Source organism: Dermatophagoides farinae, unplaced genomic scaffold (genome assembly GCF_024713945.1).
Source record: "Dermatophagoides farinae isolate YC_2012a unplaced genomic scaffold, ASM2471394v1 contig2, whole genome shotgun sequence".
NCBI lineage: Eukaryota > Metazoa > Arthropoda > Arachnida > Sarcoptiformes > Pyroglyphidae > Dermatophagoides > Dermatophagoides farinae.
Genome location: NW_027461517.1, coordinates 12280 through 84368, shown reverse-complemented (window position 1 = coordinate 84368; position 72089 = coordinate 12280). Strand labels below are relative to the sequence as shown.

At 34.8% G+C, this 72089-nt stretch overlaps 6 protein-coding genes across 6 annotated transcripts; 3 read left to right on the top strand and 3 right to left on the bottom strand.

Annotated features, from left to right (window-relative positions):
- Positions 1-7339: 7339 nt before the first annotated feature.
- LOC142597945 (DNA replication licensing factor Mcm2-like) lies at positions 7340-9747 on the top strand. The gene is made up of 4 exons (XM_075734944.1): positions 7340-7523; positions 7626-7877; positions 8304-9659; positions 9719-9747. The coding sequence occupies exons 1-4, from the start codon at positions 7340-7342 to the stop codon at positions 9745-9747; spliced, it is 1821 nt and encodes a 606-aa protein (XP_075591059.1).
- Positions 9748-10240: 493 nt separating this feature from the next.
- Positions 10241-12366, bottom strand: LOC142597944 (uncharacterized). Its single transcript, XM_075734943.1, has 2 exons — positions 11603-12366; positions 10241-10250 (listed from the first exon to the last, which is right to left on the bottom strand). Exons 1-2 carry the CDS (start codon positions 12364-12366, stop codon positions 10241-10243), a joined length of 774 nt encoding a protein of 257 aa, XP_075591058.1.
- Positions 12367-19808: 7442 nt separating this feature from the next.
- On the top strand, positions 19809-38122 carry LOC142597943 (glutamate-rich WD repeat-containing protein 1-like). Its single transcript, XM_075734942.1, has 2 exons — positions 19809-20410; positions 38035-38122. The coding sequence occupies exons 1-2, from the start codon at positions 19809-19811 to the stop codon at positions 38120-38122; spliced, it is 690 nt and encodes a 229-aa protein (XP_075591057.1).
- Positions 38123-38417: 295 nt separating this feature from the next.
- On the top strand, positions 38418-39672 carry LOC142597942 (ribosomal RNA-processing protein 8-like). The gene is made up of 2 exons (XM_075734941.1): positions 38418-39095; positions 39652-39672. Exons 1-2 carry the CDS (start codon positions 38418-38420, stop codon positions 39670-39672), a joined length of 699 nt encoding a protein of 232 aa, XP_075591056.1.
- A 23769-nt stretch (positions 39673-63441) lies between these two features.
- Positions 63442-67139, bottom strand: LOC142597940 (28S rRNA (cytosine(4447)-C(5))-methyltransferase-like). The gene is made up of 2 exons (XM_075734938.1): positions 66728-67139; positions 63442-64355 (listed from the first exon to the last, which is right to left on the bottom strand). Exons 1-2 carry the CDS (start codon positions 67137-67139, stop codon positions 63442-63444), a joined length of 1326 nt encoding a protein of 441 aa, XP_075591053.1.
- Positions 67140-68170: 1031 nt separating this feature from the next.
- On the bottom strand, positions 68171-69125 carry LOC142597969 (large ribosomal subunit protein uL10-like). Its single transcript, XM_075734968.1, has one exon. The coding sequence runs from the start codon at positions 69095-69097 to the stop codon at positions 68171-68173; it is 927 nt and encodes a 308-aa protein (XP_075591083.1). The 5' UTR covers positions 69098-69125.
- Between the last annotated feature and the right edge of the window lie 2964 nt (positions 69126-72089).

Genomic DNA, 72089 nt, shown 5'->3' with positions numbered 1-72089 from the left:
ATTTGCTGAAGACTTTTGTTCGTGAATCACCAACCTGTCCAACTAAAAAAAACATACGGTTTGCAGGCGGCTGGGTGCGTGACAAATTGCTAAAACTAAATTCTTCAGACATCGATGTCACAATTGAAGATTGCACAGGTGAGGTTTTTGCAGCCGCATTATTAAAATGGATGTCAGAAAGCAATGGAGACTCAGTGTCGATCAACGCAAAGGTTAAAGCTAACCCAGAACAGTCTAAACACTTGGAAACTACAATGGTTACGTTTTCGTCGTTGGGTTTAGACGTTGATTTTGTTAGTTTTAGAAGCGAACGCTACGAAGGAAACTCGCGAATACCGATCGTTACTGTTGGTAGCCCAAAGGAAGACGCTTTCAGACGTGACTTCACGGTTAACGCTTTGTTTTTCAACATTTGCACTAACAAAATCGAAGATTGGACCATGCTTGGCATGGACGATTTAGAAGCGAAAATATTCAGAACGCCGCTAGATCCCGTTCGCACGTTTTTGGACGACCCTTTGCGGACTGTTCGACTCGTTCGTTTCATTTCAAAATTTCCAGACTTTATTTATGACCCACAAATCGACAAGGTCCTTGAAAATGAAGAGGTTCGATCCGCTTTGAGGTTGAAAGTTAGCCCTCAACGGATTCACCAAGAATTCGTCAAGTTGCACAAATACGACGACATCAGTCAAGCTTACCGCATCATGTTCAAATGGAACTTATGGTCGCTGATTCTTCCGGCCTCAGCAGGAGAAGTAGCTTCCCTGCATTCCAATATCGATCAAAAATACATAACATGTGCAATCATGTTTGACGAATTCATGAAACAATTTCTCAGCGTCGTGAACGTTGGAAAATCACAATTAATCGAGTTTTTGAAAATCTCGGAGTTGTATTTGAACTTCCCTTACCTAACTTTTAAATTTAGAGGACTTTTGCTGTTTTCGATTCTATTATATTGCTACGTAGATTTCGGCTGCAATGATAACAAGAAGAGGTTTGCGGCTGTGCAGCACGCACTAAATTGGTTTTCCTGCTCGTCTTTTTTCAAAAGTACCACAGAAATCATAATGTTGATCTTCTATTGGCTTGATTTTTTCTCTCAAAATTACAGCACTTCTGAAAGAGAACACTTAATTAAAATACTGACTCAGAAAAAGAGCAAGGAATTTTGGCTTTACGCGCTGATTATTGCTGCTTTGCTTTATTTCCAAATAACTGACACTGAACACTTCGTTGAGTTGAATGAAACGCTTCATAAAGTTTTAGATCTCATTGTGAACAAGTACGATTTCGACGGGATTTGGGAATGTCCAAGATTATTGAATGGCAACATAGTCAAAGCCATGTTGCTTGAGCTTAAGTCCCAGCCTAATTTTAACTGTATGTCAGATCTGATGGCGTTTCAGGATCAGTTCATTTACGAACGATTCTCTCAATACAAAAATTCTCCTGAAACTCTTAAAATTGATTTAATAAATAAAATGAAAGAATTTATTGCCTCTAATTATTGACCGTGGAAATTACTATTATTTAATTGAATCACAAACGCAGCTCACGACTAACTTTGTCCGGATGATTGTGTTTTTTTTGTTAGCGTTTTTAGCTTCGGCTCAAGCCACTGTTTGCTCCTTAGCCTTGAAAAATAATCTACCTAAATACCTAACTTCCGCTTTGAGCGTTTCGGATTTCAAAGTTAAATTAATCACTGATAAAGGAGTCCTTTTGGCTCAACTCGATCAAGATTTGCAGTTTCACGTGTAAGTCAGTTGTGTAATAAGGCTTTACTAGGGATACAAAAAAAAATTATTCAATTAAAGTGCTTCACCCGTTTCTGTTATTTGAAGAAGCCATCGTTGATTCTTCACTGAGCGGCTCAATAATAATATCACCCATTTTGAGCTACAAGAAAGCGAATTTAGAAGTCGCTCCCAAATGTCGAATCCCATTAAGTAGAAAACTTGACTTTTACAATGAAGAACGACCATTGAGTATTTTTGAGTTGATCAAGCACCCAATCATGCTCGTGTTATTGTTGAGTACGCTTTATTTTTTTGGACAAGAGTTTTTATGTTCGCTCGCAAATACCATTCAACAATATTCGACCGACAAAGAAATACAATCTCTCATAAGCAACAGCGAAAATGCTGCAACGGAAAGCAATCTTCCCGTGCAGACACATCAGGAATTCTTGAAAGTTTTAAATAAAATCAATAAGTAAATTATGTGTTTTCACTCGTAGTTTTCACCACGTAATCTAGTTCTGCATTTTTCTCTTGCGAATTCTTTTTTTCAACTAAAACAGAGATATAGTTCTTCGTTCCATAGTTGTGGATTACTTACTACTATTATCTAGCATATCTTGTTCGGCTTCAATGCTGTTTTCCTCATTGTTAAGCTTATTATCTTCTGGGGATTCGCTGCGTATCAGTCCTGCGTTTTGCTTTGAATCATAAATTGGTTTGTTAGTTATCGGGTTGTCGTTCGTAACATCATTGATGTCTGAATTGTTGTCGGGGTTGGCTTCCGTCGCTCCGTTGGGCATCAGAGTGACTTGCGGCGGTTCGCTATCCTTCAGTTTTGCGCTTTCTTCAAGATTGTCACCGAGAGGCTTCGCACCGTCGTTTGCTTTTTCGCTGTCCTCTGATTTGTCCATTCCTTGTTCGAAAACACTACTTTCGGCGTCATTTGCTAGCTGGCGAAAACCGTAATTATTAGCCGAATAATTCACTGAGTTATCTAATTGGCGTCGTTGCTTTCTAGCCTCGAGTTTGCTTCTTAATTTCGAACTTTCGTTCGTTTTTTGTAAATCTACATAAATATTAAATCGTTACACTTACTTTTGTCCGTTTTCATATTTAAGCGGTTTTTCAGGTTCGAAACCAACGATCCTGAATTATTCTGCAGCTGATCAGGCACGCTTTTTCCATTGCAGATACAGCTCACAAAAGCACTTGCTATTGCAAATCTAAGCATTTTACTACACTTTAACATGTTTGTTTCAAGCGTGTTTTTTTAAATCAATTTTGATCTATTTATTGCAAACAAATACAGCATACATTGCCAAAGAATTTAAAATTTTTTTAAAACGGTTTTTCGTCGTTCTACCCGACGTATCTACTGAGTTTGTTTGCATAATGCATTCATGAAATGACGAACTAAATAGCAAATATTATACGAAATTTTTTCATGTTATAAAATATAGTTTTCATTTGAGTGTCGCTTAATCTGCGCAATTACCTTCATAAACTAATCGATCGAAAAGTCATTTTAAATTGGTAATTGAATTACTTGTTTTAACTAAGTTGAATTATCTTTTTGTTTTATCTGAAAGAATAGCAGTTTGGAAAACCCACTAAAGCTTCAGTGATGTTGAATTAACCAAAAAATTTGGAATTATCTTTTTTCCTTCAAAAAAATCTTTTCCATCAGTAAGATCATTTCTTCACGATGCGTAGATCTATTGAGTGCCGTGGCCGACTTGTCTGAACTGTTTATGATGCAGTCAGCGCGTCGCTTGAGCCTCATGTAGCACGCATTGCAAAAACGCAAATCTTGAATGTATCGCCATTGCGGCGTACTTCGGACTTCGCAGCAGCAACAAACCATCGGAATGAAGTCCCGTTTAATGTACGACTTCGTGGATATTTTGTTGTTGGAGACTACTTTTCGTTTTTTCAAAGTTTTAGTTGAAATAAACATGTTGTTGCATCCTAGATTGTTGATGCAGCTGTTCATCAACTTGTTGCACTGAGTTTCTGAGTCCGTGGAACAGTTAGAAAGTAGGTTGTAGATTTTTTCACAGTCGGTATTCTTAGAGGATAAAGCAATGCAGCGCCTCGACATCGCAAGCTTGCTATTATCTTTAGATTGACCGTAGTTAAATTTGGAATAGGTAAGGTATTTTTCAAACCACTCGGGATGGATAGTAAGAAATGACGCCTCCTGAATTGCATTCGACACCAATCTTTGGTAATGAGAGTCTTGACTTAGTTGCGAATTATTAATAATATCAAACATTTTTTGATGATCTGGGTTGCGTTCGGTTCTTAAAGAACTTATTGATTTCTTAATCTATGTAATAAATATTTTAAGCTGATTAAAATTACAAGAGAATCTGGATTTTGGAACAAAAAAAACAAAGAAAAAATACCATCGAGTTAACCACAATACCAATAATTTTTGGCTGCATTGATTATTGCTTGACGATTGATTAATTTGCTAAAAAAAGATTGATCTCTGATCAGACGCTGGAATTATTTTATTTTGCGTAAAATAATAATTACTTACTCTTTGCTTTGTTCGTTTGCATCCGTCAAAACAGACAGCGCGATGACGTGAGCCACGTTGTTGAGCTTGTCCAAAACTCGTTTTTCTACGCGAACCTAGATATGAAAATACCAGAAGAAACGTACTTTTCCGCTGTACCCCAAACTCTTGTTCGTTTGGCGAATAAACTCGAGCAATTGCGCATCCGCGTACAATTTTTCCACCATGATTAATATTATTTTTTCTCCCCGGCAGCCATATTACCGCTCCGCAACGTAATAATTAAAATTAAATATTTTATTATCTTTTAACCGGTTCTGTGAAAAAATTTGATTGATTTTCTTGCTTACGACCTTTAAACGTGCCGATGGCAGCGCTCTAAATTGAAAATTTGGCTCTAATTGAGAAAACTTATAACTAAGTTTTTACAATCCATAAAATAGTATTTATCTCTCAAAGTAATGCATTGAGAACATTGAAACTATAGTTATATTGCGGTCAATGCTAAAATCGCGTTTAATTCAACTTCCCAAATTTTTTAGATATATTTAACTTTTTGACTGTACAAGCATAAAAATTACATTTGCAATTTTGACACAATTAAGCGTCTGTTTTTTCCACTAACTCAATAAGTGACTTTGCTCGTTCCAACAAACTAAAATTATTATGTCTTTAGAAACTTACTTTTTACGAATGTAAAGATTTTCCCTTTCTTTTAATGATCCAGAATCTAATTGTATAAGTTTTGAAACGTTAGGCTGCAGACTGACGATCAAGTTGTTTTGAATACTTAGTTTGGTGCCATTTATCAGGAAATGCATAATGGCTTTTTGAGAGCTGTCATAAATGTTTTTTCTGACTATTTCGAAATAAGACTTGACTAATCGTTTTATTAGCTGGGTGTTCGTGTCGTACTCTTCTGTATCTTTTGTTGGTTCTATATGCCCGATAGGGGTACTGATTGCTACGACGTTAGTACTCGAATTACTATACAAATCTCCAGTTGAATCAGTATCGCTATACAAATTCAACTCTTCGTCAAATTTATTTTTTCTTTCCGTTAATTTTATTTCCTCATCGTTTTTAGCGTTGAACTGACTTTCAGAAAAAGCTTTGACCGTTATTTTGTCTAAATTATCATTCTTAGGTGTGTTTAATAATGATTCAAAAGCGTACATGAAATCAGGGTGTCGTTTATTAATATAAGCTAGTTCGATGTTTATGATGTTTCGACAAAATTCTTGACAGATTCTAGTATTCTCTTCGCAATAACTTAAAACTTTTTCTTTTATTGCGTCTTTCAATTTAAGATATAATGTAAAATATGGAACCAACTCAAGCACGGTTTGATTCATCTCGAGTAGTAATTTCATTGATTTATTTATATATGATTCAACTATTGAATACATCATTTTAATTTTTTCACGAATTATGACGTCAAACACTTTTTCAGGAGTGAAAATGTATGTACTATTACCACAACAATTTTTTATCGCTATATTTAATGCGGTTGAATTGATATCAATAGTTGGATCAATACTATATAGTTCGTTCTTATAAGCCCCATTCAATAGTTCAATTAATAAACTCCCACCCACTAAGTTATCTCTTGAAAAAAGTGCTCTACCCTCGAGCACATCCTCGAAGGAAGACACGTATTCGTTTAGAGTTGTGACGAATGTATAAAAACAGCTAGATTCGTTCAATTGACTCAAGGTTTGGCCTTCTTTCTTTTTGTTAAATGAGAATGATTGTTTTGTTATATGCATAGTATTTACAGCAATAGTGTCTAATGACTTAAAACTAGTTAGTTCTTTGTTGATCTCTCCGAGTTTTTGATCAAATTTTTTTTTTAACAAGCTAATTGAACTGGCCATTATATTGAACAATACCACTTCTAGTCTAGTAATTAAATTTTTAATCGTTTTTTCTTCTTCAGCTGGTTTTTCGTTTGATATTATGATTGGAATATATCCATAACGTAACTTATAAAGTTTACCTTTAATTACTCCCTCAATTATTTCATCCGAGCCTACTAAGTCGTATTTAGATATGACTCCTACGGTTCGATTTCCTGTTGGATCTACTTCACGAGCTAATTTTAAGCTATCTGAAGTTGCTATATCTTGATTAGCAGGACTTATTGCCACAATAACCGTGTTGGACTGCGTTATATAAGACATGATTAATTTTTTTATTTGCTCATCTAAATCTTTAGGCTGTCTATCATCCGGTACTCTGATTAAGCCCGGTAAATCTACTAGTGATAAATTAGGACACTTTCGGCTGTAAATTTTGATAAATAAAGGAGTTTCAACCAACCACTTGTCTGTCTTTAAAAATTTATAGGCGGTCTCTGAAAGTTCATGAGGAGTTGTAGCTACAACGTACCGATTGTCAGCTGCATCTACCACGTCTTTTTGAATTTGATCATATGAAGGAGGAGGGACCTTCAGTGATAAAATTGCGTAAAAATCAATTGATTTTTCATAATATAATCTAAATGAAACAGGCTGTCGTGTTACCATTCCATTTCCTTTAGGCATTACATCAGAATGACCGATTATTTTTTCTAAAATACTAGTTTTCCCAACACTTTGAGCTCCAACTACAACTAATCTAGGAATATTTTCTATGAAATCATGAAACGGAGCGTGCCAGTTCAATTGATCGAGTAAATTCTGAATTTCGCAAATTAAGTTTAATTTATTTTTTGGGTTAATGTTCAACATTGGATTTTTTTTGTCAATTGGAGAATTGGTAGAATTCATAAAAGAAATACCAAACTCATTTGCTTCTATATCAGTCTCGACACGCGATGATCGAGAAGTATATCTATGTATCCAATTTCTTACAGTCATAAACAAAAAAATATGCAGAATTATGAATTCCAAAAGCTTTTCCGAGAAAGTTACACACAGAATAGTTTTCTTTAACTAGTAAATAGTTTTCTCATAATTTAATTATATTAAAGACGATGCTATCATTATGAAGTACAAGTATGGAAAATTCTTTTTAGCAAAAATACTAAAGAAATGTTAGAAAAATTCTTAAAATATAAAGTACAATGAATAATGAAACTTTCAACGAAAACGAGGCCGTTTCGTCAGATGACAATTTTGAATCCGAAATAAGCGACTATGAATTAGAAGATACCAATCACGAAGACTTAGAATCACAAGGTGATGAAAATGAGGAAGAGGAAATAGTGGATGATATAGACGGCCATGACATTGGATATACACACCAAGGTATCAAAATGATCGATAATGATCCGCTAAAAGAAAGCATTATAAGAGGAAGAATAGAAAATTTATTTCAAAATTTGGGTATAGATGATAAAAATGTTTCAGACGACGAGGATGATATGTTAGAAACTCAAGCTTTTCAAATTGGATCAATGAAAATTAATATTGACAAACCTAGCCTGAACACAGTTGAAGCGGTCAGAGCTTCATTAGTAGACTGTCTAGTGAATGAAATCCCACAAAAAATTCCCACTGCTTATATATCTAGTTTTAATAACGAAAAGTCAATTCAATCTTTAAAAATCATTTTTGAAGGTTTTCTTTGGTATTTTCAAGTTAATGAATCAACCGGTGTGGGTAAATATATAAAATTAATTCAACAGTGTGTATATAACGAAGATAACTTCTTAGTCATTGATTATCGAGATTTGAACGAATTTGACCAACGCTTCACCAATTGGTTAATTAATTTCTCTGATACTGTATTACCATTTTGCAATGAAATAGTATTATCAATAGCTAAAGCAATAAATCCTAGCGTTTATGTAAAAAAAGCGATTGCGTGTAGAATTTCGAATTTCCCATTCTCTCTTAGAATTCGTGAAATTACTCCAGGTCACATAAATAAATTTATTTGTGTTGAAGGTATATGTATCAAGCGTACCGAAGCGTCTCCGCAACTTAAAATTGTGTATTATAAATGTCTAAACTGTGGTAGTGAGATCAATGGGCCTTATAGAATAACTATACATACTGAAAATACCATTAAAAAAATATGTCTAGATTGCCAATCGAAAGGTCCATTTCTGGTGTCTCAGGAAAACACGGTTTATGAGAATTATCAACAAATAGTTTTGCAAGAATTAACTTCAACGATTCCGCCTGGTGATATACCTAATCAATTTACAGTCGAGCTTTTTGGTTCTCTCACTAATGTGATAAAGCCAGGTGATGATGTGTTGGTAACAGGCCAATATGAAGTTCATCAAAGTATCTCATTAGTCAGTAAAGTTGGTTTTTCATTATTTACACAAACACTCAAAGCTAACTACGTACAAAAACGCAAAAGTCTACGAATAAAGGACTTAAGCCCAACAGATATAAAGATCTTTTATAAATTATCTAAGCACCCACAAATTAGGCAAAAATTGATTAAATCGATAGCTCCGGCTGTTTGGGGTAATCAGTTTATCAAGACAGCTCTTGTCACTGCTTTATTTGGAGGTAACAGGAAATTAGCTTCAGAAGGACATAATATTCGTGGAGATATAAATGTTTTGCTGATTGGAGATCCAGGGATGGGTAAATCGCAGTTTTTAAAATATGTTGAGCACATATTTCCAAAAACAATTCTGACAACAGGTAAAGGAGCTTCAGGAGTCGGACTCACTGCAGTTGTAAAGAGAAACACTGTTACTGGAGAATGGTCTCTTGAGGCGGGAGCATTCGTTTGTGCTGATCAAGGAATTTGTTTAATTGATGAGTTCGATAAAATGACTGAGCAAGATAGGGTTAGTATTCACGAAGCAATGGAACAACAATCTATTTCAATTAGTAAAGCGGGAATTGTAGCATCACTACAAGCTCGGTGTTCTGTTATTGCTGCAGCAAATCCAATTGGAGATAAATACAATCCAACTTTAAATCTCAGCAGAAACGTCGATTTAAGCGGACCTATTTTGTCTAGGTTCGATATAATTTGTATAATTCGTGATAAAGCTTTCCCGTTGCAGGATTTAAATTTAGCAAACCACGTAATAAATTCTCATATTTTCGCTCACAGCGTGAACGATGAGAAGGCTTACTTGAATTCACAAAGTCAAACGGGTACAAACTATAATAGCATGAACCAGTTGACCAGTCAGATCGATTATTCCTTAAATGAAGAAGGAATTCCGCGATGGGTTGTTAATGATAATATTATTCCAGAAGAATATTTAACTAAATATATTATGTACGCTAGAGAAACGTGTTTTCCAAAACTACAGCCTCAAAACGAATCTAAGATCGTTAATTTCTACACCACGCTAAGACAGGTTACAGCTCATTCAGGAAACATGCCTATGACTGTGAGAAATTTGGAATCATTACTCAGAATAAGCACGGCTTTTGCGAAAATGCGCTTGAGCCCTGTGGTTAGTAAGTCTGACATTGATTTCGCAATTTCTACTGTACTCGAATCTTTTGTACAAATCCAGAAGAACTCGATTGGGTTGGCACTCAGTAAACGATTTGGTGTGTATCGTGCCCTTGCAAACAGCCCAGAAGAACTCATAGATCAGTTAATAATGTCGAATTTTACCCGGCATATTCAAGAGCAAATGATTTTGACAAACATCAACGACGAGCAAGTCAAGTTAGACGGCGAACTTCCTGCAGAAGATATCATTAATTTGTGCAAGAATTTACATGGACTTCCTGAACTAATAGTTCGCAACTACTTCAATTCTAAAGCTTTTACAGAGAAATATGTTTTAAAAGTAAGTTAGTAAGAATAATATTTTTTAGCAAATTTCCGGTATAATGGTTATTGCTCCAAAAGCAGAATCCTAGTTATACTATTTTAGTAAGTTCGAAAAATCTATTTAACCTAGAAAACAATGTTATCATACTTATAATGAGACTCTATTTAATTAATTAACAAGCAGTATCGCTTATAGAATACTGTTACTATTAGTTATTGTCGGTGTCCTGCGTTTGTATTTCTAGACAACTGAAGTTTATTTTTCCCTGTGTAAAGTGATCATTGGTTCATAACCATTATATCTAGAGTTGTCTCTATTAAATATTTTTTTCTTTTTGATTTCTTCTTGATAAGCCTGCCAGCCAGGTAGCTCAAGAGCGCGCATGTATTCCCATCCGCTACCATTTGCGCAAAGTACATTATAAAATGAGTAGACTACGTTTGCGAGATTGTAACAAATAATTAAACTGAAGGCTCCTTTAGTGATTAAGCTGATCCAAAAAGACATCGGCCATTTTAGATTGCTGAAAAAGAAAAAATATTTTGACTTTTCAAGGTTGTTATTTAAGCCGGAAAATAAAAAGCCTTTACTGTAAAGGTAGAGCAGCACCATATCGGTCAATAAATAGCAAGCACTGTAACCAAGTATACACAGATAAACCGAGTAAACAAATACTTTTTTCTTAGTTATAAGATAATTACAAGCCGTCAACGAACTAATTATCAACCAAATTTGTTCCAACCGCACAAAGTTAGCTACCCAGTAAACGGAAGGCAACTGTCTTAGAAACACGTATTCTTCGATCGCTCCGCCAGAAGGTTTGCCAACGATGATAACCGCCGCGCTATGTATTGGAAGAAACACGCCAAGATCTTTTCTAAAAATCGCGATGTTATGCAAAAAAACGAGCGTTAATAACATAGCAAGAAGATAAAAAGTTAATGCCAAAGGGCAAAACTTAAAACCTTTCATTTGTCCGAACATTTTATTTAACTTGTTTCAGTACTGCAGGCCTCAATAGCTGCACTCATATACGAACTGACTTATCCAAAAATCACAGGTTAAATAAATATAAGGTTTCATTTTAGAAATAAAAACACATTTAAAAATTAAAAAGCAAATTAAAAAGTTGATCGAGTAAGATTGTGCACAGAGAGTCCTTTGACACGTAAGAAAATTGATTTTTTTTGCATTTTAGTTTGTAATTCGGAAGGGGGTTCGAACGAGGTTGCCGGCGTTTCTTCTTCTTGGGCACTAGGTAATTCTTGTTTTTTGTGCGACTGGATTAGAGTGTGCAATTCAGCAACAGAATCACAGTCAAAAAACGTACCTGTTATAAAGTTGATGTCTCGCAAGAATAGTATGTTTTCTTTAGAAAGCATAGAAACTGTCACTAAGGACTTGGCAACGTCGTCAGCTAGCAACATCATTAGTATGCAGTATTTCTGAAGAGTATAATCAACGGTAGCACCATACGAGAGCTCGGTCAAAAGCTTCGATGTTGCTTCCACAACAACTTTATTTACGTCGTTGGTGTCGGCGTTGTAAATTTGTCGTGGTACATTTTTGTCAGCATCGTTGGATGATTCGTTACAGACGTGAGAGTCAGAAACGTACATTGTGCCTAAGAAAGTTTCCGCAACGAGTTCAACACCAAATCCAGTTGACTTTCCTGCTTTTTCTTTTCCGCATACATCTTCATATATATATACGTCGCTCAAAACGTGGTTGAATATTTCTCTAATTTGCGAGATCATTCGCACGACAAAGTTTTTTGTAACATGGCATGAGAAGGCAGAACCACGAAGTTTGTATATCTTTCCTGTGTTTAAAATGGTAAAAGGCTCAATCTTTTTGACAACTGGGCAGGTGACAGTTACTGAACCTCCGCCGTCTGGAAGTAAGCCACGAGCCTCGACATTCACAGACAAAACCGGGAGATTAACGCGTTTTTGAAAGCTAGAGATAGCTATAAAAAAACTGTTCACCGACGGGTCTAACGTGTGGTTTGTCACCCCCATAAGCTTGATGTTCAACGGAAAACTGAAAAAGTAGCATATCATACATAGAAATTCTAAATAGTAAGAAATTCCTCGAGTAGTGGGGCACTCAAAAACTAGCTTGTCTTTGCAACCTAGTAATAATCCAGGATTTATAATGACGTTTGTGTTGTTGGCTGAGACTTTGATTTCAATGTCTTCTGAAACGAGTTGCAGTAACTTTAAAATAGCAGCCTCGTGCGGCCGCAAACCTGGAGAAATGTTGTCATCAGCGTGGACATTTTTTAAATGTAATTTTCGACCCGTCAAAGCAGCCAAGGCTATTCGTCCTCTGAAATTAGTTGCACTCTCGAGAGTTATTTCATCAACTATGGACGACATTTGCGCTACTTAAGTAACAATATTAGCTATTGTTTTTTCTGAAATTTACAGAGAGTAAAGACACGATTCGATGAGTTTTTCAGCGGCCTATACCATACGAAAATTTTTTTATCGATAATATGCGGGGAAAGAAAATATTTATTATATAATTTTATAAAGGTCTAATCTGATTGATACATTTATAGAATGTGGCATACTAGCCAAACGTAAAAGAAATTACTCATGAAACCAATTGTAAAAATCAACTAATTAGAAACGTCTTGAGTAAGTTGTTTTAGATTACGTAGTCAGCAAATTCGAAAGCAACTTTTTTAGAAATTAGTTTAGAGTAAACAGTACTGAAAGTGGGAAGTTTTTCTTCAATGTTGTCTCTGAGTTTGTCCTCTGGGTTCAAGAAGATTTTGATAACACGTTCGCCACTTGGAGAAATAATGATTCTACGGTTGACTATGTCAATGTTACCAATGATGTCTTTTAACAAAGCGTTTTGGTAGCTAGCTAAAGTTCTGGAGAAAGGACGAATTCTCTGACCTGGACGTTTTTGATGTTTGTCGTAAACATCACGCTTGGCAACGAAACAAACATGTCTCTTGGTTTTCTTTTCTAATTCATTACAGATTTTTGTTTGGATTGGCTTGATATCTTTCATAAAGGACCTGTAAGAATAGCAAAGAACCAAAGCCTTACGAGAAGTTCCTTCAACGTCGTACTCACGAGCGGAAAGAAGTTTGGCATTTTTCAAAGCCTTGGCGACTTCGGGCGACTGGGAAATTTCAGCGAAGTCATTCAAAGTTCTTAGAACTTCAGATTTAAGAGAACTAACCTGATTAGCCATATTTGCTTGCTAAATAATAGAGCCAAAATATTTGTAAGAAAATGTTTTGTCTAAATTAGAAGCGATAGAAATTATTATTTACACAAAACAGGACGAAGTGCTCTTATTGTACATCTACCAATAACTTTTTCTGTGAGTATGTAGCGTAGAGATATCAAATAACTTTACATTTTTTAAATTGAAATTTTTACAAAAAATTTTGGCGTGCTGTAAGCCAGAAAAAATATAAAAAAATCAGATTGGATATAATAAAAGAAAAATGCTAATTATAGTTTAACTGTGATATATAACAGATAGTGGGAATCATTAAACGAACGACACGGTTGTATACTTATTGAAATGACAAGTTTTTCACTCGGCGATAACTATTTGCAAGCAGCTGAAAAAAGCAAAAAAGCAGGTTTTTTGCAAAAGTTGTTTGGTAACAAAAAAGATCCGTTTGAATTAGCAGAGGACTACAAAAAAGCTGCGATTCAATACAAGATTGAAAAAAACGTGGATAAAGCAGTAATGTGTTTTGTGGAAGCCGCGAAACAATACAGTTTGGACAACGACAACTACGGAGAAGCAAGCATGATGATCGAAGCCGGCCTTTTAAAGTTGCAAATGACAAAAAACACGGATACAGCGATTCCTAAGGAACTTGCCTCAGGCTGTAACACTTCTGCTGTCAACGGACGACCTTCGATTGCCGGAAAAACCTGGAAAACTGCAGGAGAACATTACAAGAGCCGCAAGATGTACAATCTAGCTGCTCAGTGTTTTAAGAATTCGGCTGACGCTTACGGCCTGGACTCTGTTGCCAAAATAAGCATGCTCCAGAGCCACTGTGAATATGCTGACGTGTTGGCGCTGAACGGGCAGCTCAGAGAAGCTCGAGCCGTGTTGGAATCAGAACTGAAAAAGTGTGTTTCAACTAGTTCTTATGAATATTTGTGCAAAGATTTGATATTTAAAATAGCTCTTTTGTTGCTGGCAGAAGGTGAAATGTTTGATATAGAGCCCAAAACGCTCGAGATAGTCAACATGCACTACTCTTTTAAAAACACCCGGGAATATAACTTCATTATGAATTTACTGAACGCCGTACTAAACGAGTCAAGCGAAGAACTAAGCCTAGCAGTAGAGTCGTTTGAAAAAATATCTCCGTTAGACAGCTTGAAGAACCATCTAATTAACCGCATTGCCAGTCGTTTGCCAACTACAGCGGCTGAAACTACGACGAACAATGCGAACGATTTCCACAACTTCGAGCTGAACGAAGATGGCGAAGTTGAAATTCGGTAAACTTGTTTAAACACATTTATCGATCCTTATATTTTCCGTTTGCGTACCAGATTCTATAATTACTTTCTCCGAAATCCTAATTGCAGTGTTGATCAACGGAATAAGCCCCGCTTCGCCGCATTTTTCGCGCAGGATTTCACAGACACAATCAGTGTTAACAGCATTCACCGAGGAATTTTCAAACTTGTGAAGGGCGGAAGACACCTGCTCTAGTTTCCAGTTTAGGTCTTTAATTATGTGTATTTGTTCTTTGTTTTTACGTTCCAGCTGGATTAGCTTTGTCTGTAGTTTTTGATTCTCTTGAGTCAATTCTACTATGCGATCATGTGCCATTCTGCATAAGTATCGCGTGTTGTTTAATTCTCTATCAATTTTGCTAGCCTCAGACTCGTAGTTTGACAAGTGCTTTTTATATTGGGCAAGTTGGTTTTCCAGTTCTTTGTTTTTTTCAATAAACCTGGCTTGCAATTCCGCTACTTTTGTGGATTCAGCCAATTTAGTGTGCTCTATCTCGTTTTCCAAGGCGATGCATTTGTTATTGCAGCTCAAAAGCTCATCTTTTAAAATTTTAATACGCTCTTCAGAGTCTATACTAGCATTTTCATTATACATATAACACAATGTTGCATCAAGTATCAAAACAAAAATAATTTTAATTTAAAAAGTTTCTAGGGTTTTATTTTAACATTCAAAAAACGAAAAAACGATTTTGACAATGGGCAGCCGTTGAAAAAAAACTCAGTATGACTAAAACGCGGAAAGCAGTTGTACAATTCAAACCTCCTTGCTACTATTGTGACAGACGTTTTGTGAGCGAGAGATCACTCATTTTTCATCAGCGAGCAAAGCATTTCAACTGCAGAATATGCAAGCGAAAACTCGACACAGCTAGGGGCTGGGCCGTCCACTTGTTACAAGTCCACAAGCAAAACTTCAACAAAGTGCAAAACGCCTTGGAGGAGCGCTCAGATATCTCTCTTTTAATTCGAGGCATTCAGGGTGTTCCAGAAGACTACATTCAGCGACTGGTTCAGCAAGACGCGCTAGAACAAAAGCCTAAACGAGAAAGGTACAATAAACACGTAAAGCTTGCCTCTGATTACATATGCATTGATAATAACGAACTTTACATTGCAAACCTTGATAAAAACTCTGAACTTTACAAAAAAGTGCTGACTAAACTCGGTCAGTTGATCAAGCAGTCGTCTTCTTCCCCCGGCATCACTTTATCGCCGATCAACTCCGCAACGAACTTTGTTAATCCTTTGCACACAATGGATTTAACCTTAAACAGTGAGCCTATTGTGTTATCGGAGGAATTGTCTTCCAATTTGAACATTTTGGAAATGAGCAAAATCAAGAAAATCTTCAATCTTAGCGAATACACAAAAAAAGAGCACGAAAATCCGGACGTCAAACTTGTTTGGTCCTATAATCGCGTAAGTTTTTTAATACGGTCCGCCAATCCACGTTTAGATTTGTCCACTAGAATTTATTGCAGCCAAGTACTACAATGTCAAAGTTGACATTTAATACATATTTTCTTCTACGTTTGCATCTTTGCCGTAAATTTTGTAAATACTAAGTTAAGGTTTGCTTTTCAACTTACAGAGCTCCAAGTTTTTTGCCAATCGGCTTTTTTCCGTCAGCGACTACAATTTCCACACTAGTAAAAGCGTCTAAATCCTCCAAACCACGGCATAAATCAGCAACAGTCGGGTAGACGTTGGCGATAGCCTCTGCCAACTTGATTGAAACGCCTTTAATTTGATTTAATTGGTTTATTAACAAATTTTTTTTTGGATCACTGCTGAACGGCTTTGTACGCGGTTTTCTTATTTCTCCTTTTTTTGCTTTTTCAAGCTCGACCTTTTTTCTGTCGTAGTTGACTACGTAACTTTTGACGAAGTCTAACGAGTCTGTTTTGAATTTGCATGGAATCAACTGGATGTTTTCATATAGATACGCGACTGCCATCTCAGGTAAAATTTTGGAGAAATACTCGGTAGAGATCAAACAAGTTATCTTAATTTTATAATATTTGGACAAAAAAAATAGGTTCTCGCAGACGTCAGTGAGGAGAATGACGAAAACAGTTAGTAATTCATCGTTTTCAGCAAACTCTAGCACGGAGACGTTTTGGTTCGCGTCTTGGCTAGCATTATTTTTGCATGTACAAAACCGGTTGTCAGCAATTTTCACAATTAGCTTGCAATTCAGGCACAACCAATCTTTAATCATGCCATTCTTAGAGTCTACAGTTGGTTGGGCGCATTTCGAACAGAGAGAGTATATTTTACAGATAAGCATAGAGAAATTTTAGCGAAATTATAAAAAAGAAGTAAATAATATAATACAAAGAAGCGAAAATTAGTTATAGGGTCCCTAGGCTCGCAAACGCGACAAAAACTTAAGCCTTATTTGCAGCTTGGATGATTTGCCCGAAATCTGGTTTAATAGAAGCGCCGCCAACTAGCAATCCGTCAATAGTCTCCTCTTTCAAAAAGCTGTCGCAGTTTGCTGGGTTGACACTTCCACCATAAACAATTCTAATTTTTTCAGCGGTTGCAGCAGAGCGAGTCTTTGCAATGGAAGCTCTGATGTAGTTGATAGTCTCTGAAATAGCTTTCGGTTCAGCGGAGATCCCGGTGCCAATGGCCCAAACAGGTTCGTATGCAATTACAATTTCAGCGAACTTCTCGTCAGAAATGTCAGTATTAGACAGTATCTTGCTCAGCTGTTCGTCGAGTACTTTTTTGGTTTCGTTGTTTGTGAACTGAGTTTGGTTTTCGCCGATGCAAAGCACGACTTTCTTGTTATGGCCGATTAAAGCTCTAATTTGCTGTGCAATGTCGCAGTTGGATTCTTTGTGGATAGCCCTGCGTTCTGAATGTCCAACCAGCACCCACTGGGTGTTAAAGTCATCCAGCATCTCCGGGCACAGGTCTCCAGTGTAGGCGCCGCACTTCGCAGCGAAAACAGACTGCACTCCGATTTCATAAGGCTTTTGAAACGTTTTTTGGCATTCGAAGACGTAGAGCGCGGGAGGAAAAATCACAACGTCAGCTTTCCCGGGTTTGTGTTCGTTGTAAGTCGAGCTTAACTTTTTGATCAACTCAAATGAGCCGTTGCACTTCCAGTTTGCGCCGATCCAAGTTTTTCTCGCCATTGATCTGAGGTTGATGCTAAATTTAAAATAATTTATAAATTTAAATTTTTTGACTATTTTGCAAGATTTTGCGCGATGAATCAGCGAGCTAGATGCAAGAAACAGAAATAAAAATACCGGGCACGCTGATTTCGAAAACGGCATACGCCAAGCAGCAAAGGGAAATAATTAAAAAAGTAAGAGAGCACTTGAAGTGGAATTTCAACTCGTTTCCAGGGTCACACCCCGTTTCGCTGTCGACGCATAACATATCTCTGTTGAAAAAGCATCATTATACGGCCTGTGAAAAGACAGACGGAGTGCGGGTTTTGATGTACTGCACGTCTAACGTGATTTTACTGATTGACAGACGAGAAGATATCTACGTGGTCGAAAACATAGCGCCTATCCAGCACCTTTTGAAAAACGAGAACAACCAGTACATCACACAAAACGGCACCGTGCTGGACGCGGAAGTCGTCGTGGAGAATTACGAGGACGGCCCGGCGACGACGGTTTTGATTATTTTTGACGGGATCAAAATCCAAGGCATCAACTTGATGCCAATGAATCTGCTGGAGCGGCTGAGGTACGTAAAGGTGTGTTTTATCGACCCGTACAATAGACTACGAGAAGAGAACCGCGAGATCGTCGAACACGAAAAGACGAAAGGAACACACATCCCCATTTACCTGAAAGACTTTTTCGAGTTACCGTACCTGCCGGCGATCGAGCAACTAAAGAGCAGATTCTTCCACTTGTCAGACGGGTTTATTTTCACGCCCATAAACTTGCCGTACATCCCGGGCACGTGTTTGCAACTACTGAAGTGGAAGCCCCACCACATGAACAGTGTGGATTTCGCTTTTGAGCCTATTTATTATTACAACTTAAAAACCCGTCAGTTCGACTTTCCCGCCGGAGGCAAACTGCTGTTGAGTTCGGGTACGCGGTTGGTTGATAACGAAATTTGGTTGTCAACGGACTCCGGTCGTTGGCAGGAGTTGTCGCTCAAACTGATAGAGAACCCCAGTCTGAGCAATGTTATAGTAGAATGCGTGGTAAGCGATTCCGCCGTGACACACATCCCCACGCCTCTAGAAAAAGACAACGCGGAACAAATATTACAAAACATACAAAAACACGCGCAGCACGAACTGATAGAACAGAAAGACGTAAAAATCGCTTTTAACACAGTCGTGCAACAATATTTCACCTACGAAATTCAAACGATCAAAGAAGGTGAAAATTGGGTTGCGGAACGCATCCGAGTAGATAAAACCACGCCCAACTCCGAGTTCACAATGAAAAAAATTTTAAACTCCATACTATCTAACATCTCGTTGACAGATTTGTACGAGTACATAAGCACGATCGACGAAGAGATTTTGTACCCTTCCAAACACTGCATCCTGCCGGAATATTACGAGTTAAACAATAAAAAAAGTTAAAAAATAAAAATTTTTCTTTTTGAACGGTTCTCAAATTTATTTTTACACAACGTAGCGAACTGTAAACGTCATGTTCAACCCTAATTCTGCGATGTCCGGTTATCCGTCGGTAAAAGAAGAGATTAGTGATGTATCAGACGAAACATCAAACAGTGAAGATAACGAGTTAAACAAGCTCAACAACAGTGGAGACGAGTTTGAAATCATTACCAACGAAGACGAGGAACTGAGCGACGAAGTCGACGAGAGCAACGTGGTTCCGTTCCGACCAGCTTTAGATAAGCTGGAGTCCGATGACGAACTAGTCATGGAACCTGAGGCGTACAAGATGTTCCAGTCGTTTTCATACACATGGCCGTGTCTTTCTTTCGATTTACTTGTGCCCTCAAAATGTGGGTTCAAGAAAGAGGCAGATTCAACTGAGATTTTGCTTGTGACTGCCACTTATTCGGCAGACAACAGCTTGAAACAGAACAAACTTTACGTGTCACGTTTCAACTACGACGTACTGACCAAAAACTACAGAAGCTTAAACAAAAAAAACGATTTTGTCAGTTCGCAAGTCGACCACACCAGCTGCATGATGGTTAACGCTACCATATCGCTAAACAAACGCGCCATCAAGGTCAAAAAGTGCCCATTGTATGAAAGACTCGTCTACTGCGCATTTGAAGATGGTTTAATCCAGGTATACGACATAAACGACAAGATTCAGCAAGTAATGAACGAAACAACCAGCAATTCTTATGACTCGCCGATCTTCGATTACAATCTTGCTTCCGAAGCGTATTCTGTAGCTTGGAAAAACAATGAAGTCGAATTCGTCACCGGATCTAGAAACAACAAGATCAACCTTTTTAAGCCGATAGAAGGAGGGTGGGGCCTCAGTTCCACTCTCAAAGGCCACGATGGCTCTATCGAAGCACTGTGCTTTAACACATGTGACGACAACATTCTTGCAAGTGGTTCTGCGGATCAAACCATTAAAATTTGGGATCTCAGAACTAACTCTGTGTCTATCGATTTGAAAAAAGGCCACTTTTCCGACATAAACTGTTTGAGCTTCTCGCAAACCGAAAATTCGAACCATCTGTTGTCCGGAGACAATGATGGCTTAATTTTGCTTCGCGATATTAGAATGCCAAACGTAAACTTAGCTTCCTACAGATACGGAACCACGTCAATATGCAGTCTGGACTGGAACCCTTCGGACGAATCCATGTTTTTGTCAGCTAGCTACGATAACGTAGTTCGTGTTTGGGATTTGTCAATCGAATCCACCGATGCTGACGCTGTTGTAGAAGGTGTACCTGACCAACTGTTGTTTGAACACTGTGGCCAAGTTGAGTTGGCCTCAGCCATGTACCACCCTTACATCCCACAAACCATCATCAGCACCGGGTCTGAATCTTTCAACATCTGGACTCCAGACCTAACAGATGCTTAGTTTAAAATACCAATCAGAATTCTTCCTGGCTGGGCAATATTTCGCCCAGTCCTATAACGGACAAGAACTTTCGACAGAACTGCTTTTTTTCGTCTGACTCACATATGTAAATAGTCGATAGAGTTACTCCTCTATGCTGCTCACAGAACATCAGTTCTTTTGTTTTTTCTTTTCCAGCCGTTTCCACAATCATTTCTAGTAAATATTGCAGAAAATATCTCGACGAAGTTGACGTAGCGTCATTTTCTAGTCGAATAATGCGAATAGAACTCCATTCGAGTGCGTTTAACGCAAGTAGCATTCCAAAAAATTTTGCTAAATTTCTTAAGTTGGATCGTTCGTAGTTTTCGCAGTTAACATATATAGTTGACAACAAATCAGACAATACTTTAGAAAAGTTTCTTATCGATTTTATCAAGCCTAAGGACTCTAATGCGTAAAATTTGTTAAATCCTCTTTCTTTTGCACAACAATTTAATATCATTTCCGCAACTATGGTCAAATCTTCATCCTTTGGTCTTATTCCTAGTATCTTATGTACAGCTTCATTAGAATTCGCCGATGACATTTGTATCAAATAAACCTGCTTTTTTAGTTCAAGTTTTCCTTGCAACTGTTTTTCGTTGCGTTTAGCTAACTCCAGCTCTCCAACGTTCTCAACATGTTCATTACTTTCTTCGGGTTCTGACTCACTTTCAAAAAAAGTATTTGAAATTTCTTCAAATTTTTTCTCAAACAACATTTTAGTTTCACGACTCACATTCATTAATTTCAAAACATTTCCTTTTTTAACTTCTTCCATCAATAGCGAGAATTTCACGTTGACCGGTGCGATATCATCTGGATTGCAGAGCTCAAAATATTTTTGTACGTGTGTTTTTTGTTTACTATAATTTGAACGACGATCTTTATGCAATTGCTCAATCTTGTTTTTATGTAACGGTTTTAAACTTGTGCATTGCAAAGCTTTTTTTAATCTGTTGAAAAATTTATCTAAACTAGGTTTTGACGCATATTCTAATTTATATCCTACTAATGAGAAAGATAACGCCAATAAATAAACACTATCAATATTATCGAGTTTGAACAAATACTTGTAGAAACACAGAATGAATTCGTCGTCAACTACGTTCCATAAGTAGAACAAATTTAATAGCTTTGTAATAACGCTAAGTTTGAAACAGTTCTTTTTATCTTGATATTTAACAAATTCGTGTAGCAGTAATTTAAGTATTGTTGTATAATCACATTCAAATCTTGCTAATACAGAAGTTGTTAAAGCGGTAAACAAAAACAAATCGTTATTATCAGAGCATACCTTATCAACTACGCATTTCGAGAAGACTTGCTCATAGAGAAACATGTTTATCTCTAGTAACAGCTTTAATATCTCTTCAAATTTCGAGATCGTCAAATTATCAAGCAAGCCATTAATTCTCGTTATAACTTCTTCTGTTTCTAATTTCTGTTCTTCATTTTCGTCGTTCAGCATTGCAAATAATAAAATTATTTTTTTTTTAGTTTATTGCCTTGCTCCAAAGCAAAAATAATTTTTTTTGATTTATTGATAACTTTTTATTTGCATTGTTGTGACAGTCTGTCATACTTTAGATTTTTCGATTTCAATTTACAAATATTGTCAAAAGCACTATATATCCAAAGAGTATTAAAATCCTGAGTTTTTACAAATCTTTCTAACCATATGTTTACTTCATTTTGGACGCTGTGCAAAAGTAAATTTCGTTGATCATTGCTTAAATTTAAAAATAGCTTTTCATCTTCGTCATTTGAGTAGTATTTTTGTTGCTCTACACTATCCTGATTTGGGTTGATTGTCTCAATTAATTTTATTCCGTAAAGTAAAAAGTAACTGATTTTTTTAAGCATTTTTTTTTAATAAAGTGTTGATCAATAAGTTTTATCGTCGTTCATAAAAGCCAAATTAATTGAAAATTAACACTTTCAAATTTTAATTAATTTTTAATAATATTAAATTTGCTTAAACGCAATTCTGGTACTTGTTCAATTTAAACCGTAATACGTACAAATCTTTAATAGATCTTTTAGTCTTTCATGTTGATAAATTATATGATATTCTTTATAATAGTTTCTAAGTCAAATTCAAAAAACATTATTGATTGTTCATAAAAATAAACACATTGAAATTAAATTTGTAATTAAAAATTTTTAAGAAAACTAAAATATAGTTTGACGATAAATTATTTGAAGTAATATGTATATAAATGGCAATAGTTTTACATCATACAAGATAAACAATACATGTTAAATTTAGTTTCATTTTTAAAATTCTTTAGTTTAATAGATAGTTAGTTGATATTCATGTAGACATTATATTTAAACCTTGGTTTCGTACAGATTTGTGTATTAAAACATATCTTAACGTGAAAATAGCACTATCGAGTTTAATATTTTAAATTCTATTAGTGCAAAAAAAGGTTTTAATTTTTGTGAGTGTTATTGTAACAAATAGTGTTTTTTGAAAAATAAATAATATAAATAACCACATAACATAGTTTTTCAAAAAACAATTCATTTTATTCGATGAATGAAAAATTTTTCACATCTAACGTCATTGAAGTTTTCAGTTCTAATGGATATGGTGGAGAACTTTTTTTTTTATCGCCACACAAGCCATGGCTCTTAGAACTTCACTGTTTAAGACCTAAGAAAAATAAATTCACGTATCTCAATAATTATGAAGGCAAAAATCCTGTTGACGAAATTGTTGCCACTAAGAAACAGTTGGAGTTATCAGGTGTTTATTTTTCTATTCCGACGAACAGGAAAAATGTTACCGAAATAAGGAAGAATATTCCTGGCTTCTGTTTATCGGTAGTAAAAGCAAATGGTAATGAATTGCTAAATTCGTCAGAATATTATATTACAATAGACGCAATATTCGACGACGTTAATGCAAAAAGTTTTTCCCGTGTTCCGCTGCATCCTGAGTGTGCAATGGATTGGATGAGTAAAAGACTGATTACTTTTAGTGGACTGCAGTCGGGGGAATTGGTGTTGCCGCTAGGGGAAAACCACTCTATACTCTGTTATACGTTTAAAAATTATCTTACCCGTTCATTGTCGGTTTTTTATTTGGAAGTAAAAATGATTTACGATCACAGAAGTAACGCTTATCAAGTGTTTCACAAAAGCGTGTCACGGGAACAACTTAAAGCCTTAGATAAAGAGAACAAGATTTCAATTCCTGATTACTTCAATGAATATTTCCACTCGCACGGAGTCGTGACTATTAGTCAGGCTGAAAATAATAAAATTTATTTTTCCGGTTATCTTTACTTTAATTTAACTCATCGATCATTTTTTTTTACTCTTTTAAATTATTTAATTGATTTATACATCAGTGAAAACACAGTCAAGAACTTGAAAGAAGCGATTAATGTAATGATGATAAATTCGATCAAGTCGATTGAAAAAAAGGTAACACTTTCCGAACAAAGTAATTAGGAATGGTCAGATAATTAGAATTAATATTCGCTAAATTATTTTAATATTTGTATCCAAATTTGATATATGTATGAAAAACATTCTAGAGGTTCATACAACTATTCAAACCTAAACTATGACAATGTTAATTTTCAAGACATTATTGGTGATAAATATTTAATTAGTCAGCTTCAGTCGACAGTGTGGCATCCTGACGGGTGTTCCTTTTCTTTGTCTGACTTGCTCAAGCAAATCAACTACAACATAGCTTGGAGAGAACTGAGCTATGGCTTCAGTTGTTTTTTGAAAAACAAGAAAAAGAACGTATATGTAAAAATTGACGGTACTGACACGCAAAATTTTATGTTTATTTACAACAACAATTTTGAGGTTTGCTATATTTTTCCGATGATTGTATTTGTGAACGCAAAATACGACATCGAAAAAGGTGATATCAATTTTTGTACCATGCATGGTATGTTTATACTTGCAGAAATCGACCCCAGATACGTTAAATGTATTATAATTTGCATCTGGGAGTTTTTGATCAATCTCGAGTTGTTGAATAAAGTTATTTAACTGTTACTTATTTTTTTTCATTGTACATATTTCTTTTCGATTTAAAATATTGGCCTGACACTATTTGAGCGGTTGAAATAAGTTTTAAGTATATTGTCATTTTTTAAGTAGTTCGACCGAAATAAATTTTTTGACAAAGCTTTTTTTATAGTTTGATCTGTTTATCATTAAAAATTGACTAAATAAAACATCTATAGGAGTCGTCAGTTTAACTAGATTTAGATGATAAATTTCGTATAATGAGTTCAAATGTGCAAAGCATCGTTTGTTTTCCAAGAAACCAGTTTTCTACCAGATGTGTAATATTTTTTTAACTGATTAATTATGTACAATTTCGGTCGAAGAACTGGTGTGCTTTAAAATAAAACAGCAGTAAATTGATTTAATCTTGAAATTAATTCTTATGTCTTATTAAAGTTTGAAGGTAAGCTCTGTGACGGTTTGGTTGTATGTCATCTGTGTATTACGATCAAAAATGGTGGTAGCTATAAAACTAATTATGTGACGAAAAATATTTGTTTTGGGATTAATCATCAGTTTCGAATTTTTTTTATAACAAACAAAACTCAAATTGAAAAGTTGGCGAGAAGTAAATCGACCGTAACGTTGGTTTTATTATTAGTAACTATAGTATTTGATAACGATAGAACTTTATAGATTGTTTTATGTTAGCAATTAAAATGCGCAAAACACTAAATATGCTTAAGAATTATTTTAATAACTAATATCGCAGTCAAAAATCATTGGTGTTATTAACTAGAAAAAGAACTATTAGTTTGTGCTAAGTTCGTGTTCTGTTTATTGAAACCCAACGTTTTAACAACCGATGTGAATTGAAAAGCAGCACTTGAAAATTGTCATTGTTTGTAGAACGTGCTAAAGTTTTACGGCATTATCCACTCTTAAGTTTGCAAAATAGCATATAATGAATTAAAATTTAAACGCATTGATTTTGTTCAAACCCTTAAATTTATAATCTTTAGCTAGCCTACTTTACTGTAATAAGATCGTGATAGTGTTAGAACAACTGAAACGAAAATATTGTAGTCAACCACGTAGTTGATACACAAATATGTTTGCCAAACAGATTAAGAATCATCGTTTTCGAATTCGAGATGGTCATAATATTCAGATTCTCTAAGTAATATTTGACTTTGCGGCATCCAGTATGTCCAAACACCGCTGTCATCGACGCTAGTGATAGCGTTTGGATTTTTGAGCGAGTTAGACCAATTTAGGTCTTGAACAGGCATTATGTGGCCCAAGTGTGTAAATATCAGAGTGTCTGAATTTTCGTCATCGTTCGCCTCGAGCAAAGTTTCAGCTCCATTGAGGCTTAAATCCCATATTAATATTTTGTTGTCTAGCGAAGCGGATGCCAGCAAGTTTTCATTCAATGGGTTCCACTCGATCGAGTTGATGCTGTTTAAGTGTCCTTCAAATTGCGTTAACGGAAAATTGGGCATGCGTATGTCAATTACGTCTATTTCCAAATTAGAGCCGCCGGTTGCTAGCAAGTAAGGCCTGAATTGATTGTTTGAAATAGAGTTGAAACTCTGTTTCGAAGATTCATAATGAAGCGGGAAACCGAGAGCGTTCGGATCCGGAGTCCTCAAATCCCACAATAGTAGGTTCGAGTTGTCGTCTCCCGTGAAAAATACGTCAGGATGTTCCTTGCTAGCTTCTATAGCTTGAATCAACGTTAAGTTTTTGTACGAACATTTTTTTGTTGGCAACATCTTGGCGTCATTGGAATTGTAAATCGAGTAATCGTTGATGTCCCATACAAAAATGTTGCCATCATCACCAGAAGTCAGAAGTCTATTAGCGAGACTGCTCCAAGCAAGTCCCCAAACCTCTTTGGAGTGTCCAGCGAGCGAACAAGCCAGATTAAGAGTATTACTCTCGGTAATTTCGAACAAACGTGTTACTCCATTTGCCGTTGCAGCAGCTAGCAAGTTTGGAGCGACTACAGATTGACGTATTTTGTGAATTTCGTTATTGACTTCTGTGTATTTGTCGAGTTCTTTGTTGGAATTTGTAAAGCCAAAACCATCGTTGAAAGTGACGAATTGCTTGTTTATCGAATTCATTTCTTCTGAGGGATCAATGTGGTACAAAGTAATACTGCTTTGTTTGTACGGCAGCAGCGTGGAAATAGCCACAATACTCGATGTTTCAGAAAACTCGGGGCGGTGCAGGTTATTTAGGAAACAAGAACTGAGAGTGGGCAAACACAAAATTCCACATTCATACTGCTCGTAGAGCAGAGGCATGTTTCTCTGCCATACAGTTCTGGTGTTAGGGTCCATACAGTTAAATACGCCTATTTTAACTGTCTCTCCGTAATGTAAAAAAATAGTTTAGACGAGAAGGAAAATTTTTTAAAATATGGCTTAATATAATCTAACAATTATTTTACAATCGAATAAGTTTGCTTAGAGAAATAATAGCGTTTAGCGATAAAAAATAAAAACAATTAAGAATATCTTTTAAATTGCGTCGTTGAGCTACAATGCGAATTGGGACTTCAACGAGCAAGAAGCTAGAATGCATTCTCTCATTAAAGGGTAAATCTCGGTTTCACAAAGCGACTTAGTGAGTGTTATAATCTCATTGAGTCTTTTTGCATCTGTGCGCTTTTCAATGTGTAAACTCGCTAATTTCTTGTTTAAATACAAGTTTGTACAGGTTATCAAAACAGTGCAGGCTTCTACCTCTTCTGCGGACGGATCGACAATGAATTCTTCTTTGTACATTCCGATAGAAAGACTCACTGGCGTGTCAGAAATTGCAATGCCACAGTGAATAATGGCCAGTACGCTCGAGTTCAACGCAGCTGAAAGGATACCGCCATTATTTGTCAAAATTAACACTTGAATCTCTATATACACAGCCTTGTTTATGAGTACTGCTTTAACTGTGTCTTCTATACACTTTTCGTACGCTAAATATTTTTTGTCGTGGCTCACTGACAAAGCTCGAGTCTCAGCTGAAAATGGAGCGTTGTTGATTTTGACAGAAATTTTTTCTCCTTTTCCAACAAAACACGAAGTGAGCAGTTTTGTCGAGCCCAGCTGAAAAAAAATAGTACTTGAAGAATTGTACAGAGAATTGTTGCAAATGTTTAAATCGCAAATAGAAGCTTTAATTGGCCGAATTTCGTCTCTGTTTCGACCATCAATTCGAAAATTTCCAGTAGTAAACTAAAAATGACTCAGAACCAAACGTACCATGTAGTATATTAACTAAGAACTCAATATAAAATATTTGTCACATCAAGCAAAGTTTAGTTCTATTTGGCTAAAGTTTTGTATTTAATATTGAAAAATCCGGAATTAACAAAAATAATATATGATATGAGTCATATTAAAGATGGAGATAAAATATTGATTAAAGACTTATCTAATGATTCGTTTCGTCTTCTCTCGGTTTCGACAACTTTAGAGAAGCCTTTTGTCAGCTATTCGGCTTTAATTAATATTCCTGTTAATTTCTTAATTGGGTTGCCGTACGGGGCTACCATAGGGATAGACCAGGCTAACCAATGGAGGAGATTTAAGAGAACTTCCATAGAAATCTTCATAGACTATATATTAGTGCGTTTGAACTGTAGTCTGACTGAAAATAATGGTGATAATGATGCAGACGAAAAAAAAGAAGCGAAGTCTGAAGAGAGTGACTGCGAAACTGAAAATGTAGAGAAAACAGATGTAAATTTAGTAATAGACGAGCTGAAAGCAGATGGCATAAACATATGCGAGTTGCTCGAAATAATTTGCAAAAACAGTTCCAACTTTCAGGCTATGTCTATCGCTGGGAAACGTAAATATATAAAACGAAAACTGCAGCGACACATGTTGCTATTAGGAATTTATCCGTGCAACGCCTTGTTATTTCAAAAGTGTTTTTCAGGAGCTTCGAAACTCAATGGGCTAAAGGCTGAATATTTAGGTGCGTTGCTGAATGAAGCAGACATTAAGTTCGGTTCCAACATCGCGGTGTTTGATCAGACGCTTGGCCTTTTAACTTATTCAGCGCTTTTGCGTCTAGGAGGTAGTGGTAGATGCATGCATATTGGCCAGACAAAAGGTACTAGCCACTACTTAGTGGATCAAGCAAATATGGCTCGTAGCTTGTCAGCGCCACTAACGATCATCCCGTTACGCATGCTGATCGACGCAATTCAAGACGATTTCAACGAAGATTTTTACAGAGTGAAGTACAGTGAATACTTCTGTCCTTCATTGTCAAAAGGCTGCTCCCCGGTATCCGACGCAAGTGCAAATATATCTGTGAGTTCTCCACGAGAGTACGAAATGAAGTTGCATCAAATGAAACTTGAGACAAGGAAAAATGTTTTTTTAGAACTTTCAGAACGTCAAATAGATTCTTTTGTCGCGACTATTAATAATTTACTGTTCGCAAGCAATGATATTGTTGAAGTAGCAAAGCTCGTCAACACGCTTTACTTACTAGCTACTCGAATACTGAAACCCGGAGGCAGATTAGTTCTGTATTCATACACCATGAATCCATTGATTGATTTGCATTCTTATATCAAAACCAATCGCAGAACTTGGGCTAACTCTAAATTCGAAGAGTTCATTTCGCGTACAATGACTCTGCAAAAAGGATCTAGCCACCCTGAAATGAACATTATTGGGAAGCTGGGAGGAGGTTTTATTCTTAGCGCTACAAAGCTCGTTGACGCAGACAGTTAGATTTTTAAAGCGAATATCATTTTCAAAAATATTTTAATTATTGTTTTTTCAATCTCGAACGAACCAAATAATACCAAAGCGGCATGTTGGCTTAATGAATGTAGCAGAAAAAGATTACTGTAAGTATTTCGAAGCATTATCTAAAGAATGGGGCGCTGAAGAAGCAGGTTTGTTGCTCAACGAAAATATTGTTGAAACTATCAAGCATAAGTTCAACTACTACTCGTCCGCCATAAAGCTAAAAATCATTGTGTCTTTTTTTTTTTTAAATGACCAAACACGGTTGAGCTTTCAGGATTCGCTGCTAAAAATTGTGTCAATGGGCGAAGTAGATTTTGACATTTGGGTTAAAGTAATCAGCAGGCTTGTGAGTAGTTTTATCGTAACGAAACACATCAATTTCAATGAGACTGATACGGAGACTTGCTACAAACTCGTCAAATTTATCGAGTCCAAAGTGCCAGAATCCAGTATGCCAACCCTGATACCCCATCCTGTACGTCCTATCAACGTTTTAACCGAATTTACGGAAGAAACCAAGAAGCGCATTGAGGATAAAGAAATATTTTTATACAACTCATCTAATGTTAACCAAAATCACAACTCGTCAGTTTTTAACGTGAACGAATTTATTGACAGTTTATTAAACAATGAAAATGACGAATTGGTGTTTAAACCATTTTATGAAAATAAAGTTTTGAAAGATAGATAAAAAACGGATTTAAACTTTTTGTTCGATAGAACGTGGCTTTTCATAAGCCGGAATGGTAGGTTCTTCAAGCTGTCGCTTTTTTCTGTCAGCGAAGTAATCTCTGTTTTTACAGAAACAGTATATGCCACTTCCTAGTAATGATAAAGTGATTCCTGCGATACTGTTTGGTGTCATGGGATCTCTATAAATGACGAACCCACCGATAGTTTGAAGCAAAGATTTCATCAAACCAATAATATTAGATGCTAGTGGATTGGTTAAGCGAATGAGCAAATATTGGAACATATTCATGCTTGTACTCAGCAAACCACTTATAGCAATACCTGTCCAAATGGCATATAGGTTTTGATCTTGTGATACGGCCAACTTAAATGGCGTAACTCCCTCACAAAGCAAAACAACTGGTATAAAGAGAACAGAAGAAAGTGCCATATTGTACAGCAAAAGAACTTGACTGTCGTTGTTGACATAACCCAAAAATTTCTTAATAATGACATTGTAAAGAGCTTGGAAGAAACTGGAAATGCATCCACAAACAAGTCCGATGAACGACAAAGTGGATGGGTCTAGAGAATTGACGGCAAATCCGGCAACCATGATTAGACAAGAAACTATGGTTAATAGTGATTCTTTCTTTTTCAACATCAAGTAAGACAAAATCAAAACAAATAATAAAGTACATGACCTAGCTACTAGATAAGTTGTGATCAATGTGTATTGAAGACAAGTATTGGAAGCCGCAATGAAAAGAACAAATGTTAGTGCCAGTGGAATAAGTTTAATGCAAGTTTTAAGATTTAAGCTTGTAACAGGGAAAGGCTTTTTCAAAGAAGGAATTACTCTTGCAAGATTTGCTAAAATCAAAAATCCAACAGTTCCGAAAATTTGTTGCCACCAAGAAATAAATACTGGATATCTAAACCCAGTAGTAAAAAAACCATGGTTGTAGTAAACAATAGCAATACTAATCGTGCTATATGCGATAATTGTGAAAGCTAGCAACAATATATTTGGCGGTGCGTTCTTTTGTTCAATCTCAGTTGTCATTGTATTTTATAAGATCGTATATTTTTCTGCTTTATAATACTTTAAGTGTGTAGTAAGTGTGTATAAAGTTGATACCGGCAGTGTTTACATTATATTATTTGTGTAATATTAATTAAATAATCAGTGTCCATGCTTCAGCAACATTTTAGAGCCGTTTTCTTTTGTAATGTGCAATTTAGTAAATGTTCGTTGCATGTCGTCACTAAATTGGTTCGTTTTGCCTTTTTTGAATAACTCATCTGGGATCTTTTGAGCGAGTTTCATGACTTGTTTAGGTGGTATTTCACTTGAAATTCGTTTGAACACAAGATGAAAATTGGTGCGATAAATGTCTACCTGCGGATCGCTTTCGTTTGCAGAAGCAGTGAGTTTTATTTTGTAATGAACAATTTCAAACATTGAAATCCCGTTTTCCATGTAACTAATACAAGCAATCAATGAATCTATGTTTTGTAAATTTATTTTCTTTAAGTCAGTTTTATGGAACAGATCTGCAAGTGCATTTTGCAAACATAAGTTTTCTTCGTTAATTTCCCATTCGCTACCAATGAAAATGAGAAGTGGTTTGGATCCGTAAATAGGCATGTTTGCGGCTGAGCTCGTTAATGGAGAAAATTTGGTAACGTCGAGTTCATGATAATCATAAAGATCATTGTTGTAGGTTCGGCTTATAATTAACCTCAATGGATGTTTTTTGGTCGAAGAAGTTATCAGTACAATTGGACAACTTTTTTTGTTTGCAATTGATAACAGTTCAGACTTGTCTTCCCTTACATTGACGAGGCTTTTGAAGTTTACTTTAGAGTTTAACAAAGAAAAGGGGCTTAACAGCAGATGAAGATTTCGCAACAATTCGATCGACTTTTCGTTACCCGCATGCCCTCTTGTTATAAATATTTTCTTTGGAGCTTCATGCACCGTTGGTACTAATGGAACATTATGTTTTCGTTTTTGGCTTCTTTTTGAAGGACTTAATATGGTTTTTAACACAGAGTCAGAAACTGATGCAGGAATGGGTTTCCCCAATGTTTTTGCTTGTTTCTTTTGTATTTTTTCCACCATATATGAATGCTATTTAATATGAGGATTTTTTTTAAAAAACCGTAAATATTCTTTTGTAATTTATATGGCAAAAAACTACTAATGACCAATCATGAAACAGCGCACTCTGATTATTTTTACATTTCCATTCCCGGCTTTGCTTTGAAACACGACATGATAAAATCTATAGAAGTTGTGGTAAGTAGCTTTTAACATAGTTTCGCTCAGGAAAAAAACAATGAAATCGCTGAAATCATTATAAATTCAAAAATGAACGTTAAATTGGTAGAAAAAGAAAGTTCCGTCAACAGATTAGTTAATGTCAATGACGAATTTGTCGTTTTGCCGAACAAATTTTACTCCTCCATTGATTAACTTTGTTAATTATTTTATTTACATCTTTTTGTCTTACATAAGTAAATTTTCAGAATTAATTATTTATTCTTGAACGTCTTAAATAGCTTATTTTTAACCGTAGAACTAACTTTAATTATTTCTATATTTCTTTTTTGATTAGTTAAAATCTTGATCTCGATCCAATGTGATGGCTATGCTTATTGCCGTTAAAATAGGGCTTTTATCGTTACTGCTAAATTCAGCAGTTTGTTCTGTGACAGATTTTAACAGCGTGAATACAATTTTCGGCAACAAAGTTGTCTCCCGCTCAGTTCTGCCTTGTAATATAAATGAAAATGTTCATAAGCATATACAGGGAGAGTATATAGGTTTTTACCATAACGTAGATAGTAATAAAAATATATCTCCTAATAATCAAGTCCTATGGTTTCAATTGACAAAATCCAATTATGGCAGTTCTATTTTCCGACAAGGAAACGTTACCTTTGATAAAAGAAACCGTCAATTCATTCTGTTTGATGTTTTTGGTCCATTAACGGCGGCGAATTTTTTTTTGAAAAATCAAAACTTTTCAAAATGTAAAATTAATGGGTCATTAAGACATTTGTCAAACCTGATTCAATTAGATAGTAATTTAACCGGAGAGTCATTGTTCTATGAAAAGAAATTTGAAGAGCCCCCACAAGCAGTTGGTATAATGAACTTTCCTTCTGGATGTACTGAACTGAACTTCGCGCCTAATTCTACCTTAACATTTGCTCTGCGTAAAATACCACGATCAATTTCAATTATTGAAGAAATACTAGTGTCATTGGTTTTTTTTCTGCGTTTTGTTCTAATTTGTATAGGGACAGTTTACACATTATACCATACACAACCTGTAATGTTATACCAATTTTCTAGTATCTCCATTTCTATTCTACTATGGCAGTTGCTGTGCGAGAGTTTTTACTTGTTAAACTTACGCAAAATGGATCAACTAAACGTTGTGAATGGAATCGTTATCTTGTATTTTTTGGTACAATTTTGTTTGTATTTCAGGCTACTACTAATGGTATTATACGAGCAATTAAAATATGATTTGCGAACGAATCACGGTGAATTTATCACTGAAAGATTTACTTTAATAACAAAACGTTATTCTATAGCTATTATTATGTCTGTTGTGTTAACGCAGTTATTATCTTCAAACAATTCATATTTTTTACTGTTAGGTGCTTTTGCTTATTTACCACAGATATATAATAGCATTTATTTTGGGAAAAAACCACCGTTTGGCATGAAATTCATGCTAGCGTCGTGTTTCTCAATTTTTTTAGTTCCAACGTTACTTTGGTCAAATTTTTTACCGTCTTCTGTTTCGAAAATAATGAGCAGAATGATAGTTGAGGCTGAAATGCCAGTTGAACAAAAAAAATATTTCGGCTTTGTGAACAAAGTTCAATATTTTTATAATAAAGACGTTAAGGAACTTTATCGAGCTGGAATATTGACTTTTACCGAAGCTAAATATACTTCTCTTTATTCGATTTTTATATCTATATTGATAGTTACAATCTTAATTACTTTAGCTCAGCGATACGTGAATTCAAGAATTTTTTTGGACAGGATTTTAAGCGAAAAGTACTTTAATATTACGTATAACTATGAGAAACAGTTCCTTATTGCCCAAGAAAAAAAAAAAATTCCAGCAGATCTTTCAAATGAAATATGTGTGATTTGCGTGAGCTATTTAACAGAAAATAAGCCACCTTTGGTGTACACGCCTTGCAATCATATTTTCCATAAGCATTGCTTATACAAATGGTTAGAATTAAAACTACAATGTCCAACCTGTCGTACACTGATTCCTGCTGTATAAATAGTTAATTCAAGGTCTAGTATGAAATTTTGTACGTCATACAACGTTTAAATAATTCAAATGCCATATATCGGTAAATAATTAAATTAACTATTATAGATTAAATTGATTTTTATTGCTGAAAAAAGTATTTGACGAATTTATATTTAAACTATTCGTTAGTAAAACAAATTGAGGGTTAAATAAACTGGAAAAACTGAATAAATGCCAACTAAAGTAGCTATTTTAGATTTTTTAAAGCAAGATATTGATGAAGCAATTCAAGAAAGAAGAAATAAACTGGTAGAATGTCTAAGCAAACAAAATAGAATTGTCACAAATGGTGATTTGACCAATTTAAAACATGAGTACATTAATGAACTGGAGGAAAATATTAAAAATTATTGTGAGATCTTGTGTAGCGAGTTAAATTTACCCGAGTTCGTTCCGCTGTTGGAGTTAATCAAGCCTTTCTTTGTGAATTTACCGAAGGCTAGAATTTATCAGATTTTGTCAATGGTCATTGGCTATTGTCACCGTATCGATCAAACCGGTGAGAAAATAATGGAGCTATGTGAAATCATTATTAAGTGGTGTAAAGAGTTACGTTTTGAATTTTTACAATATCGAATAGAATTCAAACTGATCCAGGTAATGATTAATTTTAAACAATTTGACAAAGCTTATTCAAGTATTTCTACTTTGATTAGTTACGTGCAAAAATCTGAAGATAAGTTACTATTATTGGATTTATATTTAACTCAATGCAGCTTAGGAATCATTATTAATAACGTGAGCCAGGCCGTTTCGTTTTTGACCAATGCAAAAACCGTGGCTAGTAGCATCAATACCCCCCTTGAACTTCAGTTTAAAATAGAATTACTGTCAGGTATTTTGCAAGCAGATGTTTCCGACTACCGAACCGCAGTTCCTTATTTGCAAGAAGCATTTGATATTGCTGAGAGTTTGAACAACATAGAAAATGGAACTCAAGCTTTGATGTATATGCTACTTTGTTTTATGCTTTCTGACGATGTAGATAATTTGGCACGAATAATGAAGAGCAACTTTTGTTTGAAGTTAGTTGACGATAGCCGTATTAAAGGAATGCTCAATCTTATCAATGCTTACATGTCAAAAGATATTAACAAGTACCGTGAAGTTATTCAAGATCCTAACTTTTCATTAAAAGACGAGCAAACAATTGTTTACCACTTGGAAAAAAATTATGAATCAGTCGTGGACAATTCAATCATGGACATTGTGTATGCTTACAGTCACTTGCAGTTGAATTTCATTGCTCAAAAAATTAGTTTACCGGTCTCTGTTGTTTCGACTCAATTGGAAAAAATGATTATTGATGGAAAAATAAACGGCATTCTTGATGAAAGTCTCGGTGTTTTAATTCAGTACAAAGCTACCGTAGAGTCAGAAGAAATATATAAGTCAAACCAAATTTGTGAAAACTTGTCTCAAGTTGCTAATAAATTGCTTAAATACTGTGATTTGCTTAAATAGCCTTCTTTTGCTCTAAAGTAGCAAGAATTCTATAACCTTCTACGAGTTGACTCGCGTTGGTAAACTGAAACAAGTGATTCGAAATAAAACTTACTATTTTAATTAGGCTCCCGGCTGCTAAAATCTGTTTTAGGAATTTAAACGGCTGATAGACCATTGAGAATTCAGTAGGGTAAAGACAGAGAAGTAAAAGATATACCTCGTAAGAAAGATGTGCAAACATAATTAATATTTTATACTTGTAGTACCAGTTGAGCAACGGGTTATTAGAGTCTGTTACTTTGTGTGTTGTTTTGTTGTTGCTTAGTTGGGCGTGCGAATACACCCAATGACTGAATACGTCTAGTCCTCCCAATATTGAAATGATAAAAAAATATTTTGGATATGCAATACTCAATAGTATGTAAAGAGAAAAAGTTGAATGTCGATCTACAATCATATCAAGAGTGGCTCCAAATTTGGTAGATTGATTGTATTTTCGCGCAAGAATCCCGTCCACTGCGTCTAAGACCTGACTGATTACATAGAAGACAACAGCCTGAACGCGGGCACGCCATTGAACACTTAGTAAAAATAAGATAATCAAAATGAATCGTCCATATCCCAGTAAATTGCATGGGTAGAAATAAATTGGATTAATTTTGTTTTTGCTCGGCATTGATCGTTACACTTAAAGTTGAAGTTACAATTAATAATTTTTTATTTATTTAGTTTTGCGCAAAAATGTACTTAAATTAAAATTATCTGTATTTTTTTAGGTTTTATTTGGAATAAGAAATTAAAATATTTCGCCAAAATATTCGAGTTAAGAAAACAATTATCGACTTTAGAGCTTTGTAAATTTAGAATAATTTTGGTCTAGCTTCAATATGACTGAAGATGTAGCTAAGAATCTTTGGAGGTGTAGAAACACTTGTTTCGAATTGCTTCAAGACCGCGGCTATATCGTGTCAAATGAAGAACGAAACGAGTCATATGAAAACTTTTCAAAGCGTTTCGCGGAGCTCAACTACCAACGCTCTGCGTTTTCTATTTTAGGGATTCACAAAGACGAACCCAATTCGAAGATTTTCGTGTATTTCACAGACGAGACAAAAAAAATAGGCGTCAAACCCATCAAGGTGCTTGTCGATCAAATGGAAGAGCGTAGTATAAACTACACCATACTCATTGGTCAGCAGCCATTGACTTCGTTCGCAGTCAACACAATTAAGGACCTTCTTCCGAATTTTCACATCGAGTTTTTTTTGGAATCTGAGTTACTTGTCAACATCACTAAGCACGAACTCGTTCCCAAGCACATCAAGCTCAATGAAAATGAAAAAGAAGCAGTATTAAAGCAATACAAAATATCCGATATCCACCTCCCCCGTATCTGTACAACAGACGCAGTCGCGCGATATCTGGGTTTGCGCCGCGGTGACATTGTTAAAATTATTCGTCCAAGCGAGTCTGCAGGAAAATATATAACGTATCGACTATGTGTATAATTTATTCTTTATGTACACTCTTTAACAAAGATGTGCAACACGTCATATAAGACTATAATATTTACTCCTATTACACAAAATAAAAAAGTATACAACAAAAAGCTTAACGGTAAGACTTTTGTCTTCGGGCGCGAGCACCACGACCTCCGAATTGTTTGGGTTCGCAACGTCTTGGGTCGCTTACGAGAATGGAACGGTCAAACTTTAAGAAGGCTTCTTTCAACATTAGTTTAGACGATTCGCATACGTATTTTTGATGCCATGCGACAACAGCCCGAGCTATTGCTTGGCGCACGGCGTACACTTGGGAGACTTGTCCTCCGCCTCGAACTTTGATTCTGACGTCGATGTCGCTGTACATGTCGGTTCCAACCACAAGAAGAGGTTCGAACACTTTAGTTCTTAACTCACATGGTTCAAATAGCTCGAGTTGTTTTCCGTTTACTCTAATTAAACCTTTTCCTTCTGTTACCTGAGCAACGGCAATGGCGTTTCGCTTGCGACCAAAAGTTTGTACTCTCTTATCAATCATCTCGATGATATACAAATAAAAACCTTATAAACAATAGACAAAACTTTAAAAAAATAAATATAAATATTTAAATTAAAAATATTAGGTTTTCACTTTCCACAAACGCTTAATGGGAGTCAGCTTCTCAACCCATCTGGGCTTGGTCAGCTGAATAAATTTTTTACTAATTACTTTTTTTTCATTTTATAATTACAGCGTTGAAATAATTAATTTAGCTCTTTACAAAATTGAGATATTTACGCCGGTGCAAACTACAAGTGAACGTGGCTGTTTTTCAAAATAAGTCAGTGTTGCTTCACAGCAATAAGCTTAGAAATTGTTAGCCCGTATGAATTTATTCACGGTTTATTTCTTTTTAATCTACTATGTTTTCGATTCGATTCATGTTCGTATGAATTCACTATGTAAAATTGCTTTTGTGTTAAAAAAATTTTTACTACTTTTTAGACGACCATTGGTTAGCTGAAAGTAAACTTGAAGGTCGCTAAAAACTTGTTTTTGGTTTTTTTATGTTGGGGATGCCTAGCGATTGTTTTTTGGAATTAGAAAACTCCTTAAAAAATTATTGAAATAATTTTATGAATCTCAGCATAAGTAAGAATAAACTGAAGAGAAACAACGTTAAACTTCAGGAAAAAAAAAAATTAAACCTCGATTCTGGAATATTTCGTTACATTAATAACAAACTTTACACACTGTCCAGCAAAGACTTTCTCGTCGAACTTGAAAATAACAAAAAAATTGAATACAGCAAATGTTATCACAAAAATTACCAGAAACAAGTTGCCAGCTGGCCTAAACACCCAGTGGACGAAATCTGCGCTTTTTTGAAAACTCAGTCCAAACCTTTAACTGTGTTTGATCTTGGTTGTGGCACGTGCGATATGTACAAAAATTTAAAAAACATTCATAAAGTTATTTCAATCGACTTCGGAGACTTCGAAGATTTGCTTATAGACGTTCCAATTCACAAAAGCGTTGAAGACGTTATAACTGAAGGCGGCTTTATCAGACGGAACATCACAGACTTATCTGAGTTCGAAGAAGAAAGCGCTGATGTCGTTATTTTTAGTCTGAGTTTGATGTGCAAGGACTGGCCAGATTATATCTCTTCTGCCCATCGTCTTTTGAAGAAGGACGGCTATTTAATTATAGCAGAACCGGTTTCTAGATTGGAAAAAAAGGCCAACTTTACAAAGACCATAACAGCTAACGGCTATAAATTAATCAATGAAACTCAACAAAATGCGTTTTTTGTTTGTTTTTTTTTTCAGAAAGCGTTAAATTCTACGAAACTAGTCAAACCCATCAAAACATGTTTATTAGCACCTTGTCGGTACGGCAAAAAGACTGAATCCCAAGGGCGAGAAAACGTTACTACTTGACACTTTGCATGTAAAAACGTTTGGACTTTTGGGCCGCTTCAAAAAAACTCACAATAAAAAAATCAAGTAAAGCGCTGAATATCTTTGTTCGAATAAAACTTTCACGAAATCTCGTGCTTTGAATTATTCGTACTTCAACTGTAAAATAAAATTTTTTGTTTATGGTCTATATCTGAAAAATGATCGAGCCAAGACCATAGATTGCATGATAGACAAATTAATTTATAATCAAAATTTCGGTTACGTTGGTTCGATGTTAGTTATAAGTAGTGTTACAAGCAATCTGAATAATAGATTTAAATAAATGGATCTTTTTTTGCGGAAAAGCTAAACAAACATTTTTGAAAAACTGCCAATTTGGATAATTATTTTTGAAACATAGTTTTTCAAACCATTTATATTGCTAGTTTGTTTGATCAAATTATAGAAAGATGAAATATTGGCTTGAAAAAGTTTGAAAGGTCGAACAAACAGAGTATTACATCGGTTTGACTAAACAAAGCCACATTTGAAATTGTGTACTTAGTTGGGTTGGCGAATTAGACAAAAATGTTAGTTGGTGGATCGAACGATTGTTATTATTTAATTATTTTGTAATCAATCTTTTTGAAATTAATAATCATTTTAGCTAAATATAATTACAACCATACTGATGAGCGACGAAGAACGAACTTATCGAATATACTCTGATGGAGTGTTTGATATTTTGCATTTTGGACATATGCAGCAGTTAGAGCAGGCAAAAAAAAAGTTTCCGAAGGTTCACCTGATAGTGGGTGTAATGTCAAACGAGGATACTACAAAATATAAAGGAAAAATAGTACAATCATTGGAAGAACGTACAGAAACTTTACGTCATATAAAATGGGTCGACGAAATAATTTCTCCCGCTCCTTGGGTTATAACGCGCGAGTTTTTTGAAGAGCATAAAATCGATTACGTCTGTCACGATGCAGCTCCTTACCGTACCGGAGATATGGAAGACGTGTACAAATGGTTAAAAGATGAAGGCAAATTTTTGGAAACTCAACGGGCGCTTGGAATAAGCACAACAGATATTATTACCAAGATACTATACGACTACAACGACTATATCTACAGAAGTTTGGTGCGGGGCGTCACGCCGGAAGATTTGAATATATCTCAAACGACAGCTACGAAGATCCACTTTGAGAAAAAATTAGAACAGCTACGCTCGAGCGCGAAAGAAAAAATGGACTTAATGTCGACGTGGAACAAGGATTTATCGAATGAATTTGAAAATAAAATGGATAAGCTCAAAGATACAATCCAAGTCAAACTGAGCGAGTTTCGTACGCAAATCAACAAAATGCTGCCCGTGTTTTTAAAAAGATTCGGATAGTCTTGGAACGGCGTTGGCTTTACCAATCGAGACTCATGTATTCGAGTAGCTCCGTGTACTCGTCAAACGTGATGACCCCGTCTCCGTTTTTATCGGCAATGCCGAACATTTCATTTAATTCTTCGAAGCTAATATTTTCATTGAGATCGTCTACAAGTTTTTGCAACATTTCGAGCGTGAAGCCCCCATTGGGTCCGCAAAACAGTCGGAAAACTCGTTCGTAAGCGTCGAGCTTCGATGTTTTCGCAACGCAGGATTCAATAATGGCTTTGAAAGTAGGATAATCAACGCGATACGTTTTATCGTTGGTTTGCAACAACATAAGCAAATCGTCCAGGGATACAGAACAATGCAAACACTCCAACACTGCTTTTAGCTCGATCAAGTTTATCTTTCCGTCATTCTGAGCCTTAAAAATGTCAAAAAGTTTATTCACGGGGACGTTTGTCAATTTCGCTGCGTCGAACATGTCACTTAAGATCCGATACCTAACTTCACAAACTAAAAATTAAACAGATCTCGTTTGTTCAAAAAATTCCTAATTTTATATTCATTCTTTTTTATTATACCGTAAAAATACATTTGGAAAAACCGTATAAACATTGAGAGTCTTGCGACCGATTATAAAATTGCAACGCCAACTTCAAAAAAACGAAAAACGAAACGATTAGCCCAAGCAGATTATTTTGTTATAAAAATTGTTGTGATAATTTTTTTTGTTGTCGCACTTCATGTTACTAAATAAAAGTATTTTATTTGTGAAGAGAAGAGTGTTTAGCTAAATTGTGATTTTTTGTGAGATAATTAGAAATAATTATTTAAGAAGAATTATTTAGATAATAGATTCTTGTATCATTAATAAGCCGCGAATTACAAGCTTTCTAGTTTTGTTTCTGTTTGTGATTCTTTGGAAACAATACAAATCTTTCTAAACTATATATGTGTTTTTGTATAGTTAACAAATACTAACTACTAGTACTAATAATATTTGGCTGTTGGATATTTGGACATGTCAAAACTCATAGTATCAAAAAGTACAGGCGGATGTGAAAGTGAAACAAAAGAAAGTAGTGTAATTTGCTTGTCAGAAAACGAGAACAAAAAACTAAATTTGCAGAGTCGAGATGAGTTATTAAGACTTATTTTTCAGCAGCCGTTGTCTGAGAAGGATCTACAAGTTCAGAAGAAGCTGAAAGTAAGTTGTCGCATTGATGAAAAAAATTATGCATCATGTTGGTATTATTACAATGTTCAGCGGGAGCGGAGCATGAAGCCATTGGTAATGTTTTTTTGGAACACGGGTTGGGAGTTGTTGCGAGTGAAGTCGATCGCTTCTTACTGGCGGTCGACCATATCTCACCGTATTTCTCCAATAACTGTCCACATTGCTGTTGGAATCGTGAACCGCGTTCTGAGCGAAAAGCGTGTAACCTTGCTTACTCGAAACTGGTTTGCTTTGGTGATAGTTAGCGCACTTCGAATAGCGGTTAAATTCGAAGAACGCCCTGACACGCTTTGGTATATTAGTCAAATGTGGCAGCTGTTTCCTCTTTTTGAAGCTTGGGATATAGATCGAGATGAGAAAAATTTGAAAGTAGTGGAAAATGAACTTTTATCCATTCTAAATAACAGAATGGACATTCCCTTGGCGATACAGTACTTTGATCACTACATAAAAATAGGAGGCTGGCCAGCTGACATAGCTGAAGAATACACAAACCTTGGACATTACTTACTTGCAATGTTTACGTTTTCCTCTACCAGCAAACAGGGGTGCTTGAATTTTCCGCCTAGTATGACCGGCATGGCGGCTCTTGTTCTTTCAATTAAAATTATAAATGCAAATAAAACGGTTAAACGGTACGAGATTATTCCACTAAAGTTGCAAAGTTACACAGGGTTTAACATCAAAAGTTTACAGCCGGCTACTCGAGTTTTATCTTGCTTGTTGAGAAACAAACCACACGACTCTCACATACTAACTCAGATTTATCCTGAATGGGGTTGCCAGGAATGGCGGTGATGAACTCTAAAGTTGTTTTAATATGGTGCTGAAAAATTTTGAAAATAGCGAATCTGTTGTTTAAATAAAAATAGGTTATTTATGGTAACTGCCGCTTCGAACGGCAACTGAACAAGTATTGCTTTGTGCACGGCATTCCAAACCTCGTAGTTACGTCAGTTTCACTTGTTTTTACCTTACCATAACTTCAGTCAACAGATTTTGCGCGTGCATACTGATTAATACACTTTGAAGTTTCTAAAATACTCGATAAAAATGCGATCGCATGGATTGTGAGACGAGTTTCTTTTAGACTTTTTAATTATTTTTAGATTTAAATTTTCATATTTTTGTAGCTTTATTATTTGAGAGACCAAAATGTCATAAAAAATGGAACTGGATGACAAACTCTTCATCGTAGTAACAGTTTACTCGGTACATGACGTTGTTTGGCCAATCGATTCCACTTTAGGAAAAGGGAAAAACTCGGATTCGTCCCTTATTTCCTCCATAACGTCGTTTGCCAAGTACTGGTCGAGCGATAAAACGCCCAACTTGAGCGTGAATATAGTTTTCAATACGATTGAACAGCAAACGCCAGTCAGATACCGTTGCAGATCCGCTAGATACAACAAACAGTACTATTTCGAGCTGAGCAAGCAAGAAAAAATCAACTATTTAAATTACACCCAGGAAAACGATAAAATCGTTACATCATCGCAATTTCTGTCCAAGGAAATAACATTTTATTTATTACATACCAACACCTTTGAAACTAAGATTATTGGATCGATGAAAGTTTTGCTTTGTGATATTTTGACTGAAAATCAGGACCAGACTAAACACTTAGTTTTGAAGAACGAGTCGTCGACCACAGTGGGATATTTGACAGCTGGTTTTAAAATATTGGACCACTTAGAAAATAAGCAAAACCAGTTGAATAACATTGAGAATGATTCTGAAAATATTAACGACGATCTAATAGGCTTTCACTCAATGAATTCGTTGTATCTGGAAACTTTGACAATTAACGTACATAATTTCAAAATCAGTGATCTGTTTTTTGAAAACATCATTTCGTCAGAACGTGCGTTTAAATGCAGCATTCAAGTGAGTTTCGACGGCAAGTCGGCTCGATCGCTATTTACGCCATTTGGTAAAACTTTACATTGGACGAAAGAAATTGTTTTAAACGGTATTTATTACAATAATACTTCTTTAGGATTGCTTACAGTTATATTCAAACCAACAAAAGCGTCTGCTTTCACATTTACCAACTTAAGGTTTTCAGTGTTTGAGCTTATAAAATCTGAATTGGAACCGTTGTACGTTCACGTTTATTGTACAAAACAAGATTTATCGCGAGCCAAAAAAATCTTGAAAGGTGATTTTGAAATTGAAACTTCTATGCCGTTAATATACGTTGGGCAATTAGAAATAAGTTCTTCCAGTACTGACCTGATTAAATATTTGCAACGTACAGCCTGTTCGACTGAAATTCAACCTGTAAGTAATATAGAAACGACATATATCGTAATTTCGGTCTACATGCTTAATATTCTTTCTCGCAAATTGGCAAGAAAAAAAACGTTCAAGCTTGATTTAGAAGCTGCTCTTTGTGAAAATGTCAAACATGTCTCTTTTGAGTCATGCGAATATAATAGTAAAACGTTTTTAAACAGAAATCTCGAAGTTAAGCTTAAAAGTGACTTGCCGATTACAGATAATTTAGAACTGTTTTTCTCAGCTGCATTTAAGAGCACGAGTAAAGAGAAAGCTTTGTTGACTTTTTTTCGGTCTTTTAGGCTTAATTCATTGTTACAAGGTGAAATAGAAATGAACGAGCCCAAGTGGTACAGCATGAATCGTGTTTGTACGACAGAAACTTACAGCGACGAATGTAATTGTCGCGCTTTATTGAAGTTTTCTCGACTGACGGAAGATGAGTATTACGATTATTCTGAAACAATAACAGAAAACATACCAATAGTGCCGGTGATTTTACTTTTCAACATATTGCAGCTGGTCGACGTGCTACAGATTTCAAATCTTTACCCTTTAAATACATATATAGTTATCAGCTTCATGGGTGCGGAAGTTAAATCCGAAATGATAAAATGCAGTTCGCTTGGAGATTTCGACATTAGGCTAATACTAAACGCGGAACTTTTCAAACTCATGTCTCTGAACGACGAAGCATTTATCTACATAGTCGACGAAGAGAATGCTGTGATTTGTTCAACCTCACTGAACATTGCTCACGTTTTACTTTTAACAAAAGGATGCCCTTTCTGGATTGAGTTGAAGCACGAATTTTCACAGGTTTCGACTAAGATGTTTTTGTCGGTCATCCAATTAAAGTCGAGTTCATCCGCTGTACCTAACCTTCTTAGCATTTCGAAAACTAATACTTATTACGGAAAACTGTTGATAGCCAACGTAGCCTGGTTACCAAATAAAATAGACGAAACTAAAAACTTTTTGATAGAAGTAACAGGTAAATTTTCTGCGAATAATACTTCATCTGCGTGGTTTATTTCGCCGAACAATTTGTTGTTCATGACGAATCAGTTTCAACTGATTCCGCCTGAGCTCTATTCAGATCAGATCATTAGCTATCATGCCAATTTACACAGCTCGTTGTTTTTGCAAAACTTCATGAATTTTAATTTCAAATCTAATAGTAAAAGTTATTATACGCGACTGAGCTTGAATTCGCAGCTAAACGTCAAGATTTGCGCTGCTTATTCCGATATTATTTTCAACATTGTTGACCATCAGAACCCAATATTTGACAAAAAAATTTCTTTTCGGGAAAACGTAGCTAACAATTTGTTTTTCGTGCAAAACTACATTAAAAACACTTTTGGCAGTTATCACGACATAAAAGTAAATAATTTTTCACAATGGGAAAACCCCGCCAATGAAAAACTTATAAGCAACATGCCTGCGGACGTTTTCCAAATAATGCTCAATTACGATTGGATAACGTCATCAGAGAATGCTGAACAGTACGTAAACTACGCAATCGATGATAAGTTGCCTGACAACAAAACCAAGCTTTTAAATAGTAATTACGAAGACGAAAATCTTATATTGCTTCCGATTCTGGAACAGACAAAAGACAACATAAACAAAGTAGTAGGTTATTTATATTTAGTTTCTGCTTTGTCAATAGACTCAGCAAGCACTGACGCCAAGTTCGAAAAAAAATATCACAGCTTCATTACGCGTAGCTTGGCGCAGTCCTATGTCGTCGTTCGCATAAAGATTTATTCACTGTTACAATATGAAGATACGTTAAACATTTCAGATAAAAAAGCTGCCAACTACTGGTCTTTAGTGCTTCGTTTTGGCAAAGTCACATACATAGATGAATTGAAAAAATATTGGAAAGACACAAAATCGTTCAATAAGCAATTACTGTCGAACGTGCCAGAAAACGCCAATGAATGTTTTGACGTTTATTTGCAGCGAAGTACAATTCAAAACTATCCGCAGTTTTTCGTTAGTTTTGAAACGATTGTAAATATTTTCAAAAACCCGTTATTGCAAGTAAACGTTTTGCGCCACGATACGCTGCTGAAAAACATTACAAAACTGCCAAGCAACCATCCTGCAATGCATTCGTCATTGAACATTGATCTTTTGTCTTTATGGAACAACGATAGTTGGCGGAAGAATCGGTCTAAGTCTCGAGACGTAGTAGTCAGTGACGTGTATTGCGCAAATGACGAAAAAAACGCTGGCGTAATCAGTCCGCAATCGTATGGGAAGTTAACGTACAATTTAAATTTACTAACTCCAGAAGAAAGCAGAGTATTTGAATTTAAACCGATTTCCATGATTAAAACTCGTGTTTGCGAATTGCGAGTCGCCGTGCATTCTATCACAATTTCGAATAGTCTTAAAGACAAACTGAAGTCTGTCTATGTCAAGATGGTCCTCATTAACTTGGACGACGGTAAAGAGCAGTGGAAAGGATCAGAATCGTCGTCAGACTGTGTAGCAAACAAGTTTGTCATAAACTGGCGATTTTTGTTTACTTTTGATTTCACTCATAAAAACTACCTCTTAAAAGCTCAGGTCTGGGCTACCAGCGCCATTATTTGTAACGAATTAGTGTCAGAACAAGAGTTTCAGTTACGAAAAGAGTGGAGCAAAATCAGGTTTAACGCTAAACACAAGCTAAAATTTTTGTATCGCAAACAGCTAGGCTATAAGTTGAACAACTTTAAATCTCATGAATACCACGCTCAAGTTGACTTAGAAGCTGACATCGTGACTCTTCTCTGGAAAAAGTCGCATCCAGTTGGTGAAGGTCGCTCAGAACCAAACAGAGATCCGTATTTGGAGAAGCCTGCTGGAAAGAGCACGAACTTCTTTGAAACATTCAAGCATTTTTTTTCTAAAGACCTTTTCTCGAGTTCGGGTTTCTTGCTGGTGAAGAATATTACGATCGTATTTTTTGTGCTGGTGTTTTTGATTCTGGTGTTGAAGTGGCTGTTCACTTAATTTTTTCGCGCGAACAAAACTAAAAGCGTTACTAAAACAATTACGGAGTAGATTAGCCAAGAGAAGTATGTGACTAAAACAAAAATGCTTCCACCTTTTCCAAGTTGAGATATTTCTGGATTTGTATGTATTGAATTGTACTGATCATAGGCTTTAGCGTTTTCTGGTGCTACTGCTTCGAGAAAGGTTTTAACATTTACCATCTCTGCTTTAAGAAATAATTTAATAATAATTTAAAATATTAGGTGGAGAGATTTGTGCTTACGTAATCTCTATATTAGTATAAGTGAAATGCTTTTTTTTTTCTGTTGAATTTAGAATCCAATTTTGAAAAGAACTAAATAGTTTTAACGTTCTTTTATAATTCTGATCAATAAATCTTCTTCCTCGTAACTGATCCTTATAGTAGAGAGTTAAATAGAAAACACATTCCGATAAAACAAAATTCGTCAGTCCAAAAATCAACATAACAGCACTCGAGGTAAAAGTGAGTTCCATAGTACTTTCTTTTATGGTCAAAATCAGCAAGATAACTATGATATTGTAGATCATGCTGAGAAAAATAGTGAACTTAGTGCTGTTGCAGTAAGCTTGCGCTAAATTCAACAAGTCAAACAATAAAGATAAAGATTTAGCTGCAAAAATGACGTCTGCAGTTTTTGTTGTAACGTAAGATGATAAGCCGTAAACTACACCAACGTCTGCTTGTGAAATTGCGTAAGCGTCGTTGTAACTGTCTCCAATCATCAGAACTATAGAGTTTTTTCTTTCTTGTTCTTCTTTTATTAATTTCTGTTTTTCATTTGGGACCAAATTATAGTATAAATTTGTAAAATAATTGGCTACCGATGAATTGCAAGGCTCAGACGAACCTGAAATTAAATTTAATTGATAGTTAATATATAACCTTTGAAGGACGTCGATAGAATCATTTGGAACTACGCTTTGGAAGTCAAAAATAGCTATTGGCTGTCCTTTATAATTAAATAAGCTAATAGCATTTTCACTTCTGTCGTTATAACAGTCCGTGGAAAAGTTATAGTATCGACAAAGAGTGATGTTTCCTACGTAAAAAGCTTGGGGAAGTTGATTTAATCCTAATTCCACATATTTTCCACCCACAGCGTCTTCACTGTATATAACAGGCAGACGGTTTTTATCTGAATTCAAGTGCTTACGAGCAAAGTTTTTAATTGCGATTCCATAAGGGTTGGTTTCGTCGTGCTCAATAGAAAACAAAATCATATGAATGTCTTCTTCAGTGATGTTAATTACGGTGTGCTTGTAGATTTCAAAGTTGGAGACTGAAATATTACCATCATCTAAAGTTCCGGTCTTGTCAAAATAAATAGCGTTTATTTGCGGAATCTTTTCGATCACGCACGGATTATTAATAATTATGTGTCGTTTGTATGCTTTAATAATAAATAACAAATACAAACTTGGGAGCGTTAAGTTTAAAGCACAAGGGCAAAGTATCAACGTTAGATTGATGAACTTAAATAATAAAAAGTAAAAGTCAGTATGGTTCCTAGTAACAGAAGTGTCACTAGTGCCTGTGATTGAACTGATAAGTAAGTAACAACTTATCGTAAAGAAAATGACGGAAATTGTGATCGCAATCAAAAAATTCAAATAGTTTGTGTATAATTTTAATGTGTTGTAAATTTTTGTGTTATTGTTGTTTCGAATAACATTAAAGAGCGCTTGTTCCATCAGATAATATTTTGACTCAGAAACTTCTGATACAATCTTAACCAAAACGGGCTTTAAAGCAGTATAAAATGCCCCCTGCAGATAATTTTCCTTGGCAAATAACGTAATTTCTAATTATATCTCCGTTTATTTCCTTGTACTCGACTCTAGCGTCTGTATCGCAAAGAATGACTTCGCATTCAGCGGGTATAATTGTGTTATTACTAATCCAAACTAAATCATCCACAGTCAAATAATGTTTGGCAGTAACCACACTGTTAGAAATACTAAAAAGTGAGTCCTCATTGTAGAATTTATTTTTCATTTCTTCAAGACTCAACTTGCTGATTTGAGAATGGCAAGCGTTCACAATATGATATTTAGATTTGCTATTAAAATGTCCTTCTAACCGGTCTGTTTGATACTTTTTTATAACAGCCAAAAGCACATCTCCTAGTTTAAACGTTGTAAATAACAGCAATATGGTTGAAAAACTGTTATACCTCTGATCAATGCTGAAATTGACTTTCCTAATATAATATTGACTCAACTCATAGTAAGAGTGCATTGATTCAATGATAGCTGTCAGATTTCCAGTTTTTACGTAATCGTTGTAATTTAATAAGTAAGTACTGATTTTTTCTCTCGAAAAAGAATTGAAATAGGTGAACCAACTTGTGATGTACAAGATCAAGTAACCAAAAAAATTATACATATTTTTGTCAGGAACGTATGATTGTATTGAAGACTTTGAAGCTCTGTATAGTTTGATAAGTTGTAAAGTTGTGACAGTTAATAATACTATCGTGCTGAATATTGTAGTAACAAACTCGCTAAGAACTAGGTCGTTACTCAAATTAATTAAATGTTCTGCCGCTAAAGTAGTTTTTGAAAAAACCAAAAGTCTAAATAGAGATATGAGTTTGATTGATAACGCAAAACACGATGTATTGTATCCTTTTGAAGACACAAAAAATAACGAGAGCAAAACTGGTTATAATTTCTGTAAGAGACTTACGAAGTTGATTTTTAGCATTATCAATAACAAATGAGCTGTTTTTCAACTCAAAACTATAATTGTAAAATTCTAAACCGATTTCTTGAATTTTTCTGAGTATTTCAGCTCGTTGTCGTGTATTATTAATTTTTTTTAATTCGATAACTAATTCATCTTTAAAAAACATATAGTCAGTAGTTTTGATTAAGTTAGGGGAAAAACTTCGTTTTTATCGCATGAACGATATTAAGCAGTTCATTGTCTCCACTATAATAAAAAATTGATTTTATGTTTTTGATCGATTGAACTACGTAAACAAAAACGTACTTTAGCGCACTGATAAATAAAAAAACCACTTTTGAAAGAAGATATATAAAGATTCTATCGTACTAATTCTTGTTCTTTCATTAACTGGGTAGGTAGGAGTTCAGTGGCTTCAACGAGCTTTTCCTTTTTTTTAACGTAAATAAAATAAGGTTTTTCAGTTAAGAAATAATTTTTGCTATTTCTGTAATTTTTTTCTAGTTGAGCAACATCGAGCTCGCTTTCACTTTCACTACAATCAAACTTGTGTTTTGCAAAGAACTTTCTATGGTGTTTTCTTTCATTATTTTTAAGTAAGGATCGTCTGATTTTCGTTCCTGAGATTCCAACAGTTCGACTGAAAAATCAGAAGCTAATAGGTAACAAGCAATATCGCCGTGAGTTATTAAACTTAAATGTGAAACAGTAACTTCACTAAGTAATAATGAAGGTTTTAATTCCTAAAATGCCAGGAGCATCACGGAGAGAACTTTTTAACTTTTTTCTTCACAACTATTACAATGAAACGGAAAAATTCTAAATTTAGATTCAATAAAACTCATATTCTTTTATTTAAAACGAGTTACAAAGTTGCGTTTTAGTTTAGCCAAGAAAAAACGGAATTATTTTCCGATCGGATTTTTCGATTTTATTTTATCATGAATAATTTAGACACATAATAATTAACTACTGATTATTAAGTTTTATTAAACAAATCCTTTTAAGTTTACAATTAAACAAAAACTTTTTTTGTTAACAGGGCGCCATTGATCATAGAATGAAGACCGGCAAGACGGACATTGCGTGTTATTGCAAGATTTAAACCATTTTTCAATGCATTCAGAGTGAAAAAACATGTAGCAGTATGCACAACTGAGAGTTGCATAACACTGACTTGTTATGTGTTGTGTAAGAAACAGATGGAACATTCTCTAGTGTTGGAAACTTGAGCTACCAGTGATTCTTGCAGTCTAGATAGTTTTCAATAATAAATGATAGTTGGTTTTTGAGATTAAAGAAGATTTTGATAACATCGTTTTGCCTGAATATTTATTTTAGAGTTGAGTTGCTGGAGCAAATTCTTCTGGAAATCTTGAATTTTTAGCTGAGTTAAAAGAGAACCTGATAAAGAAAGATCTATGTGGCAAAAAACTCGACAGATTTTTTGAAAAACCTGAATAGTCAAGAAAAACTTGTGAGGTTGCTCATCTTTGTCTTTTGACCATAAACAACATTTCAAACTTTCCTGAAGAAGAAACTTTTTTTGACGGAAATAACGAATAATGAATAAGTGGCAAACTGTTCGAGAGATTTAAATAACGTGGTCACAAATTGAGAATAAATTCTATCTAGAGTAGCGTGGTTAACTGTTATTTGTTTGCATATTTCTATTACAAGGCCGGGAAACGACGTAGTGAGAAAAATTGATTACACTTGAGCCGTTTTGTATACAGTATTTAACGTACTTGTACACAGGGGATTCTGAGTCAGAGAAGTTTTATGTAAGAAATCAAGCTTTGGTCGACATTGTTTATTAAATAAGTCTTCGATGAAAATTTAGCTCAGTAGCGTTTGAAAAAATATTCACACATATCACTGGACGTATTAAAAAGAGAATGCAACGTGAGATTTATTAAGGGATCTGCTGTATACATTAGTTTTGGAATCTACGAAAGGAGAAAGATGCGAAATTGTCAAGTCCCTGTATGGAAACTCTAAAAGAAGGTTGGGAGAAGAGTGAAACTAGTGATGACTCTTCACCACAATCATCTGTGTCATCTGTTAGTTGAGAAAAATAAGTGAAACACAAGAGTAAATAATCGAGTCGAGCGATATGTGAGCTAGTTCCGTAGTTACTACTAACTTTGTGTGATGACTGAATTAACACGTTCTGATAAGGACATGCTGTCGGAATGCATTGAATAGAAATTCGACAACAGCAAATACAACTTCCTGAGCGTCTTGAGTAGCCACATAACGTTTCTGCTGATTGAGATAGCTGGCCAAAACGTTCATTATTAAAAAGTCAAAATCTGAGTTGTTTAAAGGTTTTAATTTGAATCGGAAAAAAAATAACTAACTGATTCTTAAAAGTTGAAAGATCAACTGCTGCTTTATGTTTGATGGAATTGGAAAACTGTTCTAAAATTGTTAATTAGATTTGATAACGTGTCGTTTTGTATGGCTGGTTTGTTTTTTGACAATCTTGATCAGTTGTTTTCACTGACAAGCTGGAGGACTTTAAAATGCAAAATAAGTAAGTTCGTGCGAGCATGAACTACGTAAACAAGGAAAGGAATTTTATCGTTGTTTTGACTTTTCGCTAATTAGATGACAATTAATAAATTTAACAGTTTTCAGTCAAGTTTAGTTGCTGACTGTGACAAATAAAAAAGTCGGTGATTGATTCTAAATTGTACTCTTCACTTAAACCGTTAAGCGTTTTTGCAAAAGAAAACTTTTTGGTGTATTTATCGTTAATATCATAATCGGTTTGGTTATATGTGACAAAAGCGACTTCAATATTGACTCGTCGAAAATCAAGTCAGACTCAATAACATCATTAAGCAACAAATTTTGGTCTACTGACCAACGGATCTATAACAGATTTGCGTAACTGATCGTATCCAGAACCAAATTTACCCGAATACTTTTTAAATAAAGCAACAGTTTCGATATATTTTCTGGAATTCACCTTTACAAGTTGAATTTGAAAAAATTATCAAGCAATTGGTTAGCCATGCAGTAGTAATTTTTGTGGATCGGCGGCGAACATTGTTCAAAAGCCAACAATTCCAAAATATCTTCTAAATCTAGTTTGTTAAAAATAATAACTCAGCGACTTTTGGATTCGAAATTAAATCTGCATTTTTCGAATCGGAACAGATGGAATCTAACATCGTCGAAAAAATCATTTTTGCTTAATCTATCATTGACAAAATGTTTCGCAGCCGTCTGGAAATATGAATTTTCTTCAGCGACGTAAGTAAATATCTCAACCATTAATTGACAGCTTAAATTATTAAAGCGTTCTAAGTTAGTAAATGTTTTAATCTTATCATTATTCAACAAAATTTTAGAAACAAAAGACTTTCTGGTGCTGTAGATAAAAACAATTAAGTTTTTGAGTTCTAATTTATTTATCATAAAGAGAGCATTATTCAGAGCGGTATCTTGATCTTTTTTTTCCATTTTATTTAAAACGTAACAAATAAGTTCAGCCAGAAACCATGCAGTTTAAGTTAATTTTATTATCGCCTGTTCCCGCAATCGATTGGTAAACTGATTCAATATCTTTCACAAAATCAATATTAACGATACTAGGTTCAACTTTTGCAAAGTACATAATTAAGAATTCGTTGTCAATACGATAAAACAAAAAATCTAGCAAACTTTCCAGCGAACCAAAAACCATGGTAGAACTTTTTATTATGATTGAAGAAGTTGCTGTTATTTCGTAAGCTGGTTTCTGATGGCCAACAAAAGAAATAAAATACGTGACAAACTTGTTAAACGTAGGTCGATCGTCAACTAAAACATCCATTAACTTTAGTAAGCATTTCCAGAGGTATTTAATGTCGTGAATGTACGTGGAAGGGTACAAATTAGATAATCTCTTTATTATCATGTTCCAATCTAGTGAAAAATTGAAGTGTGAATAAAAATATACTAGTAGATCCACAGTTTCTTCGACTCTGTAAATGCAAAAGTCAGTTTTGTAATTGTGAATCAGATCGATCAATTTGTTTAAAATGGTTTTATGTCCTTGTACGATTTTCTCTTTGAGAACTTCGTTGTCAGTTTTCAGCAAAATTGATATTCCATAAACGTCATCTATAGTGTAATGAGGCCTGAGGAAGAGAAGGTTTTTGGTGGCATGGTTTATAATATTCGGTGCCAAAATTGCGATACTGTTAACAGAACGAGAAAGATATTTGCAAAAAGTGATAATAAGGTGCTCGTTTTTGTTTTTGGCTGCAATTATATAATCAAAAACAGTTTTAACCAGAACCTCATAATCAGAATTGGTACTCCACAATTCTCGGCTGGCAAAATAAGAAGAATCGATAACATTACCTAAACAATTTAAAAAATTTGTTAATTCATATGTTACTTCGCCTTCGATTTTGTTTGTAGTTATAATTTTATAAGTGTATTTTAACTTAGTAATGATGAAAGGAAACAACAATTGAATTTCTTCTGGATGTATTTTGAAATAAAGAGCGTTGAGTATACCATCTACGACACTTTGGAATTCAGCGTCGTTACGGCCTGTTAGCAAAAACATCGTAGGTATCCATTTGTTGAGTCTGCTCTGAAAAGGCTTGAAGTTCGAAGCTAACACAGATTTAAAATATATAAGTAACTCTAATAAGTTTTGATCTGCGAAATACAACGTAGCTTCATCCAGCAACAGACAAAAATCAGCGGCAAATTTTTTTACGTCACTTGGTTTAAACGGTTGTGAAGAAAGTTTCATTAATTTGGTTTTAATAGAATCTTTTTCATCCGATATGCAAGCTAATACGTCTGCGATCAACTCGTTTATTGGATGTACTTCACATTTTTCCTCTATGTCGACATACTTATTAAAAATTTTTGATAAATTGCTGCGACTCATCGAAAAACTAACTATAATTAGCTTGTTAGCATTATTATTTTCTTTTATTTTTTTCCAAAATTATTTTGCGGAGCAATAAAATAGAAATAATTATTTATTTATTAGAACCTATTTATTTTTGTGACGAGCGAGGGATAGATCGAATTGTGGTGGTGTTCCACAAATTGTTGGTTTTCTTGTTTTTATCTGTTTGGCTTTCTAAACTAGAAATATGAGCAAATTCATATTCAGTTTGTATGGTACAAGCTTGAGAAGTCTTCAATTGAGGCTGTTTGAATAAGTTATACAAAGTTGGAAAACGATTATATTCGCTTTTTTTATTTTTAATTGGCGCAATAAAAACACACAAGGAAAAATCTATATTTTTAGAAAGATATAAATAGACTAGACTCAAATCAGCATCGATATCGATTATGTAGCAAGAGCACAGAACGTTGAGGTCTGCAGTTAAAAGATAAGCGTACTGAGAATTGAAAAGCAGCTTAGCATTTAGTAGTTCAGCTTTAGAATTGCATTTAAATTCATGTAAATTAGTTAGAAATCTAATATTTGCGAGTGAAAAAGCGACAGATGCATCGCACATATGTGTCAATAAACTTTTGTAATCTTGAATATTGACCAACGATAAAAAACAGTCGTTAGAGAACAAGTGATTTACAAATGCACAAGCTGGCACTAAAGATTTATCACTTTTGGTTTTTAGGCCCAACTCACTGAAGAAGGTAAAAAGTTGATCTGGATCCATTTTATTGTAAGGGTAGCGATTTACTTCTCGATTATATCTGATTTTGGTGTTTTTAACAGTTTTGTTATCGCTGTCTGTTTCGTTTACTTTTTCTAATTCTGGAATAATCCTCACGATTAATGCATAGCTTAGTGAATTATACAAAGTAAGTAGTGTCTTTGACGCTATATTTTCGTCATAGCCTGGAAAATTAACAATAATAGGAATAACATCTTTGCTGGATTGTTGAATTTTCCTGCTAAAGTTTAAACACGCATTTAGACCCTCTAAAATGTTTTTCCAGATCGATAAATCGCGCGATCTTATAGACTGTGATAACAAAAGTGGATGTTCAGCACAAATTGTGGTATTTAAATAAGAATGAAATCCAGTCGTAAATAGAGCTACATTGAAGCATTCTACCAGTCCCCAAGCAGGCTGTCCTGAATCTAAATCAATTAATAAACAAGCCTTAAAAACTGAACAATACTTGTTGATTAACCACCTTGCCAGAGTACTCTTTCCTGAGTTCGATGCTCCTGAAACAACTACTGAGTGGAAATTTTGTTGTTTTATTTTTTGCCAAATATTATGGTATTCAGAAAATACATTTAAAACAATCAATTTTGGCGTTGAAACAGGAAATTCATTTATTTTTTTTAACAAGATTTCTGCATCAGAAGTCTTCAAATTGGTAATTGGAACCGATACTTTGTAAATATTGTCAAGCTTTGACTTTTGTCCTATTCGAAGCTTAGAACCGAACACGTCTACTGATCCATTTAATACCTCTACAATGCAATTGAATTCGCAATAGAATGTTTCCAAGCTTGGTATTGTCACTTTTATTCTTGTGGCATTCATGAATGCTTTATGCGCCGCAAAAGCCAATAAAAATTCTAAAAAAGTTTTATAAAAAAAAAGATTATTTTTGAATTGTTTATTATCTACTCGTGGTTATACTGAGCAGCAATACCGATAAAACCTTGATAAATGGTAAACTGTTCATTTCTGTATTCCTCAGGAGTGTTGTAACTCACCCCTTGAAATGATCTAGACTTATTCAAAACCAATTCATTATGACCAGTTATAGCAAGAGTAGCATCAGATGTTTTTTGAATTTCTTTTTGTGACTCAACCAATTCAGCAACAGGGTTAGCTTCTAGATATTGTTTCAGTATATCCTCTACGCACATAGAAGTTGTCAAATTCAAGGTTGGCGAATATTCTATCAAGTTTAGAAAAATTAATAACTCAATCGGACTATAAAGTATTCTTCTTTGATTTTTAAAATTTTTCAAATGATAAAGCAATTGATAATCACAACTAATTACCACAAATGACTCAGCAGATTCAAAATTGTCCAACTTTGCTTCTGTTACTATACTCATAGTTATTATTATAGCAGCAATACCATTAGTTCTTAATACGTTTTTGATAGTTTTAGCGAGAGAAACTTGACTTTTATCTGGAAAATCTGAAATTATGATATAAACTCTTCGTTGCGTACTTAATTTATCTATTAATGGATATCGTTTCACTGCAAGAGAAACTTTAGAATCAATCGACGAATAGACGTCAGCATTAAATTTATAATAAACTAAAGCCAGGCCAGTGATGTGAGAAATCCAATTACACGCTAATTCACGCTCTAGATCAAGCGTCGTTTCATCGAAAAATATAAAAATGCAATTAAAACCTTCAATAATTTGTTGAATTGAATGTTGTTTTAACAACATGTTAAAGGAAACGATTCTACATTCGTCGTTAAATTCGACATATTTTCTTATTTGTGATTTAAAGCTGTTTGAGATCGTTACATTATCGGTTTCTATGCCATAAACGAGAATCAATGTTTCGTCATCAGTCTCGAATTTGTTTCGCGGCATAGAGATATTCATCTTTTCATCAATAAAATTAGTGAAAATCTGCTGACTCAGTATTAGTGTTGGAACTCTATCAGTTTTACATTTACAATAGCTTCCAACACAAATCATGGCTTGTGCCTTATAATGCAGTGCATCCTTATAATCAATGCAGTAACAATTTTCATTTTGATTAATTACTTCAAAGATTATTAAATCTTTTTTGATTGTTAGTAAGGTTTTTTTCAGAAGCTTTAAAAATATGTCTCTAGATTTATTACAGTCTTTACTGAACTGCACACCGACCCTTTGCCAGTCTGGGTAAAACCAAAACTTTATTCGTAAAAATAGGTCGTCAGACTCACTATTATTTTTTACTCGCATTAGGTTGGCAGTTAGGTTTAAACAATTCGAATCTTTTGCAGAACAAAATTTTATAATAATTATTATTACAGGTTGGAATAAGGCAAAGTAGTAGTAATTATTAAGTTTAAAAATTCTCTAAATTAGTGCCGACCGTGAATATCGTAGTAGGTTTTTATGAATCGTAAAGAACGAAGAAGTCAAGCTAAGCCTGAAAAAAAAACCAAAAAAACTTTTGCTGCAGCTCAGCTGGAGCGAGAAACACTTTTAAAGCGTTATGAAACCGAACTTCCGTCCATAAATGGCACCTTTGTTCCTAAGAAATTTTTAAACCAAAACGAAGACTCAGCTAAAAAAAATGAGATTAATGAGAAGTACAAATTTGACGACCTCCCTTTGTCAGAATATTGCATGAAAGGGTTATCGAACTACCAATACATGACACCAGTGCAATCTATGAGCTTACCTTACTCTTTAAAAGGGTTTGATATAATTTGTGAAGCCCCAACTGGAAGTGGAAAAACTCTATGTTTCATCATTCCGATTTTAGATCAATCGTACCTTAAACAATGGATAAAACTAGATGGTCTTTTTGCTTTGATTATTACTCCTACAAGAGAATTAGCATTTCAAATTTTTTCTTCGTTCAAGCAATTCACGTGCTTCGAAATCAGCTTGATGCTCGCTTTTGGAGGAAAACGCAGCAAGTACGAAAATGCAGTTTTATCCTCTATTGGGATTTTAGTTGGTACACCTGGTAGAGTGTTGTATCATCTAGAAAATTGTGTCAATTTATGCACAGATAACTTGGCGTTTTTAGTTTGTGATGAAGCTGACAAAATGATCGAATACTCTTTTATAGACAATATAAAGAACATTGTTAACGTGTTGCCAGACAAATCCAGGCGACAAAATCTTTTTTTTAGCGCAACAATGCGAGGATCAGTCAGCGCGCTGACTAAAATCTTTTGTCGCGAAGGAGCTACAAAAAGCATTTCTGTTGCCGCACTTAAGGATTCAAACGACACGAACGAGTTAGGAAGCAAAATCAAGCATTACTACTGCGTTGTTGGATTACAAGATAAGATCAATTTGCTGTATTCTTTGCTTACCAAGTATTCGACAAACAAAATCATTGTTTTTTTCACGACGATTAAACAAGTAAGGTTTGTGTTTGAAGCTTTTTCAAAACTCAAAATAGGAAGTAGACTTTATCACATTCACGGAAACCAAAGTCAAACGACACGAATCGAAATCTTTGAGGATTTTAAAAATAAGCCAAATACTGCCGTACTATTTACAACAGATTTGATTGGACGTGGTATTGATTTCCCTGCGGTTGACAATGTCATTCATTACGATTGTCCAGAAAACGTAAAGACTTATATTCATAGGTCCGGACGAACCGGTCGAGGATGTGACGCGACCGGAATTTCGTATTTATTTTTACTTGAGTCTGAAATGCGATTTGTGGACTATATTAAAGAATACCAAATAAATATCCAAAAATACTATCCTAAACTTAAACAATTATCTGGCGTAGCGTCTAAATTGCGTGCTTTACAGGCTCACAACAACGAAGTAAGATTGCTCACTGACAAGTTTATCACCACTTACATCAAGTCTTACTGTTTGAACACTGACAAATCTGTGTTTAAAATTCAAAATGTTTTAGACCAGTTAAACGAATTTGCACTTTCTCTAGGTTTGCTCAGTCCTCCGGATATTTTGAAACTTAAGCCAGCGATAAACTTGGCTCTCAAACTCGAAGCTTCTAGCGATGTAGCAGTGCAAGACAATCAGTACATAGAGAGTGAGTCCAAAATTAAGAAAAAAAATATGTATATCGAAAACGTTAAACAACAAGACGAGAGGAAAAAAGAAAAGAAGTTAAAGGCCAAATTACAAGTGGCTATTGACGATTTTATCGACGAGGACGATGAAAGGGTTGTACAGGGCGCTGTTACGGACAGTGTTGAGGTCAAATCCGTGCACAGCTCGCAGAAACAGAATACGGAAAACAAAAAACGTTCTAATAGGACGGATACTGAATTACCAGAAACCCTGGATAGCCTAAATGAAGAAAAACAATCTCTAATAAACAGAGCACTAAGAAAACAACGGTTACGAATTCGAACTGACGGTACCGCTTCATTAAAAGGCGCGGCCAGTTTGGTAAAAACTGAACACAAGTTTTTTGACAGTGATGACGAAGAGATTGATCCGTCCACTTTTGAAGGAATGGCTAAACTTGCGAAAGGCAATGCTGAATCTGTTAAATCACGGGACGACTATTTACAAACCATTAAAAAACGTTTGGCCAGTGCAGATCAGGAACGTCTAAACGAAAAAAAAGTTAAACAAGAAAAAATAAAGCAAAAAAAAACGAAATCTAAAATTTCCACTGATTCCGACTCAAGTGATTCGAGCGATTCTGAGTAAGGAATGTCTCGAACGGCCACGTTTGTCATCAATTTAAAATTATAGTTTTAATCAATTTTTCCGCAAATAAAAAGTTGAAACAAAACAAAAAAATAGTGAAATAATTTATTTAGCATTTAGCACAAATATTAAATCATGGCAAAGAGTAAGAATTCTTCTAATCACAACCAAGTAAGTCGAACCAAAAAGGCGTTTATATTTTTTTAGAACCGAAAAGATCACCGAAACGGTATCAAAAAGGCCAAGCTAAGCTCGAAGCACAGAAAATCTTCTCAAAAGGGAATGTGCCCAAAATACCTTCGTAACCTCCGATACTCGAGAGCTGGCCTTAGAGCTGCCCGAGAAGAGCAATCTGAAGAGTAAAACACTCCGATAACTTTAGTTAACGTACGATAAATAAAATTGTGTAGCTTTCATGTATAATTTGTAAATGAATATTTTCACTTTGTTTCAAACGTAATGGACGGTAGCACAGAACGCAACGAGATTTCTTTTTTTGCGTGGTTAATGTTCATGAAAGGAATAAACTGCTCAATATCTTCGTTTTTTTCGTCGTACGGCAAGCGTTCACAATTTACGAGTTTGGAGCTTTCATGGATGAACCGCGGGTCTTCCAAGCAATTATATTCCAGATAAGGAACAATTAGTACTTCATCTTGGTAAACGACGTTGTTGGGATCCTCGATTTCAGTTATAACTTCGTTTATAACGATAGGGATAATTTCTTGTTCATGAATTGTCGCTGGTATTTTAACTTTGACAATTTCTGGCAGGTACTTGTCCAGATTGATAGTACGGACGTGAAAGTTTTTGCTGTCTTCTAATTCGACAAGCTCGAATTCTTCAGGATCGAAAATCACTGTTGTTTTGGAACTGGAATCCTGCTCTTCACTTTTTTTGAAAACTTGTTTAAATTCAACACCGTCTTGTTGGTGCACCGTAGTTTTTACGTTTGGAGGCAACGTAACATTGATAGATTCTCGATAACTGTCGTTATCAGTCATTTGAATATTTTTCTCCTCCTTCTTCATCTTTTAATTATGAAACAAACAGCATGCAATTGGTATAAAGAAATCGTGCTTCATTTTTTTGTTACTTTAAAATATTTATCTTTATTTTATCGAATTTGGCGGCAGGATCAGACCTGTTGAATCACTTGGGTACTTGGGCAAAGGTTGGAAATTGACTGATGCGTATTTAATCAATGATTCAGACTAAAAAAAATTTTTTTCTGGACGATGCAACTTTTAAATGAGACGCGCTGGTTCATTTAAGGTAAATCGATGGCCCACGTATAAACTTACTTCACGCGATAAAAAAGGCGAATAATTTTTGTGCAAAGTACGGTCGTAGACAGCTCGAACGACAATCGCTTTCGTTATGACTGTTGTGTCATTCGACGAAACAATGTATTTAGATCTTTGCAAGATTTTCACAACTTCGCCTAAAAAATATATTTTTGAAAAACTTAATTTTTAACATGTTTGTCAAATAATCCAGTGCGTCTTCATATATCATTTCGTAGCCGGCGTCGCGAACGCAATCCAAGATTTTGGATTTAATTAAATCGCCCTTTTCAGTCATATGGTTAGTTCAGCAAGAAATATAAGTCGATTAATAGCTACAATTTAAACGTAAGTAAATTATTTTTGTTGAAGCGAAAAAGCGCAAAGATTATTTTCTAATTCCGTTTAAAATTGTTCTTTAATTACCCACAATTAAGGTAATATTTTAAGAAATTTCAAAGCATTAGAGTTCTATTTCTTCATCCATATCGCCGATGAAAAGAACTAAAAAAACTGCAAAAAAAAATTACATTGGGCATAGGGTATTAGGACAAAATCAGCCAGTAAAAAAGACAAATAAAAAGACTTCTCACTCCTTAAGTGGTAAACCTGATGTGTTGAGCAGCATTATCAAAGGTACTCAGCGACGAAGCAACGATTCGTTATCGATTTCTAATGCGAAATATCATATAAACAAACGAAAATATGATTTGGAAGATTCAGAGAGCGAAATTGAAATGATTGATGAAGCAATGTTCAACGACAACCACTCCGACTCTGAAGATAACATTGAACAAGAATATACAGAAAAACTTACAACATTAAACTTTGCAACAGATGACAAAAGCAAAAAATTGTCTAGAACAGAGCGGCTCAACGAAATCATCAAAAACTCCAAAAATGCGAAATTACTCAAAAAACAAGAAAGAGCTGCTGAACAGCAAGAACTTGACGAGCTTGATAACGAGTTCGACATGCTAAAGGAAGAGCTGCAGTTTATTCCTAGCACGACCTCTGCAACTCGTAAAGATGCAGTTGGGCACATCGAACGCATGGTGAACAGTCACATGTACCGAACGAACGCGAAAAGTGCTCTGCTCGTTAATCAAGATTTTAGTGAAGACTTATTTGAGGCAGACCGCTGCTTGAAAGCTCCAACGCAAAAGCAAGAAAACAAGATTATAAGTTCTTACAAAGAAAACTTGAAGAAACGTCTGTTATCGGAAGCTTTAGCTAAAGAAAAGCTTGAGAGTGACGAAGAGAACTCAGAGGAATTTTATTCTGACTCTGACGATGATGTGAACGATCTTCATCCAGACGCGATGAGTTTTGGTGAAAATAAACGACGACGAGAACTTGACGACAGTGAACACATGTCAAAAAACTTAGAGTCAGCTGATTCAGACTTATCAGACTCTGATTTATCGGACGCAAATTCCTACTTATCAGACTGATTCTTATTTATCAAGCTTTAATATATTCTGCAAAATACTATCGATATTTTGGTGAAGTGTTTCGTATATATCGAAGTCAAACTTGTATTCATCTGATCCAGACTGACTAAATGTATCAAGCAAGCTGGCGTATTCAATTACTGTATTATTGACCATTAAAAAAACAAGTTGGCTCAACACATCAACAGACATTTTGTTTATGTGTTCGTTTGAGTTAGACGATTGGACAATCTTAGTTACTAAATCTTCAACGTACGATTTGAAATAGCTATCAACAGCGTTGATGTTGGTGCTTTGAATTGGTTTTTGACCAGGCTGCATCTTCACTTAATACGCGTTGACTAAAACTTTGTTGAGAGAGTTTAAAAACTTTATGTTACATTGCTTAACTAAATACGTATTAAGCTAAACTGTTATTTAAGAAAAAATAAAATAAATTTACTAATTTTCCTTACTAATAATATGCATTGCAAACAACGAAGAATGATATTGATCAGCTAAAATACACATAATCACTCAGTGTTTTAATAAAAGTTGATAAAAGAACTCAAAGGTTCAACAGACACATACTATTTGCGTTCACCAAACTAATTGTCTGATTTAGCAGATTTTGAGATCGAGTTGTCAAGTTTTTTTATTTTTACAAAAAAAAAACCGTCCATCCCGTTTTTGTGTGGATAAACTCTACGGGCGTTCTTCAACGAAGGATGAAATTTCTTGTCCTTGTACCTCGTAAAACCAGGTGTGCCGGGGAAATCAATTTCAAGCAGTTTAATATTACGCTTACGCAGAGCGTAGTCAATCACGGCTTCGTTTTCTTCTACAGCAATACTACATGTAGAGTAGACTATAATGCCTCCTTTAGGGGAGTTTGCATTTGTCAAATCGATTGCGCTGAGCAAAAGTTCTTTTTGCAGAGTACTCATCTTTTGGAAATCTGCCAAAGATTTTTTGATACGGGCTTCTGGATCTTTGGAGAAAACTCCTGATCCAGAACACGGAGCATCAAGCAAAACCCGATCGAACTTGATTGGAAAATATTCTTTTAACTTTCTTCCGTCTTCGTTCGTCACGATAGCGTTTCGCACACCGAGTCGATGAATATTAGATAACAAAGCATTTAATCTTTTTTTGTTTAAATCGTTTGCAACCAAAATACCTGTGTTTTCCATCATTTCAGCAATAAAAGTCGATTTACCTCCTGGAGCAGCAGCCATTTCAAGAATATGCTCGTTTTTTTGAGCATCTAGCGCTAAAACAGGCAGGAATGATGAAGCAGCCATGATCATATAATGACCCGCCAAATACTCAGGCGTAGCACCCACAGGAACCGTGGAATCAGTGACGAGCAAACCGGTTTTGGACCAGTCTCCTAATACGTCGACTTGGCATCCTCTAGAAATCAGGCGTTTGGCCAAATCTTTTCGTCTGGTGCGAATTCTGTTACATCGGATGACTAATGGTCTAGGAGCGTCGTTAACCAACAGAAATTCTAAGGTATCTTTTGTCGAAAAAATAGACAAAAAATAATTTATCATTTCCATATTATAGCAAAAGTATTTACCGAGAGCCGTGCTAAGCTGCTGCATTAACTGCTTGCGAGAAAACCCTTTTCGAGCTTCTTGATCAGCGTGTTTACCTGTTAATTCAACCAAAGAGTGTATATACTCTAGTAGCACGTCTCTATCATCTGGTAACGCGTCGAGAGAATACTCTACGACGTTATTATCTTCAGATACGTCTTCTTCCGCGTTGCTTCCTTCTTCATCGCTTAGTGAATAGTACTGTTCATTTTTGTCATTGTTTGTTTCGTCAGACAATTCCAAGTCTGAGTTCGAAACGTCCAAGCTGTCTTCAGAATTGCTGGACTCGACGTTCGACTCATTTTCAAGTATGGATTGTAAATTTAACGAAACTTTGGGTTCTGTGCTTGATTTTACCTCGCAAGAAATAGTTTCTATATTAGTTGATGACTTAAATTTTTTCGTATTCATCACTGGATACTATACATTTTTTACTCGCCAAAACAAAGCAGCGAAAATTTTACCTCCAAAATATTTTTCCATTTAAGTATAAATAATAATTTCTTTGTTTATTTGTAGTCACACTTTTTTTTGTCGTTGGCTCGGTTGACCAAAATATGACCCGAATTAATTTTATTTTCTCGTATTACTGTTACTTTAATGAATTTTCCTTCTTTTCGCTGGTTTTCAATTAAATTCATTAGAAGAAAAGGACTTATTAACAGGGTTTTATCTTTGACAATTATAACTTGATCCGAGATTTTTTTTTCTTTTATAAAATTAGATGCATTAGACTCTGTAGCGTAAAAGTTCAACGCGTCGAAAAAAGTATTAAATCTTGCATTTATAGTTTTGCGAATTCGCACGATACTCTGACGGCAAAACAATTTATTGCTCTCGTTTTTAACTCCATTGAACAGCGGTAAGCAAGGGAACAAAAATGAAATTAGAAGCGAAGTATAGATATAAGCAGGGTTCGACTGAATAATGTCTGCCAGTTCGTAAAAAACGTACCAAATTTGTTTACAATTGTCTTTAATCATACTTAGCTTCAGCAAGACTTCTCCAAATGGCTGCTTAAGAATGATTGCAAGTATATCTTCAATCAAGTCGCATACTATTTTATCTTCTTTATCGTTTGAATAGTCCACTTGGAAGCGCAACGATCTCAAATACAGAAAATTTCTATATAAATCTAAAATATCAAACGGGTCAAAACCGTTTTGACAAGACAAATACTCTGTGCTAAACCAACCTAAAGAAGTTCGCGATGCAACGTTAAACTTAGATTCTATTTCGGCGAAATAGTCTTCAACGTTTGCGAGTTCGGCAAAGTGTGTTTTTAACTCCAAAGGAGATGACATAGCGGCTGTCGAAGGAGTCGAACCCCCTTGCAGCAAGTCATTCTCATAATCAACTGTAAACAAGAATTTGTTTTCGGTGCTATGACTTGACTGACTTTCTGTCGGTGGATTAAGCTTATTTTCAATGTAGGTTTTTAACATTAAATAAATTTGATTTTAATCTGATTGTGTAAAGACTTTTTGATTTTCTAGAATTGAGACATAATATTGAAAAACCCACACAGTTTAATTAATATTAGACAGATCGCATTAATTTGGCACAACGTTATTATCATTAAAGTCTGTCTGTTTACTTGAACGAGAACCAAACTGAATTGCACGTTTTTTTAAAAGTGAAGGGATACATAAGTTAAATTTAGAATAACAAAGTTCTCTAAGAACAGGTTTTTCAACAATGAGTTTTTGATCCGATGACGCAATGAATTTACAATTAAAACCATTAAATAATGTTGTATTGTCCAAGGACAAGGCAAAATTTACAATGTACTCATCGAGGAACGGATAATAAACACTTTGGGAAAAAATGTCGCTAAAATTTTCTTTAACTCTATCTGCTAAAATAGTAAAATCCCTAAATAAATTTCGCTTCCATAAGTTGTAGAAATCGTTGTCAACTTCGTTTCGCCAACCGCTCAAACCGTCTTTCAAGTAAACGGTCTTAAACCTAGCGTATCCTCCAAATAATTCGTCAGCTCCACTCCCCACCAAAATTATACCTGGGACATTTGCATATGAAACATATTCTAACGTATGCTTTATTGAATTCCAATTGATATTAAAGTAAGAAATAGTCTCATTGACGGTTTTCTGAATAAATTTAAATCCACACCTATGTGCTCTACATCTATAAGATGTATCGTTAGCAGCTGAAGCTCTACAGCAAATTCCACATAATCTGTGGTGACAATTCCGTTTGGTTTTCAAGCGCTTGCATAACAAACAAAGATCAAGCTCGTTATTTACAGAGACTGTTTTCGCGTTATTACCATTACTATTACCAGGTACAGTGAAATGAGAGGTTTCACTGTAAAGAAATCCGACTTGTTGTAATATATTTTTCAAATCGCTTAGTTCATTACAATTTGTAATAGCCTTTACTTGATCAATTGAATTAATTTTGAATCCTTTCAATGATAAAGCGTGATAAATAGCTAAGCTTATTGAATTATCTAGATCACTTGCATAAGGCTGGATAATTTTTTTAACTTTCGGTAAGGTTTGCTCTATCAATTCTGGAGTTACCACGTTGAAAACCAAATTCAGATTTGATTCAGGAAATTTTAATTTCAGTTCCCAAAAAATTGAAAGAGAGGTTAAAATATCAGGACTAGCAAATTCATCAAAGCTTGTGTTAAACAATGTTACAGATTTATTCAGTGTTAAAGTTGCTAATGTCATTATAGAACTGTCAATACCACCACTAAACAATATGTTAACTTGGTCTTGATTTGCCAGATGCAATTCAAAACGTTTTAAAAATAAATCATATAAATAGTCGACAGAATGTTTGTATGAAACTCTGTTCAGTTCAATTGATAAATTAATAATGTCTAGTTTTGCTTTTTCTTCTCGAAAACAATAAGAATAAATCTTGCGAGGCTCGATCACTGTAGGTTCCGAAAAAGAGTTACAACAAAAAGAAATTGAAATATTTTTTTCGAATTCATCAATCTTGAGATAGATTCCATGCAAACCAACGAGACCTGTTGAAACATGAAATTCAATTAAATTATCTCTGTCAAACAAACATAGTAGATAAGGTAACAACGGCGTGAATCCTAGTATTTTATGGACATTGTTGATTTCATTTCTTAAGAAACTTGAATCTTCTAAATCAGTCAATGAGTATAAAAATATATTATCGTCTATACGCTTTTGATATTTAGGGTTTTGAAGAAATTCCAGCTTCATGATAAAAATATAAAAAACTTTCAAAAAGAAAAAAATATTGTGTTTACTAAACTAGGCCTTAATAAAATCTAAATTGTTTATGATTGAACAACAAGTAAATTATGTTATATGTTAACATAAACTTTAAACTCTCTGTAGTTATACATTACCTATTATCAAACTTAATCATAGTACTTATAGTCTGACTCAGAGCCATCATTAATTTATCACATACAAAAAAATTTTTTAAAATCTAAATTAGTTATTGAAAAATACTCAGTAATTCTACAGAAATACTACTAAATAATTAATTAAATGCTGAGAAATAATAAATTTTATCTTTAATTTAAAGGAAAACCCCAATAGGCTAACTGTTAAAAAAGTATGATAGGCATGAAACTAGTCATTCAAGCTATAAAACGTTTATGTATTCTTTAATTTAAAATTTAAAATTTTATAAAGAACAAAAACAGATAAGTTATAAAATTAAAGTGAAAACTAGCATAGCTAAGTTAAATGTATGAATAATAAAGCTATAATTAATCAAACAGACCAAAGCCCATATCGTCGTCAGATTCTGATTCTGGCTCAGGTTCAGCAGCCTTAGATTCAACAACAGCTGGGGCTGCAGCCACAACAGTGGCAGCAGCAGCATTCTTGAGCTGATTGAGTTCTTCACATTCGATTTCACAAGCACAAGCCAAAGCCAAGGTTTCTCTCATAACAGTAGTCAAAGTGTGGGGCAATGAAAGCTCGTTGACAAGACTGCAAGACATAGAAATAGCAGTGAGTTTGCTGACAACGCTGGTAAGAGATTCAGATATTTCTTTTTCACCAATATCAAGGACGGAAGCTGGATAGATAGTACCTTTGTCATAGACAGTAGTACATTCAACTCCGTAAGAGAATGGCCTGATGTTAAGCTTATCAAGAAGAGTTGCTTGAGAAGCGTTAACCTTTTCACCAGCCTTGATCAAATAAATTTCATTGAGAATTTCGATTTGACCTTTGACAATCTTGGTTGGGATACTTAAAGACTGAAAAAAAGAGGTTTGACCAGGATCCATACCAGTTGGTCCAGGAGGAACGTATACATCGCATGGGGCAATGATACCCTGTCTTGCTGGAGCTGGAGCTCTGAAGTTAGAAATGATTTTCTTGATTTGAGCAACGTCTTCATAACAGAAAATAAGACCGATATTACCTTGAAGGATGTCAATCAATTTCTGGTATTCTGGCTTTTCAGTTAAAACACGCTTAATGCAGGATTTCATCATAGTGTTTTTACCTAACACAACGTCAGCGATACCTCTTAGCGCGTATCTAACTTCGGCGAGTTGGCGGGAACCAACGTTGTCAATGTTGGCGATGAGAATATCATCGCTGTTGTTGACCAATTCACCAAGCTTTTGGAAATAGCTTTGTTTTTTAGGGTTCTTAGAACCAGTAGCAATAAAAGTCGACATATTTGCGGAGACTAAGAGTCAAACGGTAGTGCTATTAATCAGTTTAACCGCAATAATTTTATTAGTTTTTTTTTTTTAATACGACAGAACATTTTTATTCAGCGCAAAATAGCTATTAATTAGATTTACAAGTTTAATATGAACTGCTTGCTCACACATTCCATTTTTTATATAATCTTGCATAATTTGCGTTTATAAACACAATGTCTATAGAAAATATTTTACTTGAATATATCAATAAGCAAGTAAGGATCCAAATAATTACATTAATCTACATTTAGCAACGACCTTATAACGTACAAAATATATACGATAATTTGCATCATGCTCATTCGAAAAAATTAATACAAGACAGTTTAAATAATTTAGCTGCAAAAAATAAAGTTAGAATTTGGAGTTCAGGGTAAGTGCAAAAAGTGTACAGTGTTACAGAAAAACTGTTGTATATTATCCAATGCCGCAAGATAATCCTAATGATGATATCAATCAGCAGCTAGAAGTGCTACAAAAATTGGAAGAAGAATATAATACCCTAAAGCTAAAAGAGATAAAAGAGAAAAGCATTATACGAAAATTGAGAAATAGTCAATCGTACTATTTTAGTTGTCAATATCAAAAGTTGAAAATTAATTTAAACGAATTCAAGAAAATCAAAAATGAGCTTCTAGCTAAAGGTTATAAGTCAGGTAAGTCACAAAATAGATGATTTTTAGATAAACAAATCAAAGAAAGTATAACAAGATCGCGACTATGGAATAATTACGACAAATTGAAGCGAAAGTATGAAAAAATTATTAACGAGCGGAAAGTTTCATACACACACATGTGTACTTAAAATCAAATGATTGGCTTAATTTATCTTTGGCTCAAACTTTCTGAATGCCGTATAAAACAATACTATTACAATTTTGAAAAAAAGTATATTGAGCCGTTGCCAGTATGTCACATTTCTATTGTTTCAAATATTGATGAAGCTGTCAGATACGCATTTGACTTTAATAATAACTTATTCCAAGTTCACAGTGCTTTGGTAAATGCTATTTCAACTAAAATATCTAAAATTAGCTCAGAAAGAATTGATTTTCAAAAAAAAAAAAATTTTCAGAGTTATTTTACTAAGAATGAACCTAATTTGTTTGCAAAAGAAGATTTCGAAGCTAGACGAGTCATTAATAATATATTAAAGTTTATTAATAACTTGACTTATGGCACAAAGCATATGAATGAATCATGGACAGAAATTTCCACATTTGTTCCTTTTCTGAACGATTATGATACAAGTGCAAGAGTTACTGACTTTGCCGAAATGACGCAAACAATAAAATATTTTCTTGATCGAACTAATATTCTTGAAATTATCAAGCTAATTTTGACATCTAGCGTTAATGATACCGAGAAAAAAATTCACAATATTGGAGACTACTTTTGTAGCCGCATTGATTTCAAGGATGAAACAAAATGTTATTTCTGGAAATTTCTGAGACATTTTTTGCACTGTTCTTTGCAGCCGCAAAAAAACTTCATAACTTGTCAAAATGCAAATCATATTAACAAAGATTTATCATGTAATGTACGATCTAATAACAATTTGATAGTACAAAACATTAAAAATACAGCGTTACACATCAGTTTTCCAACATTTATGAATAAACTCGAGTTAGAACAAGGAAACAGACGATACTGGTTAATTAGAGCCATTTACATATTGTATTATTACTCGATTCATTTTCACAACTGTGATCCAACGCGTTATTTGCCACAGACTTTGCCTGGATGGGAAAGTATTACAGTTCTTTATCTATCAATTCCTCACACTAGCGTCTTACCCATCGGCCAGCTTTTACGAAACCGAAAGAATGAATGTGAATTTTTAATGTTATTTCGTGGCACGATAAATGAGTGGATAATTAATCTACAAATGGATCTTATTGATTTTTACAGCATAGACAAAAAACACTTAGGAAAAGTACACCACGGTTGGTTTTTACTTGCAAGAAATTATTTCAACTACTTGAAAACTGAAATTTTTTCACAATGTAAGCAGCCAAAAATTAATCTGAGCGGACACAGCTTAGGAGCTGCTATTAGCAAAGTGCTTAGTATATTTTTCAAAGCGTATTGCGCTGACTGTGTTGTATCAGTTGAATCGTTTGCTGCCCCAAAGTGTTTTGATGCTAAGCTAACGCAATGGTATCAGAAAAACGTGCAATCAAATAATTGGACGGAAGAATTTGATCCAATACCTGCTTTACCATGCCGTTTTAACGGGGTTATTTCAGAATGTGCAAAGAAACAAACTAGCGACAAATTTTATGCTACTAGTCATTATGTGAAAGATGCCAACGCCAACGTGGTAAGTAGTTAAAAAAAATATTATTAGTTCACTGTAAAAAATTCTTCAAACAACACTTACGCTAGTATATTAGATAATGTGACAAATAACTTGATTCCGTTTGATGTGAAGTCGATGTACAAACACACTTGCGTTTATAAATGTTATTTCAGCGAGAATTATTGCACTAAAGAGGTAAACTATTTCTGTGATAAATGCAACACAGCGTTTATAGGTGGCCTATACATTTAAATGAAATTCAGATCAAACTATGCGATTAAAGCAGATTTATCATGTCAAGTATGAAAATTAATGTTAAAATATTGTTTAGGTGCAAAATAAATATTTCATTAGAATTAAATTTACTGGAAATGTAATGAGTTCGACACATCCAATTAATTATACAACCGAATGGGACGAGCAGCAAATCAAACATGGGAATTACGATCCTTACGTCGCCGAACCTAAACAAGAAGAACTTTGTAATGAGTTACAAGAACGTATCGAAGAGTTAGACCCGTTAGAGTTTAAAACAATCGCGGAATTGACAGAGCTATACGAGCAGACAGACGATCCCTTTGTCGAAGAGTACAAACTGAAACGCTCTCGCCAGTTACAACTTTACAAACAACGACAGAAGTTTGGCGAAGTGTATGAAAT

Excerpts from the sequence above, each read along its gene's own strand:
- LOC142597945 (XM_075734944.1), top strand. The coding sequence starts at position 7,340 with ATGAATAATGAAACTTTCAACGAAAACGAGGCCGTTTCGTCAGATGAC. Across the intron at positions 7,524-7,625 it reads CATTGGATATACACACCAAG|ACGACGAGGATGATATGTTA; the intron begins GTATCAAAATGA and ends AAAATGTTTCAG. Across the intron at positions 7,878-8,303 it reads TAATGAATCAACCGGTGTGG|ATTGCCAATCGAAAGGTCCA; the intron begins GTAAATATATAA and ends AAATATGTCTAG.
- LOC142597944 (XM_075734943.1), bottom strand. The coding sequence starts at position 12,366 with ATGTCGTCCATAGTTGATGAAATAACTCTCGAGAGTGCAACTAATTTC.
- LOC142597943 (XM_075734942.1), top strand. The coding sequence starts at position 19,809 with ATGAACGAAACAACCAGCAATTCTTATGACTCGCCGATCTTCGATTAC. Across the intron at positions 20,411-38,034 it reads GGTGTACCTGACCAACTGTT|CGTTGAAATAATTAATTTAG; the intron begins GTTTGAACACTG and ends TTATAATTACAG.
- LOC142597942 (XM_075734941.1), top strand. The coding sequence starts at position 38,418 with ATGAATCTCAGCATAAGTAAGAATAAACTGAAGAGAAACAACGTTAAA. Across the intron at positions 39,096-39,651 it reads CTCAACAAAATGCGTTTTTT|AAAGATGAAATATTGGCTTG; the intron begins GTTTGTTTTTTT and ends ATCAAATTATAG.
- LOC142597940 (XM_075734938.1), bottom strand. The coding sequence starts at position 67,139 with ATGACATTAGCAACTTTAACACTGAATAAATCTGTAACATTGTTTAAC. Across the intron at positions 64,356-66,727 it reads TGTACCTGGTAATAGTAATG|ATACCTTAGAATTTCTGTTG; the intron begins GTAATAACGCGA and ends TTTCGACAAAAG.
- LOC142597969 (XM_075734968.1), bottom strand. The coding sequence starts at position 69,097 with ATGTCGACTTTTATTGCTACTGGTTCTAAGAACCCTAAAAAACAAAGC.